At 48.9% G+C, this 72,089-nt stretch overlaps 1 long non-coding RNA gene across 1 annotated transcript; it reads right to left on the bottom strand.

The window, feature by feature from the left end:
• Nucleotides 1–29,236: 29,236 nt before the first annotated feature.
• On the bottom strand, nucleotides 29,237–39,125 carry LOC140691594 (uncharacterized). Its single transcript, XR_012067349.1, has 2 exons — nucleotides 39,022–39,125; nucleotides 29,237–29,512 (listed from the first exon to the last, which is right to left on the bottom strand). It is a non-coding gene; the product is annotated as an uncharacterized lncRNA (long non-coding RNA).
• Nucleotides 39,126–72,089: the final 32,964 nt, after the last annotated feature.

The following is a 72,089-nucleotide window of genomic DNA, read 5'->3' as shown; positions in this document are numbered from 1 at the left end:
TGCCAGGAGTTGGGGTTGGAAGGAAGGATGAGCAGGTGGAGCAGAGGACTTTTAGGGCAGCCAGACTGCTCTGTGTGACACTATAATGGTGGGTGCATGTCATTACACAAACACAGACTGCACAGCACCGGGAGTGAACCCTGATGTCAGTTGCGGCCTCTGGGAGATAAAGATGCATCGGAGTAGGTTCATCAACTCATCAGATGTAACAAATGTGCCGTCTGGAGTGGGTGCTGATCATGGGGAGGCTCTGCATATGTAGGGGCAGAGGGCATATGGGAAATCTCTGTACTTCCCCTCCCGTTTGCTGTGAACCTAGAAGTGCTCTGAAAAATAGTTCAGAAGAGCTCGTGTTTCCATCACAGCAGCACCACGTTCTCACGTGGACTCAGGGAGTCTCAGGGCTTCCAGGTGGTGGAGTTCAGACGTCCCCATCCCCTGCTCAGTGCAAGGCCTGGCGTCTGAGGTGGCAAGTTCTGGGGTGTGCCCTGCAAGTGCCCCACCTCCTCCGCGTGGGAAGGAAGTGGCCGTGGCCTCCGTCGCTCCACGAGCACACCTTAGGACTGTGTCCTCAACTCTTCCAACAAAGCCTCCATGCAAACCAAGTGTTGTGTTTCCTTGGGATAAAAATGAACCGGATTTTCTATCTTGAAAGAACTCTTACATCAGAATAAAATGGAACGTTCCTCTCTCCAGCAGGAGGGCCTTCCATTTAGCCCATAAAATGCAGAAGGAGAACATTTTTAAATGTGGAAACCTTAAACCTGCTCTTTTCACTTTCACAGATAAAAATCCATTATTTCCCCATAACGTATTGGCTGGGGCGAAGTGAAACAAGACGTGATTGGAACTGAAAGCCATCCAGTTTTATTTCTCCCCGCTGCTCTGATTTACAATGAAGCCTGGCTGTGTGCCGATGGCGTGTAGGACGCAAGGTTGGCACCAACAGGAGCTCCAGGAAGACCCAGCTCTGTGCGGGGGGGACATACCACCTTTCAGAAGACGTTGAGTGGTACCGACAAAACAGAGCAGACAGAGCAGATCGATACCACAAGAGCAGTTGTCACATCCTGATTAGTGAAGGATCGCTCATAATAACCTCCTCCAGCAGACTCCACAGCAGAGAGCTTGACTATTTGAACGTTATCACGGTGTTAATTATGGCTGGGCAGCAAATGGGCAGCCTAATTTGTATTTTTACAGTATGTGACACTTGAAAGCTTGAGGTAATTCTCAGTATCTTATTAGGTGTTTGAAATTCAGTTTGTAGCATTTGCTTCCAGCATCAGCCTTTTCACTCGGCTCCTATTTAGCCAGATGGACTTGGAAGCAACAGAATCTCTGGGGAGCCTCAGGAGTAAGTAGCCATCAGCTTCCATTAAAAGAGCAACAGGCGAGGGACTCCGCGTGGTCAGCGTGTGGCACCACCTCAGGCATCGACAGGGAGCCCCGGAGAGGATTTGTCTTGTAACCTTGTAACTGGTTTTGATACTGATCCCTCCTGGGGGTAGCAGAGGGGGGACCCCCTTGCCAAGAGCAGCACTCAGCTCCTCCGTTCGGGCTGCAGACGCCTAACAGTGTAGAGATGCGATAGGACTTCTCGGAGATCCTGGTTTCCCTTTGGGACCCAAAAGCCATCAGGTCACATGCGTGTCTCTGGAATGAAAGAAAACCAGCAGGACCACTGCAGAAGTCTGCCTGTTCCAAGCACAGCCTGAGCGAAGGAACGGGTTACCCTCTCTGTCAGGTGACCTCATGGAACCATGTTTACTGGGCACCACAAACACCTGGGGAGTAAAAGAGACAGGTGAGGCTGCTTCCTAGGAAAACAGGCACCTGTGGAGTCTGGATCCCACAGCCCCGCACTTGTGTTCACACACACCCCCCACCTGGTCCTCCTCAGGAACTGCCGGCTCTCTGGCGCCTTCACATGGCCCTTGGCCTCAGCTGGGCCTTCTGCTCTTGGCTCCTCCAGCAACGAGCAAAGAGAAGCGTTTTATGTTCCTTTGGGTTCTGCTCACTAACATCTAATCTGATAAATAAATCAGGCCCACGTTACTGGGAAATGGATTCTTTCCTCTTGAAAAATATTTGCATTTTAATCTCCATCGATTATGTAAATTACTGTGACCCACTGGAGTGATACCGATGAAACTGCGGGCGGTCTGCTCAGAAAGGCTTTTGGGGATAAATGGAGAAAGGGGAGCCTTGCTTATCGAGCCGCACGAACAGGTGCAGACTGGAACAGAACCTGAACTCATCTTCGGGGGGGCGCAGCTCGGTGGCAGAGGGCGCGCTCAGACTGCCCGAGGCCCTGAATGCAACGCTCAGTGCCTCCGTTAAAAATAAATTGATTTATTAATCAATCTAATCACACCCCAAAAGAAAAAAAATAAAATTAACCCATCTGGAACAGTGCTGGTTTACAGAAAACGGTATTTATGTTCCCATGTAACTGAAGAGCTTTCACTGTAAGTTCTTAGCTGTGTCCCACCCAGTCTAAAACTCAAGAACTAGAAATATATATATTTTTATATATATGTAAGTAACAAATATAAGATATTTTTAAAAACCCTGTGAATTTGGGGAGGGCTTGGTGGGGGTGAGGGTTCTGCATGTGGATGGAGCGGCACTGAGACACTGCAACTCACTGGGGCACCCATGCCCTGCGAGCAGCTTGAGTTCTGACGTTCACTTACACGGAGAGAAAGAAGCGACCGATAGTCTTTAGTATCACTGCTTCCTTGGAAATACGTTTTTTTTTAAATGGAGGTGCTGGGGTTGAATCCAGGTCCTCGTGCATGCTAAGTACGCGCTCTACCCCCGAGCTACAACCTCCCTCCCCCGTCCTTTGGAATTCTGACAAGATTGAGGGCAACTCTAGTCAAAAGAACAGAGTTGGTGGCTGAGTTGGTGGTTTGGCCATGTGAGCCGCCAGTGTGGGCAAATACATGACCAGCCCAAAAAGCGAAGCAAATTTAACCCTAAACAGGACTTAAAGCAATCATACTTCTCCTCCAATTAATATGACCAGTTCATATATTTCCATTGTTTGCGCAGAAGCTATGAGGGGAAGCTATTTGATATAAATAAATTCTATTTGTTCCTTATGATGGAAGACCATAGTTTTTCAGAAAGTGAGCAATTTTGTCTAAAAGAACGTGCTACCTAACAATAGAACTTCTATTCTGTGCCCTTTTGTTTTCTGGATTTGTATTCCGTGTTTGCATTTCATGGTCTTTATTTCACTCCCTCCCTAGGCGTAATTGTTAAAACTTCATCGTAATTATGTTTGTCATTATCTCACCACTTTTTCTGACTCAGGTTGGCTGAAAGTGGTCCAAAATCTTGAGACCTATTTGGCAAGAGAGATCAGACTGAATTTGTTAAGAATTTCCAGGACAAACCGTGAACATTTTTCATTCCCCAGAGAATCAAGCACGCTGACATGAAGAGACACAATGGCAAGCGCATGGATCAAGCTCACCAGACAACTGACAGATCTGCACTTCACTCTGCACCGTGACACGGGGATCTGATCTCTTTTGCTCCCTTTAATGATCAATACCATTTGCCACAGCTGAGTCGCTCCTGACACCCTCCTCATCCGTCGTGAAGGAGGCTGAAATGACCAAATCAATGTAATAGCTCAGTGTAGCCACTGCCTCCATACACTCTTCCTTTTCTTTTCCTGTTTGGATGTGATGTCTACCTATTTCAGACTGGTTGCATATATGCCAGAATTTCCAGAGATTCTACTGTGTTGTATCAGAGATTGGAGCTGAGTTTAGATAGCACACTCGTCACCTCCACCCATCTCCATCCACCGCAGGTACGAACAAACACTGATGTTCACGTTTATCAAAGTCTTGGTTTAAGGGTAAAACCATTCAAAAAAAAGTCTTCACATACCTTCATTATTTTTCCCAACATCTAGGTGTTGGGCTGAGGTCAATGGTTACTTTCAAATGAGAGAAGACAGAAGAGAACAGTAAGAAATTGCGGAGGGGAGGGAGGAAGAAAAGGATTTAGATCCGGCCAAAGTGATGCAAGGTGTTTCAGAAATGCCTGCAGCCCTTGGCATTCAAACTCTTGCTAATCCAAGAAAGCAGCAAACATCTCCCCAAGGAGAAAGTCAGATAACCGCCAGGAGAGGCTCCTGCCTCAGCCCTTTGCCCTGCAGAGCAGGGGCTGAAACCAGAAGAGCTCGGCTGGCAGAAGCCACAGAAGGCTAGCCTGCAACTGATCAAAACTGATCACACGGCAGGTGTTTCCATGGTGATGAGAATAAGCTGGGATTTAAGGATTATAGGAATAGAATCTGGACAGCCAGAGAGGAAGGAGTGGGGGAGGAAAGGTGCCAAGCCTTCGAGTCTCTGTTGCTGAAAAAGATTGATTTCTGTATCATATTAATCTTCACATTTTCTGAGAACGGACTTAAATTAAGCCAAACTGAACCTTTTAATTTACCATTTTAATGAAGAGGGTGAGCGATAGCCCTTAAGGTTAAATAGACAGTGGTTTGCAAATCACATACTGCTAGCTTTATTGATTCCTTATGGACGCTCTCTGTCGAGCATTGCTTGCTGATAAACTGCATTGCCAGGTTTTAGGCAGACAATAGTGCCTGTCTCCTTTTTTCCTTTTTTTTTTATCTTCTAGCACTAAAAAATTGCCTTTCCTATTAAGATTTCACTTGTTTCTTTTCAACTTCGCCTCTCCGATTGATGTGACAGGCAGGGCAGCAAATTCAAGCAACATGGTGATGAAACTCTTCATTCTGAGAAAGATTCAGGACAAATCGTCAGAACTTGTAAGGATCCTTGTCACAATTACATTGGGGCTCAAAACACAGTTGGACAAGCTATTCGGAGAGCCACTTATACCAGTTATTCCCGAAAAAAAATGACTCTAAAACATCTCTGTGACGTATTTCGGGTGAAAGAAAAGCTAAGTGATATGTTACATTGCGCTGAACGCCAGAAACTGACACACTGGAACTGACTCTACTTCAATATAAATAAATAAGTAAGTAAATAAATAAGATTAAGTAAGTAAATAAATAAAGCAGAAAAAAATCTAGGCAGCCAAGGAAACTTCAAAAAGACCAACACACTTGTAGCTCATTTCCAGTGTATGTGTGATCCAGATTCCGTCCATTATATGGATTTCCCAAAGCATATTTTTATTCTTTCCAAAGTCCACTGCACCCTAGGACTTTCTAAGAAGATGACGTGCTTTCTTAGAAAGATTGGCTCCACTGTTTTTCTTCTCAAGGTGTGGTAGGAATAGGTAAAAGGAACATCACAAGATACCAGAAGGGGCCGTAGAGGTTTTCTCTGGGGACGTTCACTGGCACCTCTCCTGACCCCCCAGGTGGGGCTCTCCCTCCGTCCTGTGAGCCTCTGGGACCCTGATTCAACAAGGCTGGCTGAGCACTCGTTGTGTTCTGTCCAGCGCCGGGTCTCAGGGAGGGGGGAGTGAGCTACACTCTGGCTTTGTGCTGCCCACAAACCAGAGGAGCAGAAGCCCTCCACACAAGGGTCGATTTCTACCTGTATGTTTCTCCCGGACCCGTCTCACCAAACAGCAATCACACACAACTCAGGCTGTAAACTCATGACTCGAAGATCCAGATGCCAGGCCTGGAGCTGCTTCAAGCTAAAAACCTAAGCTCCTTAGAATGATCTACAGGACCTTCTAAAACCCAGTGACTACACTGCTGTCCTTGTCATCCCTTACCACGCGTGGCCACGTGCCCACGCCCACGCATGCACACACCCTGATTGCCCCAGCAGCACTAATCCACTGTCGGTTCTCTTAGCACTATTTCATGTTTCACTCCAGGACATACGCCCTAGGAGACAAAACAGGCAAAAGACTGGGAGAGACAATAAGTATCCACTCATCACAGAATGAACAGATAAATTTTAGTGTAACTGTGCAATGGAATAGGCTAAAAATAAATGAACTACAAAAGCCCCTACGTGAATACGGAATCATCCCAAAAACAAAACGTTGCATCAAACAGGCAAGTCACAGAAGGGTACATACGGTATATGCAATTTCCATTAAGTCCAAAAGCAGGCAATCCATGTGTGTGGCTTAGGGATGTGTGTGTGTGTGCGCGCACGTGCGTTGAAACAAGAAGTAATTAAGGGAATGGGTACCATCCACATCAGGAGAGTTGTCACCTAAAGGGCAGAGGGGAGGGTGCGTCAGGCCAGCACAGCAGGGCCTTTCACAAGCTGCAGTGCGTCAGCTGTTAAAGTGATGCAGGAGGCTGAGTGCCTACTTACGAACATTCTTTCATGCATTCTTCTGTAGGTCTGATATAGTAAACAAATCTTAAATGTCTCTTCTCCCATAAAAAAAAAGGATGGAGAAAAAAGAAGAGGATTTCAGAGAAAGGAAGCAGCAAGTTCAATGTCCAGACGTGGGGGGAGAGATTGTTGAAGAGCAAGAACGGAAGGAAGCCCTGTGTGGAGCTGCAGCATGAACAAGATATGGTGGCTCTGCCCCAGATGAGAGCCGTGAATTTAAGAAGTATTCTGAAATCAGAACACATAGCTTTTGAGGTTTGGGGGGGTTGGCCTGCATGATAAGATGGATATTTTGAAAAACATGCCCAGATTTGTGTCATGAGACTGGTTGGATGAAAAAAATCACTTACTGAGATGAAGAAAATCAGAAGACCAGATAGGGAGGATGAGGGCTGGTCCATGGTGTGGTTTTGAAAAGTTAATTTTAGTAAGCCCAGAGCCCAGCCCAAGCAGGCACTAGGTACATGGGTTTGGACCAGCAGAAGCATTTGAGCTGAGATATAAATTAGTTTGGAAGAGTTGGTGAGTAGATATTCTTAATGCTGTGGGAATGTATTAAATCACCAATGGCAAACGTGGAAAGTGAAATAGAAAAGAGCTTAGAAATGAGCCCGGAGAATCTCCAACATTTACAGATTGGACAGAGAAGGGGAACTTTGGGTGAAGAGGAGGCCAGTGAGCTAGGGATTATCTGTATTAATAGAATAAAGTAAAAAAGAAAGATTATTGCAATAGACGCAGAAAGGCACTTGACAAAACCTGCTACTCTTTCATAATGAAAATGCACAACAAACTAGGAACACACAAGGAAATGTTCTCAACCTGACAGAAAAAACCTACAAAGGCCCCCAGTCAACACCACTTTGTAACAGAAAAGTGGATGTTTTCCACTTAATGAACAAGATGGGAATGTCCACTGTCATCACTTCTATTCAACATGGTACCAGAGGTTTCAGGCAGGATAAGGAAGAAAAAGAAGTCATTGAGATTAGAAAAGACATAAAACCATCTCTATTTGCAGCTGACCTGATGTTATATACAGAAATCCTACGGAATTCATAAAAAAAGCCATTAAAGCTAGTGAGTGAGTTCAGTACAGTCGCCAGGTTCAAGTTTGATTTTAAAAATCAGTTGTATTTCTATACACTAGCAATGAACAATACGAAATTGAAATGAAGAAAACAATTTATTAACAATAGCATCAGAAAGAATGAAATGCATGAGAGTAAGTTTAATCAAAGTACATGACTTACACACTGAGAACCACAGAGCGTTGTTGAAAGAAATCAAAGACACAAGGAAACAGAGAAACAGCCTATGTTCACAGATCAAAAGACTTAAGATGAAGATGCATCTCAAATTGATCTTCAGACTCAATGCAATATTTACCAAAATTCCAGCTGCCTGTTGCTGCATAAGTTGACAAGCTGTAAAATTATTATGATAATGCAAGAAACACTGAATAACCAAAAACAATCTAGAAAATGTTAGACAAAGGTGGAGGGCTCAAATTACCAATGCAAAACACATTCCAAAGCTATAATGACCAAGACAATGTGACACTGGTATAACACAGACATGGAGGCCAATGGCAGGCAACAGTCAAGACAGATACTTACATCCATGGTCAAGTGACTTTCAAAGGAGGTGCTCAGACAATTCACGGAGAATAATCTTTCCATGAAACGGGCCGTTGGGGAGAACTGGCCACAACGTGCCACTGCAGTGGACAAGCCCTCTCAGCGACTGTAATAACTGTTAATTGCTGTGTCATACGTTCTCTAAGAGACATAAAACTTACGTCCCGTCCACGTTTACTGGTTCAGGTGAGTTACAAGACCACCCCCAAAGTCAACAAGTGGGGAGGTAGACTTGCCCTCCCGCTGGGAGAGCCCCCCGATGTCGGTAAGGATGATCCCGCGGCTCCGCCCCGTGGGCCTTCACAGACCAGCCTTGCCGGGGGCAGTCAGGGGGTGCTGGAGTTGCTGGGCTTCGTTACCCTTCTTCCTAAATTCCACTTACAGGAGACAAACCTAAAGGAGTTGAAGGTAAAGATACAACTTCAGAGACTAGAGAAGACTGTAAAGTACCTACCAGGCAGGCTCTACTCAGGGAGAGCCAACTGGCGCACCAGCTTGACCAGCCACTCTGACGGCAGAAGCCAGCACCGGAGGTAGGAGAGTCAAGACAGAACAAGTGCACAAGCAGCGAGGGGCAGCGAAAGATGGAACGGCCGCCGGCAGCAGCGACACCGGTGGCAGTCACAGCAGCGACTGGCACCGCCCGGGGGCCTCCTCGGCCAGACCTTGCTGGACGTGGCGCGCTCGCACGGGGCAGTGTGAGCGCTGAAACTACCACTTCCCCTGCTTTACAATGCGTAGGCATGGGACGCCACGAGGCCAGCTTACCATGTTGCAGAAAAATGTGTTACAGCTGGGCATTGCAACTCAATTACGACAACCACCTGGACCCGGGCGAAAAACCAAGCAGAACTTACAAAGCTAGACGACTCAGGTTTATCACAGCAGCGAGCGCACGGATGTTAACACTCCAAGCTCTAGAGCTCGGCTGTAGGTTTACACAGGCCTTTTATAGGCTGCCAGTTTTACACTTTGTAACATCATATGCAAATAAAGTGCAACAGGAGTTAACCAACCAGGAACAAGCTTTGTAGAACTATACCAATCAGGAGTGAGCTCCATGCAAATGAAGTACTACAAATGGACCAATTAGAAGTTAGGGAAGTGGACCAATCAGGAGTGAGAGTAATAACCAATCAGGAGTGAAGGAAATAGCCAATCAGAAGTGAGCTCAAGGAACCAATAGAATTCTAGGTATAAGTTAGCCGCTTTAGAGGCAGAAAGTGAGATAGAGGTTATAGGCCAGGGAACCGGACGGTGCTGGGAGGAGAGCAGCGGCCCTGCCTTGGGGTCCTGCCGGTCTTTTTATGGGGCTTGCCGCCTCAGCCGGGCCGTTCACGGAGATCGCCTGGGACTAGGCGCCGGGGCACTCATGTCGGAGCCCACGTTGTGACCTCCACGCCCTCTAAGAAAGCTTAAATCCACTAAGAAGCGATAGTTCTAATCTGTACACCGCCAGAAGCGTTAACATACGTGAACCAAAGCCTGAGACATCCCCAAACGGAAGCTGAGAACTCACCTCCCTGGTGGAAGCTTTAATACCCTTCCCTCAGGAATGAGTGGATCAAGCAAAATCCAGGTAAAGATAGAGAAAATGTGGAAAATGCAACTACATACCTATAGCCAGTGCAAAACCGGCGAACGTAAGGTCATTTTAGTGCACGTGAAAACTGACATGCGGTCACTAGACAGCGAAGAACACAAGCCCTGTTCTCTGACCGCAGTGCAGATGAATTTAGGAATGAATCACGAAACAGCTAAAAAGAAATCAAAACGTTTAAAAATTTAAAACGCACGCCTGTAAATATTTCACTCCTCGAAGAGGAAATCATAACATCAATGAGAAATACTGAAGACTGGCCTAAGGTTAAACAATTCAAGCTTGCAGCTCGCGCCTGAAGCACCACTTAGGGGAAATTTAGCCCTAAAGGCTCCCAGGGAAAAGAAGACAGGCAGGGAATTGATGAGCTAAGCACTCAGCTTCAGAACACACCCAAAGAACAGGAGAATCAACCCAAAGAAAGCAGAGACTAGGAAATAACAAAGAAAAGGGCAGAAATCAATAAAGTGGGTAGTAATACAAGAATACAATAGGAAGCTTACAAATGGAGAGAAAATTGTTTGAAAGTATATATTCCAAACTGTTAACAGCAATTGCCACTCTTTAGAGGAACAAATGAAACTGGGGTCAGACAGTGTAGGTGAGATATAAAAGGAAGAATTTTAATTTTATATCATATATCTGTAATTTTATATAATTTATGTTCTACTAGCATATATAATTTGCATTTTATAGTAAGAACATATTTATTTTAATGTTAAAAACAAATAGAAAAAGAATAACAGACTATCTATGTTCCCCCCAAATTTGAAGAAAGATGGGAAGTGAGAAGAGGGGGAAACAGTGTTCAAACAATTACACCTCCGCACGGTTCTAAGGAAAGCCATCTTGGCTATTGGCAGAAGTTGAGTCACAACAAAGTACTAAAGGTGTTCGACCATCTCCTGACACTTGCCTTTTAAAACCACGCTTGTGCAGGGCAGCCAAATGACTCTAAATGGTGTAGTATCACACAAGAGGAATGAAGCAGAAATGATTCATCCAGCCGATATTTACTGACAAGGCACCGCAGTCCAGGCACTGGACGCAATTTAGTTTGACAAAAATGAACCCCCCAACACACAAAAATAGACCTTTCCTTATACATTTGGCACAGTAGTTAAAAACAAAAAGTATGTAAAGGGAATAAATCATTATAGGCCATGATGTGTTCTCTGAATGGTGTGAGAGTGTAATGGGGGGCCTTCCCTGGGAGATAAACTTAAGATGTATTTTCAAGGTATAAGAAGTGAGCCCTTGAAGGAGTGGGGGCAAAGGGTGCTGAAAGCACAAGGAGGAAATCACGTGCAAAGGTCCCGAGGTGGGGAATCCTTAGCACAGCTGAACAAAAGAGAGCACAGTGATGTGAACGCAGAGTGATGACGGGGAGGGACCTGGCGGGAAACCAATCAGAGATGCAGGCAGTGGCTCCATGGCAGGCGCCTTTGAGCGATGAAATGCTGTTTGGGTTTTATTCCTACTCAGCACAGAGAATATACTTGGGGGCCAGAGGGCTTTCCTTGAGCTTCTTGACTCCCCTGTGGGACAAATCCTACCCACTTCCTATGTTGTCTTCTCCAGTTTTGTGTTTATTTTCTATCAATATGTATAAATCTTAAGTCCCTTCTAAATGACTAAGCACCCCCTCCCAAACAAAGGGTGTGTCAGAACAGTCTTTGACGCCCATCCCACCATGCTGGAAGCATATCTGGTTTTTCATTAAGTGGAGGGAACCAGCAGGACCCTGCTCCCTCCTGAGAAAGCCTCCCGGCTGCTGTCTTCCCGGCTGCTGTCCCCCCAGCGCTGTGTTACCAAGCCGCCCAGTGCTATCAGAGAGGCTCTCGAGGTGTTCATAAAAGCATCCCTCGGAGCCTGTGCGTCCCCCACTGGTTTATTGCTCTTGACACGGCATGTCCATTACAGTTAACAACCCCGTACTTGCTGCCACATTTCATCCTTGCGCACCTGGCTGGACCACACGGAGGGAGCCCACGGGCTATGCAAGATTACTCCCAATTTAGAGACCTCTGCCGCAGCCAGGAAGAGGGAGCGAAGAAAGATCTGGAGCTCTGCATCTTAAGCATTAGAATGAGCCCTTCCTGTTAACCTAACAACCACGTGCATCAAATTGAATATGTAAAACACCGCTTGGGTCGGGCAGACCCGTTAGAGCAATCAGCGCAGACTGTTCAATCCAGATTGTTCCAGCTTCGCCCCACGGTGGCACTCGTAATCAGTTCCTGCCCTCAGAGATCAAGGAAATCTTCATCGACTGACAAGCAGAGTGGAGACACCCCCTTGCTTCTTTCATAAGTGGCACATCTAGGTAAGAAAATTATATATTTGATTGCATCTGCCTTTTGCTTAGGATTTTTTCCCGAGTTTACCACGTAGCTCACAAACGTACCAAGGAGACAACTGTTTTAATAAGAAAAGCTGGCTGGATAGGGACATAACACCAGCTAAACCAAATTAATTCAGATAGAGACAAATTGCCTAAACCCTGTATCTTTCTGAGATTTTAAATCCCAGACCACTGTGATTATCGTCACTTTGAGTAAATGACAGTTGAGGAATATTCAGCTGATTTGGAAATCAGACTCCTAGCAGCTCCAATCATCTTGAATGTATCCATCAACTTGAAAGTCAATGAAAAGCTTCTCTAAGATGAAAAGATCCGACATGAACAAATGGAGCACTTTTTCTGCAGAGGACAAGTCTGCCTGTTTTAGCCTCATTCAGTCAGCATTGCCCACTCGGTGAGGCAGAAAATTAGCAGCTGAGGCTACTGCCAGCAAAAACGAGGAGTGGGTGGTGGCACTCGGGGTAGGTCGTGGAGCAACCGTGCACAGCAGAGCCAGACTGCACTGTTAACCTCGTGCTACAGTGTGCGTTGTGTCCAACCCCCCCTCATTGTGGAGAAGCTAAGTCACACTGGACTCTGCCATCACAAGAAGTAAGCAGTTTGCACCTTTCCACGTCACAGTAGGATTTAAAAAGGTAAACTCTAGTAAAAATATAAAAGCTGGCCAAAATAACACAAAGCTAGGCTGGTGGTCCTCCCAACGCAAAGCAAGCTGCACATAAGGGAAACGTTTACACTTTGGGGTGACCAACCCAGACGGGCAGGGACTGAGGAGGGGCCCAGGATGTGGACTTTCAGTTTTAACTCGAGATAGGTTAAGGAAAGCTGGGGCAAGTGGATCAACCTGCTGATTGAGACACAACAAGACAGGAGTTTCTTCAGTACAACTGGAAGGGCACAGAGGTGCACAACTTCCTGTCTGTGGAGGATTGGAGCTCTGAGTTCATCTCTCAACCAGTGAATGCGGTCCATGAGAGGAAAACATCTTTCAGTTTTTAAACAGTGACACTGAAGTGTGAGAACAGGATGAAATTAAAGAGGAGCCAAGAAGGGACACGTCTTTGTCTCTACAGGCTCCTCCTTGGGGGTGAAGGCTGGCGGGGGAGGCGAGCGGAGGGAAGGGACCCATGGCTGATCATGGTTGGCCATCGTCAAGTGGGGAAGCAAGATGGCGGGGATACTGCCTCACCAGGACAAATCCAGCTTCCTGGTATCTTTACTCTCGCTTTCCTCCCGAGAACATGCTGAAATCCCTGCTAGTCCTCCTGTTTTAACCACAGATGAACCATGGTGGGCTTTATGAAAATCTTTTGTCAGATATATGGGAAAGCATGTACGTGAGAAAGCTTATCCAGCCTTCCGGGGATCGACCCTCCCATCCGGGATGCTCAGCCCAAGGGTGTTCTGATTTTCTGGGTTCTTTGCTTTGAGAAAATGTATAATCCTGGCTCTCTATATAAGACAGGACTTGCCTCTCTCTGCGGTCCTACTTAGTGGTCTCTGTAAGTATTCTGCTAAGATCTTGAGAGAAATGAAGCACCAAGTAATAATCACATCTGATCCTTTCATTCTTAAAAATCCCCCAACGGTCCCACTAAAGAGAGCAAATCTTTCATGAAACCCTAAAGTCCTGCCATGTTGCCAAGTAATATATGCATACAAACTTGATAAAAGACAAACCAGATCAACCCGTTTTAACCAGAAGGTAACGCATCTCAATTTGTTTTTAAGATCATGGAGAAACGAGAAGCTACAAAAACATGAGGGGTTTGGTTTATCTGCTTTAATCTTTTCAAGATGAAACATCGATGAAAGCCTCTTAAATGGGTAAGAACAGAGACACCATCGCCAGCTCAGCGTTGCCAAGTTCCGAAGATGCTCAAAGATGTGTTTTGTTCATCAAGTCCATGATGAACTCATTAGAAAACACTGAAAGACTGACCTTTTCCAACACCAAACAAATTGGAATCCAGCCTTGAAGTTTAAGGAAGTGCTACTAATCACTGAAATAATGTTTGATACTATTCATAAATTAGCACCTTCCCAAAGCTCTCTGTTCCTCTTGCGATCTGAGCGTTTCCGAAAATGTCATTGGTGACAGAAACGTTTAGAAAAAAGAAATGAGCATATATGTTTTTTTCCCCTGTAAAGACCAAATGAGACAATTATTACCCGTAGCATGGATCAGAGGACAACGGGGAGTTTTAAGATGAATGTCTCAGGCGCGCTGGCTGCGCAGATGGAGGCTGGGCTGGGCGGGGCGGGGCGGGGGTGGAGATGAGTAAGGGCCCCCTTTCTCTTTCCTTCGACAAGAAGCCTGTCAGCACAGCCCTGCAGCGCTGGAAAGCATCGCTTCTCTTGGAACAGGCCTCCACTCCTCTGCGCCCCGCCCTCAAGGTTCAGCTTGCAGGCGGGCAGCCGGGCGCCCGCCCCCGCCCGCCAGCGCGGGCCCGCACCCCGGCCGGCGGCCCCCGCCCCGGGAGCGCAGCAGCGCGCCGTTGCCCCGGGCGCCCGCCCCCTCCCGCCGCCACCATTTCGTCGGCGCGCGGACACAGCATTCCTATAAAAGGCTTTCCCCCGCTTTCATCCCATCTGGGGCGCAGGCCTGTTTCGTAACGTTAATTCTCCTCTCCCACCAACGGCCACAGCCATCCGGCACTTTGCAAACTATTTCGGGGGCCCGATTTATCAGGCCTGACAGCGCCGCGCGCCCAGGCACACGGCCCCGCCCCCCGCCCCCCCTCCCCGCCGCGCGCCGGCTCCTATTCGTCATTATTTAGTTCAAGGGCCTCAAATCCCCTGACACTGTTAATAGTAAGATGAATCGCTGCAAAACCCCGGAATCTGTGGCCAGCGAGGCCGAAATGATCCAGTCGGGCGGCGGCGTCCACGCGGCCCCGCGCTCCGGGCCGGCGGCCTCGCCCGTGCGCGCCGCGGGCAGCGGGGCTCGACGTCCCGGAGCCGGGCCGCCGACGGCAGCGCCCGCCCAGCGGCGCCGGGGAGGCGCGGGTGTCAGCCGCAGGATCCTTCCACTCGGTCTGTCACTCGGCTTTCAGTGGCCTAATTTAAGCCGTTTTGCACTCGATTAACTTTAACTTGTCTCGGCTTTGAACTTGAGCAGGAGCGGGACCTGGAAATCTATTGCCTAATTACGGGACCTGGATTACTGAGTCCCTCGGCGCCGCCTTTCGCGCTCAGCTCCTATCCTGCCGCCTGACTTGTTTTCAGGTCTCGTTATTGGCATGCTCCTTTTGAAAAAAAATTTTTTTTAATTTAAAGGAAAAGATATTTCCACCTCAAGATATAAACTTTCTTTCTAAAAAAGCCATTAGGAAAAAAACTAAGAATAAATGTGCTCATCTTTGACTCCAAAAGCCAGGGCGCCAGTGAACATTACAAGTGGATTAGCCCCGGGACGAGGTGACTGGCCTTCAGCAAGACCGGGGAGTGAATGCAGCAATAGGATTTCCTCCAAAAAGGATGTGTTTCTTTTTTTTTTTTTTTAAGCCTCGAAGGATAATCTTCCTAAAAGAAGAGTCTTTTGAAGTGATTTTTAAATATTATAATTTCATAGTTGACCCAAGCACTCTCAAGTAGGATTAAAATTAAGTCTTCCCAATCTTAAATATTTGATGGGAAAGAAAGTGCTTGACTTTTCCAAGAAAATGCTGTCAGAGAGACCAGAAGTGTTATTTCTTATAATTAACTTCAACTAACCGCACAGATGTAAGCCCGTGTCCTCAAGCTCTGTTTTCTGGAGCAAAGAAAGAATATCTGGTAACTGTGCTTTACATAATGGGCTTTTTCCCCCCTCCCCTTTAGCAAACCCAGCATGAGCCAGGCACTGTGGTAGGCACTGCGAACAGGGTTAAATATTCACCGTCATTGCTCACGTTCATTGGTGACAACGCGTACCCAGCGAAACATTCTGGGTTTGCAGTTAGATTTTACTCTGTCCTGGAGGAGTGCATGATTTGATAACATAGTCATTGGAGAGCCAGCCTTCTCTCTCCCAGACGGAGCAACCCCAAGACTTTTGCTGGTGCCTCCAAGATCTTAGTCTTCAAGTTCTGAGGTGTGGTCCATGCTCATCTCTGTTTCTTCCATGTTCCTCTTAAAGTTTCCAGGGCCAAGCTAAAAAGAAAATAGCACAGGATTGTTGAAAAATAAAGTTCTGCTTACCTGTAAACACCTAACTTTTTTTTCCCTTCAATAACATGAACCAAATTCCATATCACTAATAGGAGATTTATTTGGGTCTTCAAGGGCAATGGTAGAAAGACAGCATGAGTCACCTCATGTGCTCATGTGTATAGTCTAACACGTCCACCAAAATGTATTCTTATCATCTCTTACTGTTTATGGCAGGTGCTGATAGCAAAGATGAATCAGTTAAGAACTAAGCACTTTCCCCTCTACAAATGTCCACTTTTTAATCTTATCAGAAAAATGATTAATTTATTGGGGAAAATATGCTTTGCAGGATTTCATTGCTGAATTATGCAGTATGTACCCATTCATTTTTGAATGACTAGTACAAAATAACTGTCATCTCAAAAGCTATCAGAAAACCTGAAATGTTGGTGTCCCAGTGTCGTGAAGCATTCTTAAAAGGGAGGGAACAAAGCATTGTGAATCATACTGACGTCCACCAGAGTGTGTTTTAACCAAGGCTGACAAATCTCCCGGGCAGCAGGAGTCTCAGCTTCCTCTGATAAGCTGAAGGCAGTAGGATTGTTGTTCAACTTGAGTTGAAAGATAGCCAATGGATCATGGATCGTTAGGGAAATAATGGGGGGGAACGTGTCACGGGGTCTCTGCTGTCACCCTCTCCATCGCCTAGATTCATGGGAAGACCTGCTCGGGAGGCAGGCAGCTGGCAGAGGGGCGTGGAAGCAGAAATCCACTCCCTTCTCGTGGAACAGGAGTCGCTGTGACGCTCCCGTGTCTGAGTCTCCATGACAAGGCGCCCTCCAGGAAAAGGGACAGGACTTAGAAGTCTATACTCAAGGGCGCAGAGGATCTCCACTTAACAGAAGGGGGGGCGGTTAAAAAGGAGAAAAAACAAAGTGAGGTGGAATTGCTCAGCTGACGGTGCTTCAAGCCTGGGTGGCTGCAGACGCTGCCGTCCGCCGCCGTGGCCGTGGCCCGTCTGTGCCCGTGTGAGCGGAATGCTACGGCCCCCGCCCTCCTCTCACCATGCGGAAGACGCCCCTCTCAGCTCCCCTGTCAGCAGCTGGGAGGTTGTTTGATGCTCTCACCAGCCATTCTGAGTTCTTTGCTTCCCTGTGTTGGTGGGAGTCACAGGTGTGGACTCTCAGAGACTTCCCAGGTGGCCCGGGTCTTGGAACAAGAATCTCTGCCATCTCTGGTGTTGGCTACGGGCCAGTCAAAGTGCTTTGTTGACCAGAGTCCCAAAAATAGAGCTTCAGTGCCTGGGAGTCAAGGAAGCTGGCTGTAAAAGTGCTTTCCTGTAAGCACAGTGCCCCCCAGTGCAGGTAAGGGCCAGCCTCTCCCTTCCCATCCCTGCGTCCTGCTGGGGCAGGTGTCTCGGAATCGCTGCCAGTGCTGTCCCAGGAAACCAGCCGTTCACTGTGAGATCGTTTAGCATGTTTTCCTCTGTTGAGGAAACCAAGTCTAGACACATGACCACAGACTTCATATTTCTCCCATTCCTCTCTGCTCATTTATCACAATGTCTGTGACCATTTGGCTTTTATTCTTCCAAGTTGGAAAAAAGACTGAATTGTGTTCAAAATCAAATGTTATTGGTAGCCACACTGCTCTCCTCAAGTTCAATGGAAAAAGAGACCTTTTCCTTTGAAAATACAAAATATGTACATAACGTAGGTCAGAAGTTCTTTATTTAAATATTCATGCAACGATCAAATTCTAGTTAGATTATTTCCTGGATTTAGGATTAAATCTTAACTGACTATGTGAATGACTGAAGCTCCTTCAGGAAATTAGAGCTATACGTAAAGCAAGGTATATTTAAGATTCCCCAAAATTAAATTCTTTTAAAAAATCGTATATAATGATTGTCTAATAAGTGCCATAACAGCTATGAATTTAAAGCTAGAAATGATAAACTCCATTAAAAACTACGAAAATGCTTTTAACTCTCTTGTGATCTCAAGTACCTAACGTGGTTACCTACCTACTTCAGTTAACATAAAAACCATATAACAACATTGCACACACACCCATCACTCAGGATCCTTAGATAATGTCTGGGTGTGCGCTGGACGCAGTTTGCAGTCAGCACCATCTCCTTTGAAAGGCACAAGACAGGAAGCACTTCTCAACTGCTTTTGATTCTACATAGCTCAGGAAAAGATTTTCATCTGAACACAGCCCTAACACAATGATGATAAATGCAAAAAATTTTATCCATCCAAGCTGGATGGACGCAACATACATTTATGCCTTTTAAATGTATCGTGTTAGATCTGAATTTCCTAATTGGCATGTATCACATAAGTTCTTTTTAACTTTATTTTTAATGTGAAAAAAACCACATACTCACTGATAAAATAAACGTAATATTTAAAAAGGGGAAGAAAATGTTGTCTTTGTCTTTTATATACACCCCAATTTTGTCTCCTGTTTTTCAGGCAGCTCAGTCACCCAGTGCCCGGTTATGCAGACGCCACGGTCTGCGGACTCTCCTGTTCTGATGTTCGTCTTTGGTCATTTCACTCTTCATCAGCGCCGTCCTGGAGGGAAGACCAGAAGAGAGACAGGAAGTGCAGCTCAAATCAACCCATTTGCTGCTCATTAGCTGCTCTGATGAAAGATCCAGTGGGAGGGGAAGTTGTGACTATTAATCTGGATGAGATTTGAACAGTGTCTGCTATCTGCACCCCATTAACACGGGTAACAAGAGTTGCCTTTAATAAAAGTTTTATAATTCACACTTCACTGATGTGGAATTTGTGGTAAGTCAACAGCGCTGACATTATTAATGTGATTAAAAAAGAAGTTTGCTAAATAAAAAAAGAATATAAACAACTGTAAGACAGTTTTTTTAGGAACTGAATTTAAAACGTCAAGAAAGGAAGCGTTTGTACACAGACACACCCACAACCTGCCGGGCTCATAACCGCGCTACGCCATCAGGTGAAGCGCGTGAGGTCTTAAGGGTCTTACTCCGGTGAAGCAAGTCCGACAGCCCCTTATTTGAAATTCCAAGACCCAGTGTTTAAAAGCCAAATTTTTTTCCTTAACTCATTGGGTGGCAGCACCTGGCTTAACCTGAAATAAAATACCGGTAAAATCTGACCCACTATGAGGCTACTTCAAGTCTTCCTCTCTTGAAATGTGGTGTGAATATTCATGCTTTCCTGGAGCAAATCTCCGTGTGCGGCTGATCCTGGTTGTTCTTGGTGGGCGTGCCCTACAAAGCCGTGGTGAGCTCCGAAACACTGGGCACTGAGCCTCCGGTCATGACATCTTGGTCAACCCGTCAGCGCCTGACCGTGTTTTACGTGTGTCCTGTTTAGGGACACCTTACTCAGTGTACGCTGTCGACTCATCAACACGGAAGGGCACTGAAAGTCCTGCCCGAGCCGATCTCACCTAAGGCACGCGATTTCCCCGGAGGTGCTGGGCGACACTTCCTCGCCGTGCCCGGGGCCATTTTAAACAGCAAAATCACCAAGCAGAACCACGCGAGTAGGAAAGGTGTGGTGCTGAAAAGCCCCCGCAGGGGGCGCCGGTTTGCAGGTGAGAACTGGGACAGGAGAGCAGCGCCTGCCTTGTCTGACCTCAGTGGGACACGTGTGCATTTTTGGCCCAGTTTTGCTGGCTGCTCTGCCTGGGGTCAGCGTGAAAGCACCGCAAGCATCCGTTTGGGGGTGACAAGTACATTTTAGCAAGTAGACGAATCTGCAAGTACGCAGTCTGCACAGAATGAGGACGCTGGGGACTGAGTGTTGGTGTCGTCCCCCCGATACATACGTTCAAATCCTGTCCCCCGGTTTAGTGGTGTTTGAAGATGAAGATCTTTGGGAGGTGATGAGGACAGTTTGAAGCTTCTTTGGAACTCACCATGTCTTTAGAAAGACAACTGAGGCTTGAAAACTGGGTTTCCTCGACTCAGTCTTAGTTAATGTTCCCATTTCGACAGCTGCTGTTTGATATTCCAGACAAGCCTGTGGGAGAAATATAGTTAATGGGCAATTCGCTCTCCAATTATGCTATTTTTGCCTCATCCATTTGCTGGACAGCTGCTCTGCTCTTGTCAGTAAACTGCCCTACGAGGTGCAAACCTGGGGCGTCCCTTACGTAAGGCGGTGTGAACTGGTCCACTCAGCCTGATGGCGCTGCACTGTGCAAAACTCTAACACGTTTCTTCAACTTCCGTGTGAAGGTACAGCCACACGTACCAGGTGACCGCCAGGACTGGTCCTAAATGACTAGGAAACGTGGAGGCTGTAAGGGTTTCAGAGACGAGGTGGCACCCCAAGGGCGGACAGTGGGAATGTCCGCCAGGTGTGCACAGAAAGGAGGGGCAGCCCCTGTGAAGGCGTCAGAGTCAACAGCAGAACTGAGCATGAGCTGCTCTGCTTTATTAGGCTCGCCCCGTCCTGGCAACACCAGTAGTTAAACTCTCCTCCGTGGGGAAAATAGCGTTTTCTTGGCTTGGGTTCTACCCAGTGACCACACTTGCTGTCAGCCTGGATGACATTTACGTCGGCTTCAGACGGGCACATGTTTATCACCGACCCTCTGAGCGAAGTCCTCCTGGCAGTCAGTTCAGCCCCACGCGGACCCAGCAGCGAATGCGGGATTCAGGAGTCAGGTCCTGCGGGCTCTGAACGGTTCCACCCCAGCCCTGGGGACAGTCCCCATCACCAGCCCCGGGTCCTGCATCTTCCTGAGTTTCAGGAATAGCTCTGGGGTGAAGGCGTAGCACAAGCACCGTGAAGAGGAGGGAGACGCGAGTGCCCCCTGCGGTCATTCCGTGGGCACGCTGTAGTGTCTGCGTCTTCCAGGGGAAAGCGCGCGCCAGCGCGAAAGTGAAGAGGCACTCTTTCTGTTCAGCAAGTGCAAAGGTCATTTCAGACACGGGCTGTTTTGCTAAATGGGAAACCTATGTTTAAATTTGAAATTAAGCATTTTAAAATTAGAATTTCGTTCTAAAAGTGAAGAACGAAATTTTTAGAACGAAAAAGTGAAACAGAAATACTGACTTTTTTAGCTTTTTATTGAAGTAGAATCGGGTTACAACATTGTGTTAATTTCCGGTGTACAGCTCAGTGATTCAGTTGTGTGTGTATATATATGTACGCATTCCTTTTCACATGCAAGATATTGAATAGAGTTCCCTGTTCTCTACAGCAGGACCTTGTTGTTTATTTTATACATAATAGTATCTCAACCCTTAAATCAGTGGCATGATTTCATTGCTTAAATTTTGCCTTTACCAATGCTCTGATTTTATTAGAAATAAGTTGTTATGAACCACTACGCTGTATACCAGACATAAACAGAACATTGTAAGTCGACTACACGTCAATGAAAGAAAGAAAGAAAGAACTTCCAAAACTTGAAATAAAGTAATAGAAAGGCAAAAAAACAAATGAGTTATTGGCTCCTGGACAATTAGTTACCATAAAATATGATTATATCAGAATGTCATTAAGATGTTCAAGCCCAAGCTCATAAAAGCTAGTCTTCAAAATGTTGTGCTCTTTTCCTTTCCTCAATTCTTATTAGCGTGACTTTATATATCTAAATCTCAATGAGAGAGAATTTTCGCTCTCTGATCTTTTCCGTTTGTTACTACAATTTGCTGTTCCGTCCTGTGATTATGATTGAGGATGTCTGTACCACTGACAGGGCTGAGGAGTTAGAACGGTCTCCTCCTTGAGTCAGTATGCCCAGTACTGGTCTGCTGGAGAAGACGCTAAAGTGTTCCTGGAATGCCGTTCAGTTTGGGCTCAAATATTAATTGGCCAGTGTACAGTTCCCAGGTGAGGGCTCCCAGGACATTCTGAGCATCATATGTTGGAGAGTGGACGTGCCTGCTTACAGGCGGGTCCTCTCTGGCGCTGAGAGCTGTTGTGATGCAAACAACAGGGTGGGGTGTCAGCCTAGCTGCTTGTCAGAAAGTGTCTGTTTGGCATCATTTGCATTCAGATTTTTGTTCATTTCTCTTCCTTCTTAGATTTCTCGCAGGTTATGTAACCACTAAACTCTTCTGAACTCCTACCCGCCTTGAAGGACTCACAGTTACTTCTACTGTCTCTGTCTCCCCGAGATAAAACCTCCGAGAATCAGGCTGAACCACGTAAGTTGCCATTTTTGTCAACAACAGAATGTCAGCAACTTCACGTAGTTCAACCTAATAACTATTTTAAACTTGGGTGAAGCAAAGTCTGTTGAAGGAACTGACCCAAATAGGGGCTCCGCCTGGGAGCTGGAACAACTTCCAATACAGCCTTCTTCAGATCCCTTCCCTCATGTGAACAAAGAGCGCTTTAAAAAAAAAAAAAAAACAAATCCTAGGCTGGCGGAAAGGGGACCAGAGTCGTGCATCCAGACGCGGCCCTGAAGGCTTCAGAGAGTCCGGCTGGCGGGACGGCTGGCGGGAGGGGCGGGCAGCGGCTCAGGGAGGGGCACGGGCTCCCCTTCGCCTCATATTTGACTGACCGGCTTTCCCCCGGATCCTAATCACTGACACTGGACACGGGAAGAGACCTGTTAGCAAAGGACACCATGTTTTAGCCTCAAATGTTCTCCAGGTGGTGCCCCTTCTCAGGGACGTGCACTCCCAGCCTGCATTGTCATCTCCCTCTGTTTTGGATTATTCTCTTTGGCATAACAATCCACCAATATTTTCCTTCTTTAAAAAAAAAATACTTTCATCATCTAGACCGTGCCACTTTTTCTCCAGCCACCCCCCCCGGAACGCATAGCCTGGGCACCATAAGGGGTGCTCTTGGTGGAGGGCTGCCGGTGGTCGCTCCGCCTGATTCCTCGCCCTTCCGTTCCCCTCCAACGGCGACAGCCAAGCCTGTGCCTTCTCCCAGCCCCTGAGCCGCCAGCACCGCAGTAACCGATGGCCTCACTGGCTGCCAGACCTAATGGTGAGCTCTGGCTTCTTCCTACTTGTCAGCGCTGCTCGGAGCAGACAGCCACGCCTCCCCTCTCGAAACTCCGAGTCACCCTGATTCCTTTCCTCCTTCACGCACATTGTCCCACTTCCCAGAGGACCCTGCTGCCTCTGCCTGAACACATGCCACATCCGGTGTCTGACAGCTTCTCACCACACCTTCCGCAAAGCCTCTGAGTCCCCTGCTCCATGCTTGTCCTCCTCATTGTCTGCTTCCGGCAGAGAAAGCAGATGATGTTTTAGATGGAAATTATAACTGGCGGCGCCCCTGCTGAGTTTCCCAGGGCTGCAACACTGGGTGACGCGGAGTTAGGTCCGAGCATCTGGACAGACGGAGCTGCCGTTACTAACTCAAGAAAAAGTGGGAGGAGTCGGACAGTGCGAATCAGTAGATCATTTGGTCACTCCGTCCAGCACATTCCCTGTGCTCTGTTGGACTCCCAGGGGCTGGTTCACATCAGGGTTCGGTGCTAATTCCCTTTCTTTCCGAAGCCTCACTTTCTCTCCTTATCAGTCTCTTCTCATGGGCACCCTTGTCCTCAGTGCCACCTGGAGACAGCAACGGGCAAGAGACACGTGCAGTCCACACCGGCCCCGATGGTCTGCTGTCACCACCGGAAACTCTGAGCAATGTATGAACAGGGGAAATCACATTTTCCCTTTGCACAATGTTATTACTTTTACGTTTCCTGACATGGTGGATTATTAAAACACAAGGGACACCAACCCTGATGTACCTTCAACCTTCAAAAGTCCTAAACTATCGCATCACAAAAGACAGACACGTCTTTTTGTACACACTGTGACACTCATCTGTAGCTCCGCCTCAGAGCTCGTCAAAACGTTTACTTTAAACGTCCGAGTTTCAACCCTGCGTAACTCAGCCCTGCTCAGAAGCTCTTAAGGAGCCGTGTGTTTCCTCAGTAGGGCTCAGAATGCAGATTGTGTGCAGCATTTGTTTTCAGGGAGAAGAAAGAGGCTGAAAGTAAACAAAAAGTTCTTCGACGCTGTAGCAAAGTGCTCCGTGTCTTAATGCTATCAAGTTTTTATCACAGGCATTGGACCTTTTGTAGGGAGCAATTTCAGCTTCTGAAATGATGGCACAACACCATCTGTGTGACTGTATTTCATACCAAATACTGGAAAGACTTGCCAAGTACAGGACCCCGGAGCCCAGCCAGCTGCAGTGACTCCAGTTACTGGTATGGGTGACAAAGTTCTGCTGAAGTCAGGCTCTGAGATGCACGCGTGTGCGCGTGCACGCGCACACACACACACACACGGCATCCCCTCATCTTGACCCCATCTTTGCCTAGAAGACCCAGGACCAGCTGGTTGGTTGGATTAGAACAACTGACAATTGTACTTGGCCAAGGTCGCCCTACCTTGAGCTCAGAAGCTCATCTAATGTAATATTTTCCTTCATTAAAGACACTTGGAAAATACAGAAACTACGGAGAAGCAAATAAAACTGTGCAATCCCATCCCTGAAGCATGTGCTACAAGTCTTAATCCAAGGCATGAATCTGGGGAGAGGGGATTTGTTTTCCACGTGGCCGTGCCTAGACGCATGCTGCATATAATTCTGCCTCGTTTTTAACATAATATTATGGCACAAGCATCCTTCATGCAATTTTAAACACTGCATGCTTATTAATAACAGGCACTCAGAATAGAGTTGTGGTATAAATTATTTTAATGGTTTCATTACATGTCATCAAGTTACTGATAATTTATTTTGACTATGACCTGATATTTGGTTGGTTGAAAGACTTGCTTTGTTTTTCCTTCTGCTCTTCCCTCTGTACTTGCATTTATTTCCCCTAAAGCATATTTCCTGAAAGACTTCACTAAGTCAAAGAGAATGACACAGATATAAATGAGTCTGTATATTTCCATCTCTCCTTCATCCTGGTTCTCGACACTTGGGGTCCACACTCAACAGCGGCTGCTAGAAGTTTAAGTTGTAGGAAAGTGTTATCAACCTGAAGTGTGGAGTTTACATAAGAAAACCCCACAAAGTGTCAGCCCCCATCAGATACCCCTTGACATGGTCTAGACAGCCTGGAAGTTTCCAGTAATACTTTCATCCCAGCCAGAATCTTTCCATCTCCTGCCGACCCTACTCCATCTCTTTGTCCTACCAGATGGTGCGTCAGCCTGACATCACCATCACTCCTGAGACCCAGGGCTTCACCCGCCCTTCCAGGGTGGCCAGACACCACCTGGCTTATTTACCCGTTCCTCAAAATCATGACGCATTATTTGGTGGTGGGATCAGACAGGCTGATCTTCTGAAAGGCCATGTCTAACCTAGGAGTACTGAGTGGACACAGAACAAAATCAAAGTGATAGGCTATGCTCCCACTCGGAAGAAAAGCTAGAGAAATCGCTCGGTCAGCAGCCAACCGCCCGTTGGCATGTGGGCACTGAACACTCTCCAGTGGAGGGCAGTGCCCCAGAAGCCCAGATCCATCCCGGTCCTCTTCTCTGCCATGGCAGCCTCCACGACAGCCCGTCTGGCCCCTCTCCAAAGTCCCAACACACTGTTCTCAGCCCAGCTCACACCTGCACACACACGGAGTCCCTGAACCCTGCATCGCCCTTTCCAAGGTCTCCTCATCCTTCAGGTCTCCTTGGGAGAGCCCTGCTCCGTGTGTCTTTGGACCTCACGGGGGAAAGTTGCAAGACCGAAAAAGGAAAGCTGAACACTCTCCAAACAGAACTCTGGAGCAGAGCTCAGTGGAAACTTCTCCGTCCATATATTTCCCCTAAGTGAGTAAATGTTTTCCCATATTCTAGAGGAGAAACCCTAGAAACGTGTCCAGGAATAGAGCGGATTATTTTAAAGAAAGTCGTGCAGGAAATTTAAAACAATGATTACATTTAGCGTTGGAAGTTGACTGCCGTTGGGCACATTTAGTCTCATTGCCTAAGAATGTCCTCTGCATATTTTGTCTAAATAAAGCACACACATGTGTGATTAGCCATTGCAACCAGGACGAGCACTTGTGGTCTCTCTTTGAAGAATGAACTTTTCAACCTATTTCTAGTTTCTAAATGCATACTTTTCTGGCTGGTAAATAATCTACATTTTTTTTGTATGTCCCTAAAATGATTTACATAATCCACCTTTTAAAAATATTGTAAATATGCATTTACATGATAAAGTATGATTAGACTGTAATGTCAACCCATGCATTTCCAAGACGAATGTTTCCTTCTTTAAATAAAAAAAAAGGTATGAGGAAAACAAAGGAAATTTACATAATTTTCACTCCCCATTTGTGCACTGTAACTTAATCAACATATTTATTCTGAAATGTAATCAGCTGATGACACGCACCAAAAACCACAATTATTTATAGAGCAAGACATACGTATACCATTGATTTTACCTCTTCCGTATCATCTCCAACATCAAGCTCTTTACGTGAGGAAACCACTCAGGCTTTTGCTAAAGGAGAGCACTTTCAGACAAAGACCAGAAGCTTTATATCAGTGGGTTTAAGAAAAATAATAACATTTTAAAGTTAGAACGGTTTCAGATTTACAGAAAGGCTGTAAGACAGCACGCGGCGTTTCCACGCCCTCACACAATTTCCGTAATGCACATCTCACTGCAGGGTGGTACATGATTATGACTGGTGAACTGACATCAATGCATCATTTTAAAAAAACGTCCGTGGTTTACTTAGATCTCCCCAGATCACACGTGGTGTCCCCTTTGTGTTCCAGGACCTCATCCAGAACGCCGTGCTGTATTTACTGTCTGTGTGTCTTCAGGCTCATTTTGGCTGTGACTGCTTCTGGAAACTTGCTTCCTCCTAGCCACCCGGGCAGGTCTGAGGAGTACCTGGCGAGGTATTTCACGGCGTGACTCCCATCTGGGAGGGTCTGATGGCCGCAGCGCAACTGGACCAGGGCGATGGGCTTTGTGGGGGCGGCGGCAGAGGTGATCACGGCTATTCTGCACAGTTACTGTCTATATTCTGTTGTGATTACCGGTGCTGTTGTGAGCCAAGCGACTGATGGTGCCCAGTGCAGGGAGACATCTGGAAAAGTGGGAACAGACTGACGCCCAGGTGGCCCAGCCATTAGGAGGCTGCCGGTCTCCTCCACAAGAACGGGTGCCTGAGTCAGGAGGACAGAAGTCTTGCTGAAGCGGGTGAGAGCACTTTCAGACAAAGACCATGTTCATTGCGGCAAGTTTGAGAAGGAGCGGGGGGTGGGGAGAAGCAAACCGGGGTTAAAATAGAGCGCCGCGCGTGTTTCTAGATGGAGGAAAAGGGGCCCAAAGAAGGGGTAAACGTGAGAGAGACCGAGAGACAGAAAGGAGCTCAGCGCCCCGAGGGAAAGAGAATGGGCCGAGGTCAGCAGCCAGCAGAGTTTAGCCCGAGCAACGGAGCCTTCCCTCCGGACAGTGAAGCGGAGAAGGCACGTTAGCTGCCCCCGAGGGACCCGGGGCTGGGTTCTGGGACTTCCAACAGGAGGGCCTTCGCTGAGGTCGCCTCTGCTCTTCCTGGGCCCCTCCCTTGTTGGCAAGTCTTGCTTTGATCTGGATCGGTTCACTTGTGAGCTGTGCCAACTGTCCTTGTCACGGCCTGGGGTCAGGGGGACCTCGCATCCAAGGGCACTCGGAACGGCCTCTGGGGACACCTGTGGTCCAGGGTCACTCTCAGCAGAGCCCCAGGTGTGAAGCCGCTGTGCCTCTTTCAACAGTCGCTGGACGCTCCCGGGCTCTGTTCTCCCTGCTGCCATGGGTGATGTTGTGACGTGCAAAATGGGAGGGGGGCCGAGTGCGCCCCAATTTCCTAGTGGGTCATTATGCTGTTTCGTGTTCCAGGCAACCCTCCAGCCACTGGAAACGCAAAGATGAATAAGACACACTCATTCTTTACCCTCAAAGGGCTGGCGCCCCAGGGGTGCAAACGGAAGACCATGACGCTGCATCGTAATGTGACAGGGCCAGGTATGGAGAGACGTGGGGATACGGAAGAGGGGGGCACCTGGGCTGCAACAAGGGAGCTGGAAAGTCCCCTTAGAAGAGGTGGCTCCCGAGATGGGGGTGGGATCGCACGAACGGTCCCGGGGAAGCAGCGGAGACGCTGTCGGCCACCTTCGTGACACCTGGGGACTTCTGTCGGCCTTCACTTTCTGACAGTACTTTGAATTAGTTCCCTCTCATCTTTTGATAGAAGGAGCCACAGCTGATGTCCACCGTGTGCCAGCAGGAAGGAGTCGTGATCCGTGCTGGGTGAGTCCAGCGGAAATAAGATTGGTGGCAAACCGAGGCTGGAGACAGAGATGCGTCTAAGACATTGCTCTGTGTCAGAGGAGGTCTGTCCCCCCAGCTCACGGCCTGGTCTGCCTCTGTTCCCTTCAGGGTGGGATCTGCTATCCCAAAAGAGAGAAAAAATGACCCAACTGTCCCCAAAACACAACAGAACATGAAGTGAACTACGTAGATCACGAGGCATACGCTGCAGCTCCGTCTGTTCTGAAACCATGAGAAACCCACACATCCCAGCGATAAAGAAATGTGCTCAGAGCATCGTTAAACGATCGGCAACCCCATGGAGGTGACTCACCCGCAGGCGGGACTGTGCGCTGCCCCCCCCCCATCTCGCTTGCTCCCACCTGCCCCTCTCGCGGTTAGAAGGCGAGCAGAAGCAGCATGGGCGCTTGGGCCCTCAACGGCATTCTCCTCATTGCCCAGAAGGGAGCTCTTTACTCCAGTCTTGGTCCTTGGTTTTTAATTCAATATCCCATCATCAACTTCATTTTTTTGCAGGAGTAAGATATTGACCACAGACACGGCTGCAGACAAAACATGCACCTTATCATCCATCTAAAAGCGGTGTCATCATCAGCGCTTTACAGGAAGGCGCAGGGAGATTAGACAAGTCACCCACGGTCACAGGAAAGGTAAGTGATGACGCGAGGTTAAACCGGATCTGCCCTCTCCGACGTAATTGCTCTCCTCCAGAACGCAGGCACACGGGGACCTCCTGGAACACAAAGGGGCATCATGCGGAGACGGCGGCGACTGTGGGCCCAGCAGGTCGGAGGGTGGGCTGGTTTTGTGAATGTCGGCTACCTTCCATCGTAATGAGAATTTTTCAAAGATGTCGTCTAAATTTACAGCACCCCCATGCCCATGACACAAGGGAAAATACATCAAGGTGAGTGGGCTATCGACCAAAAATACTTGACGTTGTGTTTATGTGGCCATTTAAAAAAATAAATGATCAGAAATGCTGGGCTGCAGGTACGCAGACAAAATACTGCCATCAGACGATCCATCCCTTGATTTAGCAATTAATTGGCCCACATTCCAGTCATCTCAGTATTTAAGGTCAATGAGGTGGGTTTCATACTGTGTCCTGATCGTTGGTAAACGCTGGCTTGTCTTCATAACACGACGCTGCTTCGGACTTCATTAGACCCACGCACCGCCCCCTGCGATACAGAACAAAAGACAAGCATTCTCATGGACCCAAGCCATGTGGCTTTATTATTTCAAACTATAAATTGCCTAACTACCTACTGATCACTTTTCCCAAATTTATTATCAGAAAAATAGTTTCCAAATTAAAATCCTCCAATCAAAAATTTAGCCTGTGTAAGCTGTCCAGTTTTTAAAAGGATATTATTAATTGTATAAAAGTGATATGTATTCCCTAAAAAACTCCAAATAATATCAGAGAGTACTGAAAATAAAATGAAAATCGTTAAAAATAGTATCGTCCCCCCAACCAAAGATGACCACAGTTCTTCTTAGACGTTCCTCCAGGTGGCTCTCTGCGTGTCCAGCACATCCTGGGTGCAGGGGCAATGCCACACACTGTCTCCTCCACGGTTTCCACCTTAGGGCCAGGGACGTTTTCCCAGAAGCCCACAGGACACTTCTGGCCCCTCAGGTGTCCTTATCTGATAAGGACCTGGTGTCACCCTTCTTGGCTTGGAACAGTCCCTCCCTGAGTGACAAGGAAGAGACTCTGGGTCTGCAGGACGAGGAGGAGGACTCATGGGCGGGAAGAAGTCCCCTTGCCTGTGTCACTGAGGTCACTTGGCAGGGATGAGGTCACCAAGACCTGTTCCCAGCCCTGTTCCTCGCTCCAGGCCTGCACCCACTTCTGTCCCTGTGTCCATGTCTTGATCAATCACCTTACGTGATGCGTGGCCCTCTCTGCATCTAAAACGGTGACTCGTGTACACACGTGTCATGTGTGAATGCCTGCAGGTGCACATTCGGGGCATTCAGCTCTGTGACAGCTTCACACACAGTCTCCCTCGACTCCACCACAGCCCTGGCAGGGGATGGGACGTGTGCTGCTTTGTAAAGTCAAGCACGGAAAGTAAACTTCAAGCGGGGGTACGTCGCCAACTTAAAATTGGAGCCAGGGTCTCCGACCACGATTCCAGTGTGTTCCCCACCACCCTTCCTCACACACACGAGAGCGTGTCTGCAGAAGGCCCTCCTGTTCACAGGAGGCAGGAAGGCCAACAACACGCAGTCGGAAACACCTGGAATGTTCCCTAACTCCAGGGAACGGGCTGTTTAAACCTAAGAACATGAATCAGACATCTGATTGTGCATCTTGGCCGGGATTCCTAAATCTGTGGAGAAGCATTGAATCCACAAGGATTAAAAAAAAATCAAAAGTTTTCATATATACTTTGCTATGGACTAAACGTTTGTGTTCCCCCAAATTCATACATTAAAGCACCAACCTCCCAAAGTGATAGCATGAGGAGGTGGGGGCCCTTGGGAGGTGAGTAGGTCGAGGGGGAGCCCCCAGGAATGGGATCAGTGCCCTTGCCTTGTAAGAAAAACATCAGAGCGTGGTCTGCGCTGGGTGTCTCTCTCCCCGCCCCCCACCTCCCGGCCTCTCCCTCCCCGCCCCCCTGCCCTTCCCCTCCGCCCCACGTGAAGACATAACCGGAGGACAGCCATCTATGGACAAGGAAAAGGGCTCTCACCAGAACCTGACCGCGCTGGCATCCTTATCTCAGACTCCAGCCTCTAGAATCATGAGAAATCCATTTCTGTTCTTTATAAACCACCCAGCTCGTGGGGCTTACAGAGGACCGCGCTGACTAAGACACACTTAGGACTTAAAAGCCCCAAGATTGTCAATAACAGGAAAAGTCTTGACGAAATAATGAGCTTCTCGACCACGGAAGGGCTTCTACCTCCCGGGGTCCGCTTTTCCCCTCGTCTTTTACTTCCAACCCGGTGCCGGTCCTCCACCCGGAAAATCAGACGAGTGCAAAGCCACAGTGCCAAGCATTTCATAGTCTCAGTGGTGAACGTTTAATTCTCTAGAATGTTCTACTCACGCTTAGCAGCACTGTGGTGATACCGGAGCAAAGTGTCTCTGAACGCAAAACCAAGGGGGAGTTAATAACTTTCTGGTGGCTGTAACTTCAGTAGAATCTTTCATCAGGGGAAAAAAAAAAGTGAAATGAGGTATGTGACTATTTCAATATCTTTTCCTATTGAGTGTATCACAAAGGAAGAGAAAAGGCAGCATTTTTCCAGGGAGAAGAATGCTGGGCAGAGATGAAGTCTACCGGATAATGGACTCCGGTCTGATCGTGTGCTTTCCACTTACTCCGGATCATATCAGTTACGCCTTTTCCCTATTGTTGGAGACCAGCACGGAGAGGGCGATGCTAATGCAATCAGCATCATTCCATCAACTTCATTTTTCTCACTCTCAGCACCTGCTCAAAAGCTCTGAAAGCGTTTTGAAAGATGGATATCTTCCTTGAAAACTTTTTCCAGTTAAAAATCCGCCCCCTCAAAAATGCATCTCCTTGCTTTGTAAATATGCCCTGCTAAGTAGGTACCATTTTCTCCTGTAACTCTCAGTATTAATTTTGGGGGGTAGGGGGAAGGAATATGGGTAGACCTGCTACGAAGGCCACTGACCTACTTAGGAGGGCCGCTGTCCACGTTAGAAAGGACAGGTCAGGGCACGCGGCAGGTGAGCGCTGCGTGGATGCTGGAGCCCGAGCCAGGTCCTCACCCTTGTCCAAATGAGGAGCTGTGCCTTTGGGCAGCTACTTAACAATTCTGTGCTCAGTCCGTCCTATGCAAAGCAGTGATAATAAAATATAAAACTGAGTGCATTAGTATTTTAAAGAGCTGAGGCCCGTGCTTGGCATATACTAAGCGTTACATGTGTTTGCTCAATACAACACGTAAATGAACAGTCGGATTACAGACCTAGTCACTCCTCCTGACTCGGAGAAGGCTCTGGCTGCTAGACCCCCTCCTCCGACGGGAATTCACTGCCAGCATCTCCACGGGTCAGTGTGACTCTGACGATCTCAACTCAAGAAAAGTAAACTCTCCCTGGAGCGTGACACAGTGGACCACGAGGAGAAAGAGCCCACTTAGGGAGTTTTGAAGGTGAGCGACACGGATGCTTTCATTTAGTGAAATCTCAAACCTGAGGTCAGTTCTAACTCCCCTCTGCTCCAGGCCTCCTGATTCTAGCAGCCTACAAAAATAACAACGAGAATAACAATTTCAAAGTAAACAGAGATAAACAATTTCCCTACACAGGGAAAGACTTGAATTATGAAATCACAGTTCAGAGACAATGATTTGGGGAAGAAAGAATGTGACGTTTACTTCCCGTGGCAGTGCTACTGGTTAACGTATGAAGTACCCGGTACCCAAGGAGAAGTATTTCAAGGCGAGCACTTAACACAGGCTCAAGAGAATTTCAAAATTATTTGAAGGCGACAGATGCGTATTAGGGCAACAAGAAATTAGCGCTGTTCAGTTAACAGCCCCCAGAACAACTGTGATGTTTAATAAAACAGACCTGACTGACACTGAGGAATTCTGATTCTGAAGCCGCCAGGCTGGTAAGATGTGATCAAGTACGCTTTCAGGCAAGTCCACAGAAACCAGTAAAGACATAAAAAAGGTAACCTATTTTTTTTTAATTTTCTGGAAAGAAGATTCCATGATATCATATAGTATTTTGATCTACTATGCAATTGCTTCCTTTTTTTTTTTTCCATCCTGAAAAGCAAACAGCCAGCCACAAATACACAGACATGGGATTATGGGGTTGGCAGAAAAATTATATCTGCTAAAAAGTAAAGCTAATACGTCAGGAGATCTGCAGCCAACAGTGGAGCAAAGATTTACGCATGTCCTCAGAATTATGAGATACTCTATTAACTTACCATCGTTTGTAATTAATATGCATAAGATTATCAATATGTCCTGACCGGAGATTTATGTGAAGGAATACAAAGAAGAAAAAACAGATGAAATTACACAATTTGCACGGCACCATTATTCACCTCTCTGAAATGTCTCCAGGCTCTTTCAGGCATTTTGGACCAACCTAAAACTGATTTCTCTCTCTTCTACGTAAGCACCACAGCAGACACCCCCTGCACCAAGATTAATCCTTTCAAGGTAAGAAAGGATTTCACTAAGTCGAGCCCAGCTAGCTGATAGCCTCAGCAGAAAGTTCCAAATACATGAATTGCACCAAATAAGGAAAAATGGAGCCCTGAGTTGGCAGGTATCTGGATCACTCAGCATGAGTTCTGTAGATCTGTAGGCAGATGGAATCAATCTTCTATTTTGGAAAAACATGACTTCATCTTAAACACAGTCATTTCCAGACCAAGGGGAGGACAAGACTGAAGTCATTTTGCCTGCAGAGTTCAACAACATAAGATATAAACCATTATCCAGGGTTTAAAGTTTACACTTGTGTTTTGGTTTTTGGTTTTATTTTTCCCCATATCCAGGAGATGAGCACCTTTCCTTTAGTTACAAACAAACTCACCAGATAGAAAATAGTAAGAAGAAACAGAGTAAGTTCTTACATCCCAATGCAACAATTTTTTTAAATACCCAATTTGATTGTATTCATAACCTTTAGCTTAATAGTGAAACTCTATGAAATGCCACTTAAAAGCTCTGTGTGACTCAGTTGCCCAGTCCTTAAAATGGCTTCCCTGGAGAACTTCATCAAATATTTTATTAGGAATTTACACCAATCTGACACAGCCTCTTCCAGAAAATAAAGAGGAGGAAACTCTAAACAGCTCACTTTATAAGATCAATATTACCTTGATACCAAAACCAGACAAAGACAGAAGGAAGAAAACTTCTGGCCAGTATCTCTCATGAATTTAGACACAATAACCCTCCACAAACTAATAGCAAATCAAATCCAACACTGTGAAAAAACAATTACACACCATGACCAAGCGGGATGTATTCCAGACACGCAAGGCTCACTCGGCACTAAGATGTTATACACCGGATCAGCAGGCTACAGAAGGGAAATAAGACTACCGTATCAGTTGATACAAATATACAAAAATATTTGACAAAATCCAGCAGCCATTTGTGGTAAAAACTCTCAGCAAGTTAGGAACACAGGGCAACTACTGCAATTTGGTAAAAAGCAACTGGAAACTAACTACAGTGAGTATTCTACTTAATGAAAGATTGTGCATCCATTCCTAAAATCAGGAGCAAGACGAGGATTCCACAGTCACCGTCTTGAGTCAACACAGTGCAGCACACTTTGGCCACTGCAATCGAGCAAGAAAATAAATAAAGTGTGTGTATACACGAAAGGAAGGAATAAAAGAGCTTCTGTTTGCAGGTGGTATGACTGCTCACTGATGAACCCAGAGATAGACACATACAGACATACCATACTTGTTGGTGCATTTTGACATAGTCTGTGATTTTCAAGGAATTGGTTTCTTTCTTCTAAGCTGTCAGATGCAATACAATAAAGGAAAGACAGCCTTTCAACAGATGATGCTGGAGCAAATTCACATCCACGGGCAAAAAGGAAAAGAAAACAGATGTCATAATGTCATCTGGAGTCTCACACGTTACACAACCATTAACCCAAAGTGGATCACAGATTTAAAGGTAGAGTGTAAAATTATAAAAATTTCTGTGGGAAAAGTAGGAAAATATTAGAGGACTTAGGAAAAGGCAATGAGTTTTTAGACTTAACACCAAAGGCACAATCCACTGAAAAAATAAGTTAGATTTCATCACAATTTGAAGTGTTTGCTCTACAAGAGACCCCATTAAGAGCATGAAAAGACAAGCTACAAATGGGAGAAAATATTTTCAAATCACCTCTATAAAGGACAAGCATCTATAATACATAAAGAATTCTCAAAACTGAACAGTAAGAAACAAAGTTTCCAACTGCAAAATAGGCAAAAGATATGAACAGCCATTTTACTGATGAGAATATCCAGATGGAAAATGAGTCCAGGAAAAGATGTTCAACTTTATTAGCCACTAGGAAATGTCTGCTAAAAGTACAGTGAGATATCGCTACACTTAACTGCTATCTGAATAACTTTAAAAAAAAAACCAAACAGTGACATCATCCAATCCTGGCAAGAATGAAGAGAAGGAATGGGCCTTTCATTGAGGTAGGAAGGAACAGGGTGCCACTCCAGTTCCTCCTAAAACCATGTGTGGAACTATGACCCAGCAATTACATTCCTGGGCATTTACCCCAGAAGAATTAAAACATGTTCACAAAAATATCCATCCAGAAATGGCTTCTGTCGACCTTATTCCTATAGCCAAACATTGGAAACAATCCAAATGTCCTCCAGCGGGTACATGGTTACACAAAATGCAGCCCGTGCCGCTCGTGGGATGCTCTTCGGCAATAAAGAGAAATGAACTGTTGATACACAACTTGAATAAATCTCCAGAGAATTGTGCTGGGGGGCAGGGGAAGGCAATTCCAAAGGTTATTCGTTGTCTAATTCCATTTGTGCAACATTCTTAAAATGAAAAGCAGATGTGTGGTTTCCAGGAGTGAAACACAGAAGGTCTGGGAGGAGAGAAATGGATTTTATGAAACAGCAGCACCAGGGACCCCTGTGTGATGGAAACGTTCTGCATCTCGACTGGTGGTAGAGACACAAACCCACCCTCGTGATAAAATTCCACAGAACTAAAGACACACACATGTAAGTAAGTACAGTAAAAATGGGGAAAATCTGAATCAGATCAGTTGATCAAATTAATGCCAGTATACTGGTTGTGAGGTGACATTATAGCTGTGTTCAATGTTTCCATCGAAGGAATCTCTGTAAAGGGCATATGGGATTTCTACATTATTTATTACCATGTGCACGTGAATCTATGATTAACTCAAAATAAAAAGTCTCATTAAAACAGAGTTTTAAAGGTATCTTTCAATAGACTCAAAGGTCTTAAACAGAAGTGAATGACAGCTATGGACGGGCACCTCCCGTTTCTGGCAGCTGTGTAAGTCCTGCCACCGCAGCACGCAGACCTGCCGCGTTGCCCTCTCGGCCCCGTGCAGCTTCCACTTGGCCACAGGACAGCCTGGGTTGAGGATGTGCTCATGGCTTGTGCAAATGGCTGTATTATGTCTCATTAAGGGTCATAAATACCAATCAACCTAATCACAAAAGTGCTGTTTCTGTGTTCCTACGGCTATTTAATCCGGACGATGGTGACAAAGATGAATAATTTTATTATGTTAGTCATTGCATTTACTGCTGTGGGGACAAGAAGTACCTCCCTTATGTTGTTTTAAATGAGTCATATCTGAAATCTGGCTGCTGAGATTACTTTAAGGAGGAGGGGGAGGGAGAGAGATAAGGAGGAAAAGAGGGAGGACCAGCCTGCATTTATCGATGATCAGGGCACAACATGCTGATTAGAACCATTACAAATATAGCCACTTAATTCCAATGCAACGGTTAAAGAACAATAGCATTAAACATGACTATGGCTGCAATAATTTGTTAATGAGTACACAATCTGAAAAGAGGGTAATTGTGACATCAAAAGAGATGATCCTCATGTGGCATTTTAGAGGTGTTGGCTAACTCTATAATGTGATCATGTTGCATCACATAAATGTATCAAATCAGCACACTGTCGACCTTAATCTTACATAATGAGATGTGTCAATTATACCTTTTCTTTCAAGTGTGAGAGGTGTAATCTTTGTATGGGTCAAGCTGTGTGATCAGTGTAAAATGTACTGTTATATCTACAAGATATTTTATTTAAGCCTCATGGTACTCACAAAGCAAAATTCTAAAGTAAATTCAAAAAATATATAAAAAGAAGCAAAGCAAAGCACACCGCTATGGAAAGCCATCAATTCACAAAGGAAGACAGCAGGAGAGAAAGAAAACAAAGGAATGACAAACCGGCAAGGAAACAATTAACATGGCAATGGTAGGTCTTTACTGATCAATAATTCCTTTAAATGTAAATGGGTTAAATGCTCCAATCAAAAGGCATAGAGTGACTGAATGGATTAAAAAAGAAAATCAAAAGACCCAACTGTATACTACCTACAAAAGACTTACTTTAGCTTCAAGAACACAGAGAGACTCAAAGTGAAGGAACAGAAAAAGATGTTGTATGTAAATGGTAACCAAAGAGAGCAGGTGTAGCTTTATGTATATCAGACAAAATGGACTGTAAGTCAGAAAGTGTAACCACAGAAAAAGAAGGTGATCTTAGAAGGACAGAAGTTCAATTCATCAAAAGATCATAATAATCATGAATATAAATGCGCCCAGCATCGGAGTACCTAAATCTATTCAGCAAATACTAAGAAATACAACAAGAGAAACAGAGAACAATACACTAGAAAGCTTCTGCAGAGCAGAAGAAACAATCCTCAAAAAGAGAAGGCGACCTACAGAAAGGGAGAAAATACTTGCAAGTCATACATCTGATGAGAGATTAATATCCAAAATACATAAGGAAGTCATGTAACTCAACAGCAAAAACACAAATACTCTGATTTTAAAATGGGCAGGGGACTAGAATAGACATTTTCCCAACGATGTACCAATAAGTACATGAAAAGGTGCTCAACACCGCTAATCATCAGGGAAATGCATCTCAAAGCCAGTGAGACATCATCTCATACCTGTTAGGATGGCGCTTATTAAAAAGGAAATAGATAACTAATGCAGGCAAAGATGTGGAAAAAAAGAAGCTTTGGTATGTTGTGGGTGGAAATTTTTATTGGTACAGTCATTATGGAAAACAGTATGGGGGTTTGTAAAAAAATTAAAAATAGAACCACCATGTGACCCAGCTATACCACTTCTGGGACACATGTATTTATGAAGAAGACCTCTCGTGTTCACAGTAGCATTAATCACAATAGCCAACATGCAGAAACAACCTGCGTCCAGCAACAGATGACTGGATAAAGAAAATGTAGGATGTATATACTGTGGAATATTATTTAGCCATGAAAAAGGAGGAAATACTGCCATTTGGGATAATGTAGATGGACCTTGAGAACATTATTCTAAGTGAGATAGGTCAGACAGAGAAAGACAAATACTGTTTGAGCTCATCTATGTGTGGAATCTAAAATCACTGAACTCACAGAAACAGGGTAGCTTGAGGGTTGCCAGGGCCTGAGGGAAATGGGGGACGTTGGCAGAGGGTATAAAAGACAAACACATTCCAGGGGGCCAAGCGCACTCCCGTATTTTACACGTGCAAGTTGCTTTGAGAGTAAAGCTTTACTACTTTCACCATAATAGCAACAAAATGACGGTCACGTCAGGTAAAGAAGTTATGTAGCCAACTGTGGGAAGCCGTGTGCAGCCTACCCGTGTGTCTGATCACCCCACCGCACACCTCAGACAGACTCACACACTGTTACTTGTCAGTTACGTCGCAATAAAGCTGGAGGGAAAAAAAGAAGCTGCTTGTTTCCAGGTGGTTGTTTTGCTATTGGCTGAAGCAAGTCACGCGGCCAAGCCCAGGCTCAGTTTGGGGGACGGGGGCCACACAAGGAGGCACAGCATCGAGGTGGTCATCGCAAAAACCGGGGACAAAGTTTTGAAAATACCAGTGCAGTACTGTCACCTACTGTGCGCAGAACTTCCAGGCACTTTATGGGCCATCTCACCTCTACGTCAGGAGGCCCACGTGAGGGGGGAGGAAGGGAGGTGGAGGTGTCCAGTGACTCAGCACACAGAATCAGGACAAAGCCGGGACTCCAGCTAAGGAGTGACTCCCTGTAACCCTAGCTTGTGTCTCTGTATTAGGTCTCCGTGTTCCACTGCGATGTCACACTGCCTCCCTACGTTCTGGGTTCCTAAATGAGATTCTCAAAAATATTCCGAGGTTCCGACTTCGTTTCTTTAGGTTTATTTGCCATCATGGAGGTAGGAGAAAAGGTGCTTCTGCATTAGGTCTCTGTAAGACATGTCAACAGAAGCACGGATTGCTTGTACGACTGGCTTTCACCAACCAGCAGACAGTCATCAGAGCCACATTTTCGGGTAGTAGAAAGAGCAAGAAATTTGTACAGTGAGAAGGCCGGGGTGTGCACCCCAGTTTCATCACTGCGTCGATGTGTGAACTCTGGTGCGCGACACTCATGTTTCCTTCCTGCGTCTCCATTTTCTCATTTGTAAAACAGAGACGATAACCTTCTCACGGGATTATCATGAGGACTAAATGTGGCCCTGGGAAAAAAAACCCACACTTTGCTAATTATGAGATGCTGTAAAAACATAACACAGGAGATTAATACAAAGGAATCCAGACTGTGCCTCGGCATGGCGACACATCTTTTGTTAAAATCTCTTGGAGGCCACGGCAACGACCCAACAGAATGATAGATTAATTTGGCTGGAATGAGTTTTCTAGCTCCTGGCTAGAATAATCATAATAAATATTTAATGTGGCATCTTTATAACTTTTTTTTTCTCAAATTCACCTTTATTCCCCTTGGATGTACGCATTTTTCTCCTGGATAAATTACCATTTTTTTCCCCTCAGCCAGACCTGGACTGTGAGAAACCACGCTTTCTTATTTTCCTTCTCCAAGCATCGTTCCCAGCGAGACCCTCCCGTGTCTTGACGGACGGGGCCGTTTATGCTAGACTACGGCTGTCGCTCCCGCGGGTCCCCCTTCTCCATCACATCACTTTCTGTTTATCATTACAAGGCTGTAAGTCACATCAGATCCTGCCCTGGATACAGGCGTTTTCACACATCACTGTCAGAGGGCTTTGGATGATAGCGCATTCCTCTTCACCGCCGCTGGCGACTTGAAGAGCTCTTGAAGGACTGTGTGATGGTGACAGCCTCTGCCCCTCAGCAAGAAGCCTGATCTCTGTAAATACTCAGGGACCACTCGTTTGGCTCACTTAGTATCTCAAGTCACTGCGCCAGAGGACAAAGTCAGATTTCTTCTTGCCTTCAGGTAACCTAGAGTTTGACAGGAAAGGCAAGAATCAACACAGAAAGCTCTAACAAGCGTGGCGCAGACGACTCCTGGCAGGTGGAAACACAGGGTGGTAACTGAATGAAGACTTACCCAGCCAGCGCACCTGAACTCTGCTGTAAGCTATTTTTGGACCTTTTACGAACATCAGGCAAGATCTTTTTTTGAGCACGAGTTACAAGCAAGTATTAACCTGTTTGCATCATCTGGATTTTGAATCAATCCTTCTAAGTTTGTGGTTCATTTTATTTTCCCCTGAAACCATTTCTCCTTACCAAGACACTTACATCTCCAGAATTCTGGCAAAATTTAAATTTCTAGGATGCCTTTAATATATTCAGTTCGTTAGACTGTTTTGTTTTTACTGGTAGAAACTCAGCCTAAATACTTACAGTACTTTATAATCTTACAATTTATAATTCATAACATAGTATGATCTAACACCTATATCATACAGTGGTGTATAATACTTACAGCCCTCACTTGATCAAATTCTGGGTTTCTTAATTTTCGTTGTATGTTTAATATCTGGTTAGCTTCTGTGTACGTGAAAATTATTTGTTAGTTTATTTGAACAGATTTCCTGCAAGTCAGTTCATCGCCTGATACCATGACTGCTCTGTTCCAACTGAATGCCTTTTCCTGGTTACACTGGCCTCAAAGAGGCTTTTCACATTTTCTCTGACTCACTGCTGTCCTTCTCCCGGCCCGTTCACGGCCACCCCCGTTCACGGTGCTGCGGCAAAGGAGGGGCAGTTGGCACACACGCGGCAACTCCACAGAACTGCTGTCAAGACCTAAGTGCTCGATGATCTCGGCTGGTGGTGGTTTTCCACACTTGGGGGATGTCGTACGTACGAGAATTCTTCAGTCTCAGCGAAAGCACTGCTCACGGTGGGAAGCTTCCCCTTCTTCACCAGGAAAGTATTATAACTACCTCTGGGCACCAACTCATTTCAGACATGCCGTAACTGAAGACTGTCTTTTATAGAAGAAAGTGGGTGGCCGTGTGTGTGTCTGTAGACAGTGTCCCTAGACCATCGTGACGGGTCACCTGTTATCAGCAGCCAGGCGATGGGTGTTTCTTCTTACTCCCCCCAAAGGCGGCCTCACCAGGGGGCCCACCTGCGTTACTTCTCAATGGCCTCCAGATGGACCTGGAGAAGGGTGAGGGGGTATCAGGAGGAGATGGAAGGGGAACAAGGTTGGTGCAGTGTCTCAGTCAGCTCCAGCTGCTGTAACAAAAATGCCCCAGACTGACACTGATTTCTCACAGTTCTGGAGACTGAGAGTCCAAGATCAAGGCAGACTTGGTGTCTGGTGAGGACCCTCTTCCTGCTTCATAGATCACATCTTCTCCCTGTGTCCTCACCTGGAGGGAGTGGGGGGGACCTGGGCTCTCTGGGGTCTCTTTCATAAGGGCACTAATCACCCTTCATGGGGGTCCACCCTCTTGACCTCATCTCCTCCCAGAGGCCCTGCACCTTTGGGGGTTAGGCTCCAACACATGAACTTGGGGGGGCACAAACATTCAGTCCATAGCAAGAATTCATTCTGTCTACCCCTGTATGTGGGGACTCCACAGGCCAGCTGCCTTCCTGGAGTCACTGGCCCTATTCTTACAAGTCTCTGGTGGTCCTTTTGTTTGATTGTTTTCTTACAATCTGCCCACACCTTTATAACCAGTTCCTTTTTTAAACTCCTTCAAATACCCCCTCTGAGTGTGCCTACTGTTTCTTTTGGGGACTCTTTCTTTTTCTGGCCAATAGAGCTGGTGACCAGCCTAGTGCCTGGCATGGAAAATTGGCCTAATTGTTGAATAAAATGAATAAAATAGACTTACAATGTGACAGTATTTTCTTGGGAAAAAGATATTTTCTAAGGAAAAGAGAACTGCCTTTAGAATGAGCCTGGCACAGCACGCGAGAGTGGAGGGATCCCGGAGACCTGGAGGCCGCTTGTACACAGCTGACTTCTGAAATTTAGGTCACCACGTTCTGAGGGCAGAATCCTGAGGTCAAGAATTGCACAACGGCTCATGTGTCTGACTCAGTTTTGCCTTTTTAAAATAAATCTGACCTGGAAAACATATATTTTAAAAGCTGACCTACTTTATGACCTGGTTGGAGTTTCTCAGTGAAGACATCTAAGACTCGGGTCAAGACGTAGAGTCTGTTCTTGAGAGGAAGGGAGGGGGCTGAGCACGTGAGAAATAACAGCTTCTTTAACGGCCTTTATGACACAGGGCCTGGCATGTGACTAATTTTTAGCAGGAAACAGATCATTAGCACATAAAAATGGTTTAACTTTGCCTTCTGGAGGCAAATCTTCCTGTGAGATGTAATGACTTGTACAGACAGACACCTCATCCACTGGCCACAAGTCAGACCAAGTCAGTAAATCTGGGTCTGAGAGGTTACAGTTATGGGATGTGGGGTGGAAGGGCGTGGTGTCAGGGACCCCAGCTCTACCTCTGCTGTGCTGCCTTGAAGAAGTTACTCCCCCACCCTGAACCTGCTTCTGTACTTACAAAATGACGATGATACAAGTTCACCTTGTGACGAGAATCAAGAAAGAAGGCATCTGTGAATATTCTAGAATCGTGCCTCGCGCTACCTAATAGCTGTTAGTACCTTGCTCGTTGGACGGACAGTTAACACGCAAAATACTTCCTGCTCGCTGTGATAAAAACTAGCTCTATCTGGGATTGTCAGAAAAGGGCAGGAACCAGATGCCTGCTCAAGGCTTTTGAAAAGCTGCAGCCCGCAGACCTGAACGCCGTGCGAGTGCAGGCGCTCCGCCCGCGTCGCAGCGCCCGGGCGCCCCGGCGGGCTCGGGCCCCCAGCAGCGGGCCCCGGGCGCGGCAGGCGGGGCGGGGGGGGTGGGGGCAGCGGCCAGTCCCGGGCGAGCGGCGCCCCTGACCCTGCGGGGCGGCTCCGACATAGGACGCCGACCGAGCCCCAGGCTCGCAGGGCCGAGAGGCGGGAAACCGGAATGCTTCGACGCCTCGCCCGCCAGCCCTTGGCCACGCGTGGCTTCTCGGAGGACGCTGGCCCGCAGGAGAGCGAGCGCCGGCGGCCCGGGGCCACAGCAGCGCGGCGCCGGCCACCGGGAGCCGCTCGGCGGCCCCGCAAACGGCGGGCGTCTGCGCGCAGGCGGAGCGTCGGCGCCGCCCTGCGCCGCGCACGTCGCCTCGCACCCGCACGTCGCCCTGCGCCGCGCACAGCGCCTCGCACCCGCACACACCTCCTTCCGCCTCTTGTCCCGTCCGTCCCGGCCTGGGTTTTCCCCAACATGGTGGCTGGTGGCAATCTTTAGAGAAGAAAGAAGAGGGGAGGGGAGCGGAGCAAGGTGGAGGAGGAGGAGGAGAGAGAGAGGAGGGAAGGGAAGAAAGTCTCGGGGAGCAGCTCCGGTGAGACCCCCCCCCCCCACGGCGCCTCCCCGCTGCGGCTGCTGCCAGACGGCAGCTGATTTAACGGCCCTCCCGCCCGGTCCGGGCGCCGCTTCCCGCTCGCTCGCACGGCTGCTGGTTTGGACCACACGCCCGGGGGGAGATCCAGACCCTCGTGCCTGAAGGGCCGCACCCTGGTGGTGGTGCCGGGCCGAGTCCGCTCCAGCTTCTCGCTTATAGTTGGCTTGAGCTTGGGCACGTCCCAAGGCACGCAGGGACCCCCTGAGCCGTAGCCGCTGTGAGCAGCCCCCGTCTCCCAGGGTGATCAGCGTCATCGCCTCGGCCAGAAGAGCCGTTCCTTTCTCATCGCCTTCTCTGCAGACACGGGGAGCTCAAGTATGGCGTCCCAGAGCCATCAGTTTAGGGTCGGTGGAGGACTGGCGGAGCCCCTGGCTGGAGTGCCCCCCTCCTGGAAATCAGGCCTCTAGGTGGTCGGAGCCGCGTCTCTGGGCTGGGAGTAACACTCTCCCAGGTGGGTGGACCAGCTTGGCCTCTGTCTCTTGTTGCACAGAACGGTGCTCCCCTCTTGGAGGACAAGGTCTGTGGGATGCACAGAACTTTTCCTTTTAATTTTGTAATTGTTATGGCGTAGACGCTTGAAGCCAATACCACGTGAAGCCAGTAGTCTTGATTAAAGAATCACAGAGTTAAGTATGTGTTCTCTTCCTTCTCAAAAGACTGTAGTCCTGTTCTCTCCACGAAGCAGAGCTGTGTGGGACACCTTGATCCCAGTGTGGCCCCCACAGCTGACGCTGGCTCATCACAGCAGGCATCACTTCAAGGCTGGAGCCTGGCGCCTCGTCAAGCGCTCAGCCTGATGTCTGTGAGCCTGCATTTCTGGCTGTTGCTTCTCGTGGTGACCCCAGAGGACCCCGAGCCATGTGCAGCCCACTGTTACACCTTCACCATGAAGTGGGAGCTGAAGGCAGAGACATGTCCACCATCACATCTTGGGAAAGTCAGTCGCCCACTTTGAACCTCACTTTCTTCTTTTATAAAATGTCCCAGAACCTGCGGATACGTTATGGTGTGGGGAGGGGAGACTCCGGGTGCGGCTGAGCTTAAGGTCTCTAATAAACTGATCTGAAAAGAGGGAGAGTGACCTGGAGCATCCGGGTGGGTCTTTTTAGGTGGAAGAGGGAGGCAGGAGTCAGCATCACCCTGGTCCCAGGACCAGTGAGTCTGCATCCTGACGGGGCACACGGAGCTGGCGGACGTGGTTAACCGGACAGACCTTGAGGTGGGAGACCACGCTGGGTTAGCTGGGGGGCCCCACCTAACCATGCAGGTCCTTACCAGCAGAGAAGTCCCCCCACCTGAGTCAGAGTGCAGGGACAGGGAAGACGGGGGGACTGGAAGCTGAGGACTTGGAAGATGGAGGAAGAGGCAGAGCCACAGTCTAGAAGCCGGAACCGCCCTCCACCAACAGCACTGGGTGTGAAGCAGTCATGATGGTCCTGTGAGGCGGTCTCAGCCTGTCCAGGCCACCGTGACAACATCCCGTCTTCATTTCTCACAGCTCCGGAGGCTGCAGGTCTGGGATTAAATTCGCGGTGGATTCCGTGTCTGGTAAGGACCCATCTCCTGGTTCACAGATAGCATCTTCTCCTGGGTCCTCACCTAGAGGGTGGGGCAGGAGCTCGCTGGGGTCCCTTTACAAGGACACTAATCCCATCCTGGGGCTCCGCCCTCATGGCCTCTTGACCTCATCACCTCCCAGAGGCCCCATCTCCCAGTACTATCCCGTGGGGGCGTAGGTTTAACACGTGAATTTCAGGGGGGCACAAACATTCAGACTACAGCAAACACTAAGTACATTCGTTAGTGGAATGAGTGACCCGTCATGGTTTGGGGATGACTCTGTCTCTTCAGGGACTACGGAGTTCCATGACATGGAACAGCTGACAGGGTGTGAGCCTGGCAGAGCCCGTCAGGAGCTGTGACCTCCTGACGCTGGTGCAGCTGGAGAGGCAGCAGGCAGACACGTGGACAACTCTTAGGGGGAAAAGCTCTTCAACCCGAGGATGGTGCAGCCGTCCCCAAGGGCAGGGAAGGCGTCCAGCGGTGGGTCCAGGGGATGGTGAGGGCGGCCGTATCCACAGCAGCATCTGCTGAGCACCCTGAGCACTCAGCCCCACGCCGGCTCCTTGTCGGGGGTGCAGCCCATTCAAGCCCCGGACCAGCCGGCAGGGCGCTGCGCCCGGGAAACCTCAGTCGTTAACTGGGCACCTGTGACTCCCATCTGAGGCGGTCAGCCCTAACCACAGACTCAGAGGAGCGAAGGCATCACTTACATCACCAGGTCCTATGTGAATCCAGGATCAACACGGTAACTGGAATGAAGTAAAAGGAGGGAGAAAGCTGAGTGTTTTCCACTTTAAGCCATTTTTAGCAGAATCTGTAAAGATGCATTTCAGTCTCCGAGCCGTGGTGAGAGGAGAGAAGGAGAGGCTGTCGCCATAGAGACGGGCTGCCAGCTCACTCAGACCGCACTTGAGGTCCCTGATCGTTCGGCTGTCATTAGCTCTGGCCACTGCCTCTTTGCAGCCTGGGATATGTAACTCATTTACCTCGCGGCCACTCACTCTGTGAGGACCCACCACGCTGAGCGATCTCCGCGCTGCCATAAATTAGCCCACAGGGTGCCTGCCTCTTTCCCTCTGCCACCCCTCCATCACCCCCGCTCATAGACACACACACAGACACACACGCACTGACTCTGTTCCTTCCCCATGTTCAGCCCATGGTGATTGTGAACCCAGAAAAGCACATGCTGACCTTGAGGACAACCATGTACCATTTCTAAGCTGTGTTTGCTCTGCAGTCAATTTCGCTTGGTTTTGTTTTGTTATGTTATGTTTATTAAGTTAACATTGGTCTATAACATTATGTAAGTTTCATGAGTACAACATTCTGTTTCTACTCCTGTGCACACTCCGGTGTGCTCACCACCAAAAACGTAGTTTCACTGTCACCGTCCAGTCCATCCCCTTCACCCCCTCCCCCTCCCCCGATGCCTCTCCGTCTGGTAAACACCACTCTGTTCTCTGTATCTGTGTGTTTGTTTTTGTTTGGTTTGCTTTGTTCATTTATTTTGGGTTATTTTTGGCTTATTGATGAGTTTTTTTATATTCCACGTATGAGTGAAATCATATGATATTTGTCTTTCTCCATCTGGCTTATTTCACTTAACATAACACCCTCGAGGTCCATCCCTGTTTTCACAAATGGCAAGATTCCCCTTTTTATGCCTGAGTAGCATTCCATTGTGGATAGATAGATGGATAGATATTTCATATCTTCTTTGCCCATTCATCCTTTGATGGGCACTTAGGTCACCCCCATATCTTATAAATAATCCCAGAATAAACATGGGGGTGCATGAATCTTTTCAAATTACTATTTTCACTTTCATCAGATACATGCCCAGGAGTGGAACTGCTGGATCATTTGGTCATTCTGTTTTTAGTTTTTTGAGGCGCCTCCTGTTTTCCATAACGGCTGCACCAATTTACGTTCCCACCAGCAGTGCACGAGGCTTCCCTTCGCCCCACATCCTCATCAACACTTGCTATTTCTTGTCTTTTTGATAATAGCCATTCTGACAGGTGTCACAGTGATTTTTCTTAGTATGTTTTCCAGTTTTCATCATCACCACACGTTTGTTGGTTGCTGGCTATCTGGGCTACTGAAGCTATCCAGACAAAGCATAGTTACATGAGTGATGAAGGATTCGTGGAGGATGCACCACATGCTAAGTGAAGCTAAGATGTACCAGGTGCTCAGGGATCAGCACAAACCAAGGATTCCAGTGGGGTTTTGAGGAACGAGATGATGCCGTGGGTTCCTTCTGTTGTCATTTTGACAGAGCCTAGCCTCAAAGTGAGCGTTTGCTGCAGGCAGGCCCAGAGGAAGGGGCAGTAACGTGTGACGCCTACACAGCTCTTGCCTCAAACCTCCACCGGAGTACTTTCTTTGGAGGTGATGGGCTGTAGCTAAATTACCTTGGGAATTATTTTAAACAGAGCTTCCTGGAGCCCATGTTCCCAGAGAGACTTCAGGGAAAACAGACACTCCGAGGTTCTGGCACAGCGGGGGTGGGACGCCCCCACTAACAGATGCAAAGGAGGCACTGGATTGGAGCTCTTCCTGAAGACAGCTTTCTGTTGGTCTTTGTGCTTATTGCAAAAATAAATCAGGAAATAAATAAACACAGGAAAAGATAAAGGCTGCCTGTGTTTCCACCAACTGGAGAAAACCACTCTCAATGTTCATACCTTACAGACATTTTCTATAGTAATCCTCATGGATAAGACATACTTGTTCCCACACAGACAAAAAATACTGCCTACAGTCCACACATTAACATGCCGTGTGCTGCTTCACTGAGCAACTGTGACCTCAGTGGACCCCAGAAGGGCCTCCTTTCAAAGACACTATCTTTTTCATTTATTCATTAAACAGACCATGAGCACCTCTCATGTGCAGGGATGCAGGGGGACTCAACAGACGAAGCCCCCAGCCCACGTGGAGCTTCCATTCCAGCAGGAGGGAAGAAAAATGGAGCACAATATAAGCGTCAAAAACCGGCAAATAACACGGTATGTTTACAGAAAACAGAAAAGTGGAGCCTGATGAAAGAATCAGGACTGAAGGGCGGAGGCAGGTGCAGTTAATAGGGTGGTGGGAGCCCCACGGAGGACGCGAGTCTTGAGCAGACTTGAAGAAGTGGGAGGCGACCTGTGCAAAGACGGCAGAGTCCCAGAGCCCCACGGGAAGGGAGCACCTGACCTGCTGGCCGGCGTGGCCCCTGATGGAGGATGAGGGACGGGGGCTGGGGGTGAGGCCAAAGGGAGGGGGTGTGGGGCCGACCACGCAGTGATTTAACCCAAGCTTTACTCCGAGCGAAGCAGGAATCCTAGGTTGTAAAGATGGCTCCAACTACACCACTCTGTGCTCAGGTTCCGAGAGAGAATGAAGCCCTAACGCCCTAAAACACCCATTGAACAAACATCTCTTCTTTGCATGAGACATGCTGCCCGTCAAGGACCATGTTCAAAATCGTTGGGAAAAAAAATTTCATCGAATAATTTCCTGTGGTATGTAGTTTGGATGAAGAATGCCAGGCGGGGCACTTGCCCCCACCCCCACCCCACATGGGGACAAGGAGAAACAGTAAGAAGAAGAAGAGAGAAATGGGCAAGGACGAGATGATAAGGACCCAGCGTGGAAGTAAGCTAAAGAGGAGAGAGGAAATGTGGAGGTGCTGAAGGACACCAAGAGGTGAAGGAAGGAAAGATGCCACAGATGCGGCGGTTGGAGGAAGGGTTGCTGATGTGAGCACCAGCTTGGCAGCCCCTGGTGGCAGAGCCTGGTGTCTGGACGTCTTGGGGACAGTGAAGGAGTGACGGCTGATGTACAAAGAAGACAAGACCGTGGGGTCTCCAGGAACCAAGGGACCGACAGCTCTGAAGACTTCCTTCACGTATGCTGAAGCCACGGGAGCTCAACCAGCAGTGGCCGTGGAAGCGTTGCCCTGAGCCAGCGCCAACATTACTGCTACATGAGGAATGACAAAACCGCAGGGAGGTGACTTTCGAAGCTGGAAGTACTAGGAAGGGCGAGGGAGAGAGGTCTTCAAGAGTCAGCTGAGGAACAAGAGGACAATGGTGCTTCCTCCAGCCCCATGAAAGATGAAGGACCATCGCTGCAGAAGCTTCTGAAAACAGAGCATCCTCCGTAGAGCCAGGCGTCCAGCAGGGCAGGACGGAAGCACAGCGGGGACAGAAGCCGACCGCTCGCTGAGCGGTTTGGCCCCGGTCCCAGGGCTGACCAACTGCTTGTCCACACAACATGAACTGATTTTCTCCATCAGAGATCTTCCCAAAGCAAAACCACAACCCAACAGTCACTGTCACGTAAACAGTTGACACCTACTAGCTTTAACCCAGAGGACGCCTGTCACAAAACAGACTGCACGTGAATGAGGCATGAGGAAAACCCAGGACTCACGCACACAGGTGCGAAGAGAGACCGCGCACTTGAACACCTGGGTGATTTTCCACCCACCGTCTCTCCTGTGCTCAGAAGTGATTTTCACGTCCTCTCTGCACAGAAGGCAGTCCTCAGCAAAATCTAAACTAATGTTTCAGAATCACTGTCCTAGTGTCTTAGCCTTGAACGTGAATTTCACTTCACGCGTGTGTACCTTTCGGACTATTTTCCAAAACTCAGCTGCTGGAATCCTCTGTTAATTCCAATGCTCTCTGGCTTCATTTAAATTAATTTCTGACACTATATTTGCTTATTTATTTCTCCCAGCGTTATCTTTTTCTTGCTACTTACAGAAAAAAAAAACTGAGTTGATTTGTATATAGTCTTATAATTCATAAATCTTCTTTTTAGTTTTGTAATAAAAAGATTTCGAAATGTGAGCTTTCTCCGAGCACAGCTTTCACTGACTAGCCCATGCTTAGAACATAGTGTTATTGTGCTCAGTTCCCATCGCACACATGATTGTGACCGCCGTCTTCTCACGGAATCAAGACATGGATTTTTTTTTTTAATTATCCAAAAGAATTCTTTTTTGGTGTTGTTGTTAATTGCTAGTTTTATTACGGCTAAGGAATGTTTCCTGCATCCAATTCTGACTTTAGGGTATTTACTCGTGTTTTCTTTGACTCCAATTTTTGTTTATGTTCCAAAAGTACTTTGAGAGAAAGCAAATTCTCTTTATACTGTACCAAGTTTTGAATTGAGTCTAATAGTTATTTTAGCTAGTCTTGCACTCTTAGTTCACAAGGTTTATTTTTTATATCTGTCAGGAAAAGAGAACTTCCATTATGCTCACAGTTTAAATTTTTTAACAGCTCTTGTTGATACCATGATCTTTATTAAATAAATATTCATAAATGCTCTGTCTTCACTGGAGATGATCACTTTTTCTGCCTTGAATTCTACTTTTTCCAATTTATTTTAACAATACATTATTTTACTTACACGTGCTTGGTATATATTTGCTGGTTCTTTTATTTTTACTATTTCTATGTCCCATTTTCTTAGAACTCTTTGTAAATAATACATCATGTTTCTTACTCCATATGAGAGATGTTGTCTTTTACTATCATGGTATCAGCAGGTGTCCAACATTCAGCAAACGCTCACCGGGCATCTGCTGCTGTCAGGATCCTGGGACCCCTGTGCTCTGCCTCTTCCCAGCAAGCAGCAGCAGCAGGCAGTTTCTGGGGCACTCCACCTCTTCCTTCTCGGGGTGCTGTTCTTCCTGGAAACCTGGCCACAAAGCCCCCACTTTGCTCAGTCAAGCCCAGGGCGCCTTCCAGTCATTCCAGCTTCGAGGGTCTGTGACAATTTTCCAAAACCTCCAGTGTAGCCTGGCCTAACTGACCCCGGGCCGAGTCTCATCCATCTTCTAGCTGAGACCTCATCGGCATGAGATGAAGTGAGGTGGGAAGCCCCATAAAAAGACAGGCAGGACCCCCAGGCAGGGCCACTACTCTCCTGCCAGCGCCATCCGGGTCCCTGGCCCAGAGGCTCTAGCTCACTTTTTGCCTCTGAAACGGCTTACTTACCCCTAAAATTCTATTGGTTCCCTGAGCTCACTCCTGATTGGTTATTTCTCTCACTCCTGATTGGTCCATTTCTACAAAGCTTGTTCCTGGTTGGTCAACTTCTGTTGTACTTTATTTGCATATGATGTTGCACAGTGTAAACTGGCAGCCTATAAAGTCCTGTGTAGACCTGCAGACGGGGTCCAGAGCTTGGAGTGTTATCTCTGCTGGGCCCGCTGGCGTAATAAACCTGAGTTCTCCAGCTCTCCGAGTGCTGCTTGGTGTCTCGCCGGGATCCAGGTTGCTGGCACAACTGAGCTGAAACACGTTGTTCCGCGAGAGGACAGAACCATTGTCAGCTGGAAAATCACCGAGGTTGCAGGAAGGCTAAGTGTGAGACCAAAACCCTCTGCGGTAGAATCTTCCAGACTTCTCCTGCTCACGTGCATCGGCACCCGGAGCCCCTCCTTCTCTGGGCTTGTTTGTCTGAAATCCTCACGAGGCTCGTTGGATCCTGCGGCCAGCTTTCCTGGTTGTGTCTGGCCACAGACAGTGACCGGAGCCTAAGCCAGGAGCCGGGCAGCATCCAGACGTGTGGAGTCCAGCACCTCCCAGCCCGGCTCCTGGTCCCTGCAGCTCTGAGCCTGGGAGTGGAAGGTTCTAGAACTCCCCTGGGGATTTCCGTCTGCTAAATGCCTCTGTGCACCTTCTCATAGCTTCTGTCACGATCTGATCTCATTCGAGTCGTATTCTCCAGACACATCTGCAGTGTCTGAATTTTTTGATAACACCCTTCTCTATTTTCCAGTGACATAGATATTTTTCATAATTTTATATTTGGGGGTCATTTTCTGAGAAAGAGCAAAAAAGCAGAAAACTGGGGCTCAAATTGTCATCTTAGAAGAATCTCTTATGGGCCTGACACTTTTCTTTCTCTACGAGTCCCAGGAAGTTTGGGACAATTAAATGCCCGTCCTCTTGCTGGAGAACAAATACTAGTCTCGCTGGAGGCCCCGGGTGCATGTACACAGGTGAGCTTGTTTCAGCCTTCCTGAAATACAGCCAGAAAAAAGCACTGCGCTGCCCTGGGGCTTTCTTCATTTACTGGAATCCCCCTCCCTGGGGTATGTGGCCGCTGCCTGTGTAATTACCTGTCAGACAGTTTCTTTTCTGTGTTTAGGCCTTAGTGACTGAATTCCCGCCCCGCCCCAGCACTTCCAGTGGATTTTCCTGTCTTCTGCTGCTTCCCATCTTCCGGCCTGACCTCAGCCTTGCAGGGGAACAGCACGGGGCTCTGGCTTTTCAGTGGAAGGGCTGTTTCCAGACAGAAGCTGGGGAGATGCTATCGGAAGTGCTGAGTGAACTCGAGGAAGTCCAAGGAAGAAGGTAACAAAACTCCCATTCAGGACCGGGTCCAGAAACGGCACAAGCCAGGCAGGGGCAGAGCTGGAGGGGCGGGCTGGAAGCCAAGCCGCGTTGCACTGGAGAACCAGAAGCTGGGCAGGACGGGCAGACTGGGGTCCTAAGACCACGGCCCTGGGCTATGACCCTCTGCAAAGCCACATTCCGCTGCTCCCTGACGGTGCTCCCCATGGACACCCCCCCTTGCCAAGTCCGGGTGTCACCCACCGTCACTTGTTCAGACAGCAGCCTGCCAGTCCCCGGACTCGTCCACACCTCCACGCATGCAAGAGAGAGGGAAGGTGTCGGTGTGCGACGGCATCCTCCATGCCCTATTACGTTCACTTTTGCATTTTTTAGCAATCCCTCTTGGAAATACAATGTATTGATCAGGAAAGTAGTTTCTGTCCACAGAGAGAAATGGAGCTACACGTCTGGCTCTTGTTTGTTTCTGTTTCTTAATGTTTTGTACTTTTGCATTATTCATGCACCCAGAGGCTCCACATGACGGCCACATTTTTATAAATCCCCCAAATAAATAAGTAATGGCCTACTTAGAAGGTGCCTCTGGTTTACCTAGGACTGTGGCTGCCGACGTCTGGTGAGTCACAGGAAGCAATGCCAGTCAAAGGACAGGCGATGGCTGTGACCAGCGTGCTTCCAACGCTGGAAGTAAAAATCACAGATGCCCCCGAATGTGCCAGTCAGATGTGAGTGTCGCCAGGCACTTTCCTGATACAGTTTCCACCTTTGCTTTATTCAGAAATCTGGCTCGTAAATTCTGGACAGCACACAGATAATCAGATGGCAAATGACCTTAAGAAGTCTCCTTCATTAAGAAAAAATAAAGACATTTTTGTTAAAAAGCACTTTTTAAAAAAATCTATTTGTCCTGTGACCCATGTGGCTAATCGTCACTCCGAGGAGGGTGATTCGGCAGGGGCTGATTCATTCCAGCAGACTGAGATGGAAAAGGGGATAATTTTCCTTGCTCTGCTTGTCTGGAGTTCCTGTGATTGAAGAAAGGAACGAAGGACGTGAATTTTCCATTGGTGCAAATCTGGCATTTATTTAAATCTTGGAGAAATTCTCCAAGTCTCCGCTAAGCCAGACTCACCCAACGGTGGCCCACCAGCTTCTACCAAACTGTCACCCCCCACGGTGGCATCTCCCCCTCGAGAGACACGGACTGGAGCTCTGATGCCGTCACATCACGTGACTTGCAATGCAGTAAAACCCATTTAAAAGGAGCTACAGCACGTGAAGCTCTTCCCCTCGCCTCAGCCTCTCTTTGTCCACTAATTGCAAGGACAAACGTCCACCACAGCCCACCGGGCAGGAGAAGGCTGCGGATTCCGTAGAACTGCCTTCACTGGATGACAGTGGGACGGCTCCGGGCTTCTGGATTCTCCCTTCCCCGCCTCCTGGACGCTTGACTTTATAAAGCACGTTTTATGCACACGTCCCTCACTCTCTCCTTTGTGGTGGAACACATTCAACTTTCCCTTAGTTTCACTTTGGCTTAAGATCAATATTTCGACTGCATTCATATCTTTGATATATAGCATTTCACTGGGAGACGCGAAGAAGCCATATATTATTTTGCTCTTAAGAAAAATGGGAATCTGATCTGGAGATTACCTGCTAAGCGGTTGTGAGGATTTATTTGAATTCCCCTAAGAACCTGTTAGTGTATAATTTGCTGCACAGGATTTATGACCCTCCCTGGAGATTTCATTCACCACACAGGAACATTTCCCTGACACGTCGGAGATGCGCCGCCGTGCCCGGGGCCTTCGTGTGTTCACGACAGGGCGGCGTGGTGCTTCTGGGGAAGATTCGGCTGCTCGGATGGCTTAGCGTGGGGACAGGACGGCACGTGCCCTGCCGTCCAGTCCATTCTCATCAAGTTCACCCTATTTTAAATCCAACCTAAGTCGGCCCTAGTAAACTTTGCCCTCCGAACCTCTACCAGCGGCATACGTTACAACGACAGGGTCTCTGGGCTGTACTGACCTGATGAAGCCTCTGGACTCTAAGAAAGCATGAATGTGCTTCTGGCCATTTTCTCAGTCCTTCTTAGGGTTTGTCTCAAAACTGAGGAAGGATGCGTGTGGGACCCTGGGGGTGGGAGGGCGTGCCCCTTCCTGCTGCCTTTGCTGTTTCTCAGCCGGGTCTTTAGGCTGTGTGATGCCCGGGAGGGCAACATGGGAACCCGATGCCCAGTCCCCGAAAACTGCTGCAGGAACAGAGGGGAGTGCTGCTCCTCAGAAGCTCAGGGAGAGCCAAGCGGGCTGAGACGTCTGACCGAGAGACCAGCCTTCACCCGAGGCTCGTGCCCGCGGCCGGTGCCTAATTCATCACGGAGATGGGAGCAGAGCAGAGCACGCCTCCCCGTGGCCTCTCAGCAGGAGCTGCCCCCCGCACCCCCCAACCCTGCCTCGGGACGCCCGGCTTCCGGCAGAGCACCACGGGGGGCACCTACAGACAGCAGACGGAGATTCCTCCCAGTACCGGAGGCTGGGAGTCTGAGAGCAAGGCCCCAGCAGAGTCAGTGTCTGGTCGGGGCATTGGGTCACTGATTAGAGTGACTTGATGTCAGTCAGGAGACAGCTGTCCATGTTGGGACAGGCCCTGACCCCTGGGGAGACCTCGACTTCACCGCCTTTAGGCTGGGCGCCCCTCCACGGCGCTCCACACGCTGCAGACTGCACTCCAGACAAGGCAGGAGATGAGGGAGCTGCGCAGCCGGGGAGGACTGTTCAGAGCATCAGACCCACACAGTCCAGGAAGGCCCAGAGTGATGGGGCGACGTCCACTCTCAAGGTGGGGTCACCGAGCTGCATGTGGGGCTGCAGCCCTGCACTGTGACCCCAGCTCTGGGCCCCCGCGCCTCCCGTGTGCCCCCTGTACGTGAGCTCAGCAGTCAGGCTGGAATCTTGAGAAACCCGGGTGCATCCTCACAAGAGAGCACAGGCCCGCGCGGCGTGGCTCGTGCCGCCGTGGCCGCGAGCGGGTCCGTGCACCAGCCCACAAGGTCTGTCCCTGACTGTCCATCAGAGAGACTGATTGTGGCTCCTCTCCACCTCATTTCCAAGTGACTTCTTTTTCCCTGTGATTCATAAATCCTGGCTTCCATGTGAGGCTTCTTTCAGATACTTTATCAAGTGCCTTTTGAAAACCTCTGCAGAAAATAGAACCTGTGTCCTGGACTCCCTCCCCTCAGCTATTTCTCCAGTAATGGAATCAATTTTTTAAAAAGGGAGACACGCAACGGGGCAGGATGGCTCTTGGATATACTGTGCGTCCCCCGTGAGGACCCCAAAGTGTTTCATGCAGGCTCCGCGTAATTCACCCTCGTCACGCCCTCTCTGTGACAGGGAAAGATAAATTCTAGATTCTTCCTGCCGTGAAAACCTCCACTTCCTGGCAACCCTTTAATAGGCACTCTCAAAAATGATCCCACATTCCAAATTGGCAGGGAGCATCTGCTGTCTTCACATAATGACATGCAGCGGGGCCTCAGGGAAGCAGTTCAGGGCGCAGGCCCCGCCTCAGCGCCAACGTCCGACCTCTCCCGCTGCCCCGACCCATGCAGTGAGGGGCTTTCTTTTTCTAAGATTGTATTTTTTTGGAGCAGTTTTGGGTTCACAGCAAAACTGAAGGGACAGGACAGAGATCTCCCATATACTCCCTGCCCCTGGCATACGCACCGCCTCCCCCACCAGCAGTGTCCCCACCTGGTGGCACGTTTGCTACAGGTGGTGAACCTACGTCGTCACCTCCCGGAGCCCACAGCTGCCACTGGGTTTCCTTCTTGCTGCTGTACATTCCGCAGGCTGGACCCACGTATCACATGCGCCCACCACTATGGCATCACATAGACTCATTCGCCCTAAAAACCCTCTGGGCTCCACCTGTTCACCCCTCCCGCCCGCTCGACCCCTGGCAACCACTCATCTTTTTTTGTTTCCACAGTGTTGCCTTTTCCAGCGCGCTGCAGAGTAGGAATCACAGTCTGTCACCCTGTCAAATTGGCTTCTTTCACTTAGCCATATGCGTTTAAGTTTCCTCCAACTCGTTTCATGGCTTGATAGTGGATTTCTTTTTAGCTCAGAATAATACTCCATTGTCTGCAGGTGCTAGACTTTGTTTATCCACAACCTCCTGAAGGACATCTTGGTGGCCTCCGAGTTTCGGCAACCGTGAAAAAAGCTGCTGCAAACACCCCCGCGCGGGTCTGCTGTGGGTCTAAGTTTTCAGCTCCTTTGGATGGATACCGAGGAGCACGGTTGCTGGCCTGTATGGTGAGAGTATGTTTAGTTTTGAAAGGAACTGGGAGACTGCAACCTGTCTTCCCCGGTGGCAGCAGCCTCTGCGTTCCCACCAGCAGTGACGTGAGCGCCTGCTGCTCCGCGTCCTCACCAGCGTTTGGTGACATCGGTGTCTGGATTTGGGCCTTTCCAATAGGTGTGCAGTGGCGTCCCCGTGTTGTAGTTTTCATTTCCCTGATGACGTAGGACGTGGAGCTCCTTTCAGGTGCTTGTCTGCCGTCTGCATGTCTTCTGTTCACAGACCGTGACCTGGAGACCACAGCCCGCACCTTCCCTGCTGTCCCTCCCGTGCGCACCTGCCTCCATCACATCTCTGCTAGGAATCCAAAAGGCCGACCTGCCCAGGGCTGTGAGCCACTGCCGCTGGCTAGTTTCAAGGCACCGAGTCCTCTTGGTTCACAGAACCCCGGCAGCGCAGGGCTGCGTGGCACTGCTCTCTGACCACTTGCTCGTGGAGCTGTGTTACCTCTTACAGGAACGGACTCCCCCCAGCGCCCAGCGGAGCGCGGGAAGCTGACCCGGTGCCCTGGCTGCCAGCCGCGTCTGAGCAGCAGAAAGTCCCCGTACTCCTTGGTCGGGTGGCCCCTCCAGCCCATCTCTCCTTTTCCCCACCGTTTTGAAGCTGAATCCAAGCCCTGCCATGACCTGCGTCCACACACAGAGGGGCACACGGGCTGGACCCTACAGAAAACCTTCTCCATAGCTGTTCCTGCCTGGAGTCAGTCCAGCGGCGGAGAGAACTTTGCCTGTCCGTCCCCAAAGGAAAAGCCAAGTTCAGATTGAATTCATTTATGTGATCTCACACTTTATGAAGAAGGACAAATACCTGAATTCACCTCTTGGTAAAGAAACTTGAGAAGATTTTTTTTTCACAGTGTTCCTCAAGGACAGCTTCGACTTTAGCTTTTGTCTGATGAGAACTGAGGACAATAATAGCACAGTGATTCGGAGCCAATTTTCTTTAAGTACCTCTCCCATAAGGTACGGAGCCCTTTTGAGATCTGGAAGCTCCGGGACTCTGTCCTCGGAAAAAAAGCTGTATAAATTGAGGAATTCTTACAATGAGGTTTGATCTAATACCTCCCCAATCGCGACCTCTCAGTGGCCTGTGGTCCTGGCAGACGGGCCGGGCTCCATCGGATTCCCTGTGACAATGGCGATGCCGCTGCTCCGGGCCGTCTGCGTTTCCTTTATCAAACCCTTTTGCCGGAGCTTTATAATTCAGCTGTGAGAATCAGTGTGAGCTGGAGCTCAAGCTGCAAGCTGAGGGGACCTTTTGAAAAAGTCACTTAAACTGCATGTTCAGGCACTGGGAGATTTAGCAGGTGGGAAGCTGGCAATGAGAGAAAGTAACACTTCATCCCTTGTCTCAATTTTCTGCTTAATCCTGGGGTCTGGGAGGAAAAGTCGATATTTTTCCAAAGCATTTCCCACTCTGTGAAAAGGTTTTCTGCTAAACCTTCAACTGTCTCCTTGGAGGAAAACTGGTTATTTAGAACAGGTAATGTGTGCGTCTGGAAATAAATGGACTCCTCCAGAGTGCTGGTCACACGTTGAGCTCAGTGAAGTCGGCCTGAGCCTGCGAGCAGAACCACCCCAGTGGCGCCCGAGGGTGGCCGGGGCTCACCTCCATGGGGACTCCCCAGGCCCTCTGGGCTCCATCCTGACCTCAGAATGACTGTCTCTGGAGCGGAATCTCACCGTCACCCACCGCCCCGAAGATCTGCCAGCCCACCCCAGTCTCACCCACCCTGAGGTCGGGCTGTCACTGTCACTGCATCCATGAGGCCAAAGAAAACCTGGAATTTGAGTAAATGTGCTGGGTCTGAATCAAAGACACGGAATATGCAAACATCCTTAGGACACAAAGTATTTACCCGTCTGGTAGCCGCTCGCCTCTGCTCGACTCCTGCAGGAAGCAGTCTCCGCGTGAACAATGCCTAACGTACTTCCAGTAACCGCACCCCGCTGTGGCCGGCAGGAGGAAAAATCACGGGAGCTCGTCTTCTGCAGTCTTAGCCGTCTTCTCCCCGTGGGGGGAAGGAGGAAGGGTGGCGGGCCCTCTGGGGTCCCTTTATAAGGGCAGTAATCCTGTCATGGGGCTCCACCCTCGTGACTGCATCACCTCCCGGAGGCCCTGACTCCTGACACCATCACCTTGGGGGTTAAAATTCAGCATATAGACTTTAGGGGACACAGACATTCAGTCCACAGCAGAGAGTAAGAAAGGGAAACGCGGCTCCAGGATTGCAATGGGGGAGGCAGTGGGCCCAGTGTCAATGGTACGACGCCAGGAAGCATTTAAACTGAAATGTGAACGCGTGATTTCACTGGAAATGAAACCAGCGGATAGATCAGCAGTAAGGGAAAAAGTACTTTCCTTTGTAGTATTTCCTTTACTTGCTTTTTTCCCCCCAAAATATCTACTCAACAGTATCAAAAAGGGAAGCCTGTGGCAATGTGACGTGGCGTCCGACCGAGGAGCCAGTGTAAATCCGGTGGTCATTCTGGTGCCGGGAAAGGTCGGCCGGACAGCAAGTAACAGGCAGACCCCTGGAAAAGAACGCACTGTCGGATCCCGGTCACCTGGTCTGCAGCCCCGGCAACCGTCCTGGGGACAGAGCAGCCGGGGTGGACCGTCGTCTGTGCGACACAGGCCCCCAGCAGCCTAGCTCCGTGAGTCTCTGTCCACCTGAGATCTTACTCTGAAAGCTCTCCTTCTTGCCCTTTGAAGTCCAGGTCTCTGATTCACCCCTGGCTTCAGCCCAAGTCACCCACCCACCCCTAAGTGCCAGCAGGGACCGCCGCGCGCCCCCGAGCCCTATGCTGCAGCCCCACGCCCCGGCCCCGCAGACGAGCTGGCGGCGGGAGCCGAGCGCATCCCCGGCCGGATCCTGCGTGTTTGGCACGTTCGCCTCACAAGACGTGCCGTCGGCTTCTCCCCGGTACGGAGCCTAAGGGGGGATACCGATCGGCCGAGGAACGGTTTATCTGTCCTGCGCAGACGGACAGCGGCTTTGTCAGCCTCCCCGGGAAGGTTTAATCAGATGTCTTTGAATATGGGAGAGGGAATCCAGCCCGCTTAATAAACATGTCTTGCTTAAAACTCTTTGTAATAGCTCAAGATTTGTTTCCTTTCTTCTCTTCTTTTCTTTTTTTAATGCCTTTGAAAGCTGCCATTTGAAGCTCCTGATTCTGAACTTTCCCTGCTCCGCGGGCGCCCGCAGATGAGAAGAGACGCTCGCTATTGTGCGCCCACTCTTCTCTTTGGCGTGAGAGATAAGCCTGTGTGGAAAGCTGCCACGCCGTCCTGAAATTTAAGAAGACATGCAACCCAGAAGCGTACGGCGCCAGGCTTTTAGGAATGCTCTTATATTATTTATACGAAGAGACAAAGATACAAAAAAAATTCCCCTCAGATGGAAGAAAATAGGGCACATCAACACCATGAACAAACTAATCAGCCACCGTGAGAGCATGAAGGCCAAGCAGACGGGCAGCTCTTCCAAGGGATGAAACTCCGGGCACTGGATGTGTTGAGACCCAGAAAATAATCATTTCTGTGCTCTTTGCTTTTGTCCTTTTTCAAAGACTAGAAGCCCACGTCCTCTAGAAAAGGTTCCCAGTTTAAGCATGCTGGACTGCTGATACCTCCCCAGCCCACAAAAGTAACGCACGGTGTCCTTCCAAGCCTCATGCCGCCCCGTCACTCACGCTCACATCCGAAGAGACGCACGCCCACCCAGGACAGTCCGTGGCGTGCGGTCCTCGCATTCCAGCCCGGGGGGTGTGGAGGTCACCGCACAAGGACTTCTTGTGCAGACAGTTGCCGTCATGTCGAAAGTGTGGGTGAGCGGTCAAGCCAACGTGGAGGGAACTGAGCTATTCCACTGAGCCCCTGCGAGCTGGTCCCATTGGCTTCACTCCCCAGCACCCGGCCCTGTCTGCAAACTGAGGGCCACCCCCCAGGCCTGGACAGATGTAAACGGAGCCCTGGATGTGAACTCTAGGAAGGCGGCTGGTGCTCACGTTGCAGCATTCCGAGCAGGGATCACGCGTGTTGGTGAGATTTTTGCCCTTAACATCCTTCCATGGGCCGAAAGGTTCCCCACGAGTCTAATATCTGGCCTGAAAGGATTTCTAAACAAACTGCCTCAAATGGTCTGAATAACTTCCTTTGCCACTGTCATTTCTTCTTTGATTTACAAAGCGTCCTGACACGTCTTCGCGTCAATTCACAAATCACCCTCTAGAACAACACTCCCTGGGAAACGGGCAATTTATGAGGTGTCCTCCTGGGCCACAATGCCTCCCGCTGACAACCTGAAACTAACCAGCCCCCATCCGTCCTGATGGCTCCGTACTTCGTGCCCGTGTGAGTCTCTGCTTTGTGAAGCCGGAGCCGGAGATCACCCAGTGTGCAGGGGCGAGCTGGAGCAAGAACTCGAGGTGTGTACTCGCTCATTTAAAACGGGGATGCTCCCTCAGGACGCAGCAGGGGCTCCTGGGGAGGCGAGGATGTGTTGGCTGGAGCAGCACCCAGCCCCCTGCAACGCGCCCGCCCGCCCGCCTCTCCCACGCCGGCCCTGAAAGCAACACCGTTTCCCGGCCGCCTCACACCCAGAGGTGTGGTGGGCCATGACACGCTCTGAGGAGACACGTGAGGTCCCACAGGGTGTCTTGATCCCATGTGTCGACTTGACTCGGCCGAGGGATGCCCAGGCAGCTGGTAAAGTTACTTCTGCGTGTGTCTGCGCAGGCGTCTGGGGAACAGACGAGTGTCTGAGTCAGCGGACAGAGTAAAGGAGGTCGCCTGCACCAACACTGCAGGTAACCGGCCAACCTGCTGAGGGCCTGGGAGCAACACGGAGGCGGAGGAAGGACCAACGCCCACTGAGCTGGACGGCCACCTTCCCCTGCCCTCGGACATCGGGGCTCCTGGTTCTGAGGCCGTAGGACTGAATCACACCCCTGCTCTCCTGGGTCCAGGAGCCAATTCCCCTAACCGTCTCCTCTGGTACCTAAATCTATCCATCTGCCTCCAGTGGTCCATTCCCTAGATACGGGATTCTAGGAAATGTTTCTTTTCTGAGAAGCCAGTTTGGGGTGCTGTCACTCCCCCTTCTGCCTCAAGCTTGGACGGGCAGCCCGGAGCACCTGGCCGGCACAGCGAGTCCGGACAGGCAGAGGGGGAGGTCTTCCCTTGGGGGAGCACGCCCGGCACCAGGCCTGCCTTGCCGTCCTCCACACCTCGTGAGGCCTGCGCTGTTGAAGCTTTTGTAGGTGTTGTGCTGCCTCCAGCCACACGCATCCCTCATGGAAACATCACACGCCGTCATCCGGGATACACGAGCCACCGCGGCGCAGCCCCCGTTCTCATTTTCCTGATGCCGTTTCGCCATGGCCATTATTTTATTTGCTCAGATTGACTAGAAAGGCTTTTGTACCAATGGACACCTGCCCCCTTGCTCTTTAGTTGCAAACCATGAGGTCTGGTCATGGGGCAGTTTGATGTCTGGTTGTTAATGATTTTTGGAAACAAGGACAAAATGAGGAAGAGCCTGATTTGGGGTCGTCGCCCTGACCACAGAGGGAGCCGACCACTGACATTAGGGTGCTTTTCCCCCCTCCGCCTGCAAGCACAGAGCAGTGCAGAGGACAGGTGGCCTGCAGACACAGGACAGAGAGGGCCCATCGGGCTCGCAGGGACACGATGCAGGAGGAGCCAGGGTGGGGCGTGGACGGGAAGAGGGGGAGGGAGAAAAGCAGGCTGAGGAGGAGAACACCCCACCGCCAATGTGCGCAGCGCTGGCGAGGACGGAGGGTGCGGCAGAGAGACGGAGACCTGTCATCCTGGTTCAAGCATCCTTTGTCTGCGGGAGCTGCCCTCTGGCTGCCCGGCTGGGGCAGGCCCTCTCCTCTCCTGGAGACCCATTCATTCCCTCAGTTGCTCGCCCTCGGCCTCCCCAGCTAGACCCCAAGCTCCGGCATGCATCTGAGCTGCTGAAACAGGCAGTGGGGGCAATAAAGCACTTGTGGACCTGCTGAGCCCTGTACACAGGGATTCTTTCTTCCCCAGGTGCCCGGTCCACTCAAAACGGGTGATTCACACACGTCTTTTTCTACTAATGGAAAAAAGGACTCCTTTTTGAAGGAAAATTAGGATACATCTGTTTGCATCTCAGGCAATCTTAGTCAACGGCACAGTGAGCTCCCTGGTGCCCTTGAGAGAGGCTTCCGGGGCACAGCCAGACCATTGCTCACCCTTTGTTTTTGCTGTTTGATTAACCTTCCGTTTTTAAATTAGCAAATACAAAGACATCATTCCTTAAATTCTTACATGTATGTTATTTTATTTTATATACAATGTAATGAGTTTAGCACTTAGAATTGCTCAGAGGCTTTCAGAATTCAATTTATTAAATGCTCTTAAATATTTCAAACTGTGTTTATGAATTTAATTTCTTATGGTTTCCCTTACATTCACTCCGATGGTGTCGATTATAAACAAAAACTTCCCACGTATTTAACAACTCGAGTAAATGTAATAAACTGAATTTATAAATACAGTGATTCCCACGTTCCCACAGACATTTCTGCTCTGTGTACAAGTGTTACTAAATTATCTCATGCCTTTCAATTTAAAATAACAAGTCTAAATTTAACTAAGCAATTACACATTTTAATTTGGAATCATGAGTCTAATCTCTTAGATACTCTTGTGTCAAATTCTCTTAAATATTACAATTACTTAAAATACCAAATATAAACAGCTTGTTCCTAACAGCCAAAAAGTGTTGACAGTCTGGGTGTGACTTACTTTATGTTCTTAGTCTGCACTTTCTAAGCTTTTCCAGGATTAAAGACCTGTGCCCTTTAATAAAGAAATTGCACCAGCCCAGGCAGTCCACTCAGGGAGAAGAGACAGGAGACTGAGGCCTGAAATGCTGACGCCCCGGAGACTTTTATCACCCCAACTGTCACTGTGAGCCTCTTGTTAGATGGTTGCCACGCCAAAAAGAACTCTCAGACTGTTCCCTCAAACTGGGTGATTTTGCAGCCCTTTTCCTCCTGATTTGGTTGGTTCTGGCCTAATTCTTCTGAAACCTATTTCAACATTCTTGCCTGATCCGGGCGTTTGAAATCCTGTGACCGTCCTCAGGTCAATGCACCAATGTTCTGGATTCAATGTCCTATTTCTGTCTGATTTTGCAGAATCTGACCATAGTCACCCCGTCTGAGGTCTCCTTAATAACAGAAACGTGATGTTTTAATGAGGCTTTTTTTTTTTAAATTCATTAACTTCACCCTCCCCCATCCCTTCCCGGTGATTCCCGGAATGAAAAGGTGAGGCGGGCCGGCGAGTCTCCCTCGTGTTCCCAGGTGGTTTCTTTGCTTGGAGTTAATTAATTTCAAAAAAGAAAACACTCTTTCTTCATCTACAAAAGAACCCACGACACCAAGTGCTGAACGACCGCTTCAACAGTCTCTCCAGGCTTCCTGCCCACTCAGTGACTTTCAAACGTCCCCAGGAGTGACCTCGTCCTAAATGTTGTGAGAAACACGGATTCTCAAAAAGCCTACACTTGGTGCCAAACTGTCTCATGCTGGTGTTTTGAAAACAGAATATTTTCCTCCTCAGTGCTAAAAAAGTAACTCTTGCTCTGAGCAGTATTTATATAAAAAAATAAAAATTTTAAAATATTGGCTATGGATTTAGAGGTCGAAAATTTTATCCTGCTACTCTGACCTGAGTGACACAGTCTCTCTGGACCTCAGTTTCCTCATCTGTGAAAAGACTGGTCTGGCCAAAGGGTTCTCTAAGGTTTCTTCCCTCTGAAAAGACCACAAGCTAATGAGCTGGCCAGAGAGAGCAAAAAGAACGCAGGACCAATTATTTTTTATCACGACCATGGTAAGTGGAAAGCCAGAGAGGTGGGGATTTTCCTTTCCAAGTCACTTACTTTGTGGGAGCAATATTTTCATAAACAGTCCTGAACTTCCTGAGATAAGAAAAAACATGAACTTTCAGATGACCGAAATGCAACACTGCGAGGGAAATGCACTGTGGAAATTATGCTGAGATGGTTATCCTGATGGAAACTTGGCAAGGTTCCTCCTGATCCTAGGAAACCACTTACAGCCAGACAATAACAGAAAGATGAGGGATTTTCAAAAGGACACACTCCGACATGTCCTAGACTTGCTCGGACATCAGAAGGTTGGAGAGTAAACCTTCATGCTAGCCTGGTACTTCGATGCACATTCCAACAAGACTTATTTCTCGTAAGAGAAAGGAAACTGGGTTTGTTGGTAACGTCGTAAACACCGTTCTAAGCACACGACCAGAGTTGTAGCATAATTCCTGTGTCAATATTCCTGTATCGAAGATGAGAAAACTTGAGCCCAGAGGTAAAGTCGCTTCCCAGACACCAAGCTGGCCACTGAGGGATTCAGGATTGAACCCTCTTGAGGTCAGAGCCCGCCTTCGGAAACCACACCTCTTAGGGATGTTTCATGCGCCTCCGTTGGCCATTCTTCCAAATGACCCCTTGAAATCAGATTTTCTCCCTTTTCCCAAAATGCAAGTGATTTCTTGAAGGTGGATGCTGTTTATCCTGTTACGAGAACAGCTGAATTCCCAGCAGCAGCCTACACTTCTGTTACAAAGATTCTATTTCACCCTGGGCTTATTTGGAGAAAAAATGGGTTATCTGGAGAAAACTGCTTCAAATGTTTGACGGGGTATGAGGGCAGAGGAGAGCGGACATGTGGGAGGAGCGTTCATAGACTGAACAGAGAAATCACCCCTAAACTGTCAGCCAGCAGTAAACGAACTAGGAGAAAAATGTCAATGAAATGCTTAAACATCGTTCATGTGAAGGCTTCTTTCACGTGATCCCACTAGCAGAGGAAACTTCGAGAAGATCTGTACCCAAATTTCTAAGATGCAATGCATGTCTGAAATTACATACTTCTCCTTTAACGTTGAAGTGGGGAAAGTTGTATTTAGAGAAAAAAAAATTGGGTTCGCATGTAAAGCAAGTGGGAAAAAATAGATGACATCACAGCTGCCCTCTGAGACGGCTGTGGAGAAACCAGTTGGCGTGTGGTGGGCGGACCCGTGCCTTCGGCTCAGCGTCTGGGGCTCTGGGAGAAGCAAGCTCGTCCAGCTGTCACTGAATCAACCTGTTTCTGTTTGGATTCATAATACAAGACTTCGACCTCATGTTATTTTTTAAAAAGAAGAGCAAAACAGCTTTAAAGTCATTTTTTAAAACTGAGCTAAAGTGATGGAACATCACAGCACTTTTCCTCCAGAAATGCTGAATCTGTTCTGCTCTTCAAGGAAGGGATGGTTCATTTTTTTAAGATGGGAGGAAGAGGTTTTGCATCACGCAGACAGCCTCCCTTGTGCAGACCCAGCTCCCTCAAAACTCAGGTAACCACCCTGCAGGCCCCGAGGACCTGGGGAGCTACTGAAGGAGCGGGCTAGCGAGGCCCTCACGGTCCCAGCTCGCGATGGTCTTGGACGCTCCTGCCTGCGCCTGCGCCTTCCGGTACTGCGCATGCTCGCCACTCCGTCCGTGGCCACGCCCACCCCCGCGCTTCGGCCTCGCCCACCCCCCTGCACAGGCGCGCTGGTGAGGCCTGGGAGCACGCACGTTCGCGCTTCCCCTGCGGCCGAGACAGGACACCGTGTAGTCACACTTGGTGACAAGACACCTGCCGGCCAGGCTCGCGGTGACCACACTACAAACGCATCATAAGCGCATTACATTCTAACTCGTTCTGTTCTGGGTGGACACCGCGTTTCCCAGCAGGAACGCAGGGAGGCGTTCCCGGAGAGCAGGCGGGACGCTCTTACCAGCGCTGCCCGAGCTGTCAGGATGCAGAGCAGCACAGCGCGCTGTCAAAACGTGCAGAGGGAGCCCAGCAAAGAGGGCTCAGAGCTGAAGGAGGAAGAGCAGGGTTTGGGGGAAACCTTACCTTGCTTGACAGCAGAGCAAGGGGCCCCCACTCTGGGTTAAGAGCCACAGATTCATCAAGGGGAGTGTCTTCCCAGGACGGCCGGTGCCCAGGGGCACTGGTCACAGGGCCGCGGGAGCTTGCGTACTACCGAGAAAGAGGGGCTGCCCGCCCAAGACGAGGCAAGGCGCGGCTGGGATGGAGACCCCAGCTCCACGGCTCCGCGGGAGGGTCTGCGTGCACCCAGCGGCCTCAGTGGCAGGAGCGCGGTCACATGAAGGACTGGAGATCCACACGAAGGGTGGGGACCCTGCGGCCCCAACTGGGCGCCCGATGACCCCGCAGAGGACACGGCCCTCTCCGCCCCCGGGGAGCACTGCGGGTGCATTTCCCTGCCCGCGGGGGGATGGCTCCGGCCTGATCTCGGTCCAGACGGGAAACCCGGCCCGCCCTCCGCGGCTGGGCGACTTGCCGTCTTGCGCTGCGTGAACAGCCCTTCCACGAAAACCAGCTGCCCGTCCTCGGCTGTTCATCATTTTGTCACAATGTGGAAAACTCGGGTTTTTTTAAGAGGGGAAAATGAAAGGCAAATTTGGGTAAGAAGGAGTTTTCCCTGGTAATTAGGAAGGAAAAAGAGTCTAGAAGCCTGAAGGTAAATTTGATTTCTGCCAAGGCTTCCCGACTCCGGCTCCTGGCTTTATGAGCCAAGGTGTCGGTTCTGGAGAATGTTCTGAGCGCCCTCTTGTGGAAATAGCCGGTATCGCCTCGGGAAGTTTCCAGAGGCCTTGTCTGGGCGGTACAGCTTGTCCTAAGCCCGTGCATTTGGGGGTGGGAACCGCGCCTAGGGCTCGCTAACGGGTGAGTCAGTGGGCGCCCGGAACAAAGAACCATCTGCTTAGTCGCTCTCAATTAGGCAATTTTGCAAGAAGATTGAGCAAATTATCAATTTGGCACTGCAACGACCAAAAATAACTAGCTGAATCCTGTCCTCTCTTCTTCCTGCGTCACATCATTTTAATTTACGAGGAAAAGGAAAGGAGACGTTAACAACTTTTAATGATCAAGACTCTGCTGATTTGTTTTCTCCCCCAAGAAACCGTGAGCCATTAAGAGTCAAGACGGAGGGTGGGTCAGAATGACGGCGGCCGAAGCAGCTCCCTAGATGGGAAAGCGTCTCAGGTTGACCTGAACCATCAGCCTGCGTGAGACGTGAACACACGGCCGGGCCCAGGCTGCACAGGGGAGCCCGGACCCAGCGACCTGAGGTCCGTGGGGGGCTTTTCTTGTCAGGGTTACAGCTCCCTCTGCACATGTTGAAAGCCCCACGGCTGGAAGGACGCAGCCTCGGACACAACGTCCCTCTGGTTCCTTTCACGTGTTCGGTGCTCTGAGGCCCTGGAGAAGTGACTCACACTAATTAAATTACCCAGGATGTGGGCGGCCCCGCAGGTCACAGACACACGTGTTAAAGTTCTCCCACTTGGAATCTTGATGCGTCTTTGGAAGACCCCAGACCAGGGCCTCGGCATCACATTACTGTGTATGTACTGAGTATTTATACAATAACACGAGTAGGCTGAGCGTTTAACGTGAGGTATCCCCGAAACATAAGGTGAATTTTACCTGCTTCGCAGGTGACAGAGGTGAGGGGCTGCAGCAGCTCTCTCAGGCCAGTGGAGGCACGGAGGATCGTGGGTCCCTCTCATTCCACACCCTGAGGGCGCCTGAGGGCGCCTGTGGCCGCATCCGCCTCCTCGGAGTGTTCTCATTGTCGGAGCCCAAGGAAACAGCAGAACCACATGCTGATCCTGGACTTGCCCCACTCGAAAGGCTGGGCCCTCAGCCAGCTCGTCTGCCAGCCCGCCCTGTGGGTCTGTGGCACGCTCGGCCTACCCGCGGACTCCCGCACCCCACCTGGGTCTCCCGCAAAAGTGAGGTAGGAAGGCCGACCCGGGCGGGCCTCGACTCCGCTGGTGAAAACACAGGCATGAGGAAGGATATGCCTGGGGAGGTGGGGGGCAGCAGGCCGGTCCGACAGCCCTGACGTCCCCGAGCTGTTTGTGCAGCAGGTGTGCGGCTGGTCCCTCACCTGGCTTTGCTCAAGGTGAAGCTGAATCCCTGAAGCACGCCTCGCACGACGCCCTCCGTGCTCCCCTCCCCTTTAAACTGCAGCACTGTGTGGCGTTCCGGCCGACAGCCTCAGCGAAAAGTAGGGTTTTCAGAGGCAAGTCTTCAATTTTCCCTTGTGTTATCTGTTCCTGCAGTAATTTGCACGGCCTGTGTTTAAAGGTTTTCCTAATTGAACAGGTGCGGGAAACAAAAGTGGCCGGTGGCTGTATCTGGATTAAGTGTCACAGCTCAGCCATCGCGTATAAACAGTTGCTGGGTGATAGTTACCCACCTAACGCCTCATGGGGTGCATGTGTGTGGGCACGTGTGCCCAGGCCATCCTCGGAGAAGACACGGCCCAGGCGGGGAGGGGGAAATCTCTGGGGGCAGGTGCCAGGCTTCTTGCCTTTAAGGTACGTGGGGACTCAGATGAATGGAAAAACCAAGAATACATGACCATCCACGCACCTTGAGGGTGTGCGGTGATTAAAATGCCATTTCCAAGGTTAGAAATATGACTGCCATGTAAAAATAAGATAAACACATGTCCAGGGAGGTACTTAACTCATTGATAAGTGAGGAAAACAAGGGGACATTAAGACAAGCTCAACAGAAATTGTGGCTGGCGGAGACGTGTGTGCGCGGTCAGAATGCTAAATGAATTTGCCAATAGATACAGAGCGTCTAAGTGTCCCACAGGCCAATAAAAAATAATGCTTGTGGTTATAGTTCCTATAGAAAGGAAATCAATCGCCTCCCTGCCAGGCGACGGCATTTGCATGGCTGCAGACAAAGGCCATTTGCATGGCTGTCACTTTCCCGCACTCACTTCTATTCCGGCAAATCTGTAAAATAGCCTAGTCGATGAAAAGTGAATGAAAAGAGCCTCCTTCCCCCACAGAATGGGCTTCCCAAGGGCCCGCCAGGCCACACCCAGCTCTCCACCACAAGGGCCCCAGCCCACCCCACCTGCACCCGAGTCTTGGAGGCTGTTCCTTGCAGGAGCAGTTACACAGTTGTCATGGACAGAAGGCCTGAAGGACTAAACCCGAGAGTCCAGCCGTCAAGGGAGAGAGTGATCCTGGAATTCACAACTGGAATCACCACCCCAGCTTCAAATTTACAAATTGGAGTTATTGCTCATTTCTGTGAAACAAATCCTTGCAAGAAAGAGTCTAGACTATGGGGAAAAAACAGAATGAAGCAGTGGCTTGAGGAGTGCAGTGTTAAACAGAAGACTCGTCTAACAGGGAGGAAATCAAGGGCACATCTACTCCCCCGGAGTGGCAGGGGAAGGGGGCAGACAGCATCTTCTGGGGCGGGGACTCACAGGGCAGACAGAAGCAGGCGCGGCCAGGCTGCTGAGGTCACACCAGGAGCACGGGATGTGGACGGTAGCCCTTGGACGTGTGAAGTTCTCTGCGGAGGCAGAGCAGAAGCTGTCCTCAGTCACCAGGGAGGCTTTTTTAGCTCCGGCCACCCTAGCTTTCACATCTAGAAACGTCAGCCAAGGGAAGACATACCCTCTCCGGACGCCCTGAGATTCCTACACCCCAGACCTGCCTCAGCCGCAGGTGTCTGGGAATTCCGCTGCTGGGAGCCCAGCCATTCTGCAGGAGTTGTCAAACATTTCAAGGTGAGAAGGACGCTCTAAGACACCCCCAGCAGCGGGCTCTGCAAAAAGTACCTTTTCAGATGACTGCCTGGGCACCTCTTCTTGTTCGGTCGTTATTTGGTTCCGATTAGAAAAGTTAAACATGCTCATGTCAAAAAAAAAATAGAGAGAGGGAAAAAGAGAGCGTGGGGGGGAGGGGGAGGGAGGGGGAGGGGAGGACTTGCTCCTGCCTCCCAGGGTGCCACAAGCCCAGCCAGAGAGACCAGTGACAGGGAGGCCTGGGCGCCTCTTTAATTCAGTTGTGCTGAAAGAAATGATAACCCAAATTAGCGCTGCTCATCACACCTGAATTAATACTAAGATTTCCATCAAATTAAAATCATTTTGCAAGATTGGAATTGTTTCTGCAACGCCTGAGGCCCAGAAATGGAGGCATGCCAGTGAATAAGAATCAGGACATCAAATGGGCCTCCGGCAGAACACACGGAGGGTGGGAGGTGGCGGGGGGGGGGGGGGCGGGAATAATCACATGCACGCTTGACCCAAAGTCCTCTCCAGAAGGGGGAACCCGCCGGTAGCCGAGGCCGTGGGAAGGCCCGGCTTTCTCGGAACGGGTGTCGGCACTTTAGGAGGCTGGATGGACATCCACCAGCATAAATCTCCAGCTGGCCCGGCGTTTCCGGACACTGACTTCGTCCTCAGTCCTGAGAGCTTCAGCTGCAAGGTATCCTCAGGTGTTGTGCATCCTTGAAATGCGGACTATTTTATATAGCGCCTGATTTTAAGGGAACCCGTGGGACAAAGGCAGGAGTGAGGACGTTGGTGAGTTACACATGTATTTTGTATACAAGGAAGTCTTTTATGTGTATATATGTGTGTGTGTGTAATATATGCAAAATCTCTTAGTAGAAATGCACATTTTAAAAATAGGTTAAAGGGGTGCTAGATAAAGGATGAATCTCTCAAAGCGGGTATGCTGGCAAAAAGGACAGAAGAGACAGGATAAAATGCCGTCCCGGGAGCATCCGGGGAGGCATCTCACATTAGCCAGGGGACGCATCCCGCTCTGACTCCTCCTCGGGGCCCTGACTCCGCTGTCCGCGGGAGGCCTGGCTGTACTGACGCTGCTGAGAAGGTGCAGGGGCTTTCCGCCCAGGGAAGAGAACTCATGGTTCACCCCTTTGTGAAACAGTGGAAAAGTATATGTTCTTCCCAAAACATCCAGAAAGAAAAGAGCTCACATTTTTTTAAAGGATGAAGAAAGGTTAATGTGCATCAGACATTAAAAAAAAAAT

The sequence above is a fragment of the Vicugna pacos genome, chromosome 35, assembly GCF_048564905.1.
Source record: "Vicugna pacos chromosome 35, VicPac4, whole genome shotgun sequence".
Lineage (NCBI taxonomy): Eukaryota > Metazoa > Chordata > Mammalia > Artiodactyla > Camelidae > Vicugna > Vicugna pacos.
Note: the sequence above shows the minus strand (reverse complement) of the source record. Positions and strands in the feature narration are given on the sequence as shown.